The sequence below is a fragment of the Cygnus atratus genome, chromosome 4, assembly GCF_013377495.2.
Source record: "Cygnus atratus isolate AKBS03 ecotype Queensland, Australia chromosome 4, CAtr_DNAZoo_HiC_assembly, whole genome shotgun sequence".
NCBI lineage: Eukaryota > Metazoa > Chordata > Aves > Anseriformes > Anatidae > Cygnus > Cygnus atratus.
The window spans coordinates 49,069,587-49,141,675 of NC_066365.1; the positions used below are offsets into that span (position 1 = coordinate 49,069,587).

A 72,089-nucleotide genomic window follows, 5' to 3' on the forward strand; every position below is an offset into this window, starting at 1 on the left:
AAAGCAGCCTAGTGTCTGTCAGGTGTCTTCAGCAAATTTTGTCTAACTTGTTTGGGACAATTTTTGATATGTGTCAGAATGATTTTAAGTTCTAATCGTGTCCTACGAAGTACTGGCACTTTTCGCCAGTTGGTATGATTTGCAATTTTTAGGCTGGTTTCCTATGGAAATGGGACTTACCTAATTATGTTTTTTTGTCTGCCTGTTTATTTTTTCTATCTACTTGATGCATAATTTTAACACTTCTGCCAGTTTCAAGCAAATGTGACAGCGGTGAAATATCTCTAAAATATTAAGTCAATTTAAAAGGAAGTTGGATGTAGGAGAGACATCTTACTAGAGCCCTCACCAGAGAAGGGCTGCAGACTGATAGAATCAATACTAGACACTGAGGCACCCCTACTGCAGACAGGTGCTACAGACTCCCCAACCTTCAATTGGAGGTTGTTCCTTGTGAGGAACGTGGGACTGAAACTCACCAGGAGCTAGGGTGCATGGCTGCTATTCCTAATGCAATTATTTGTTGTAAGAATATGTTGAACAGGCTGGCTCCCAGTGAGATATGCTCATAATCTTTGCTTCATAACAAACCAGTATCATATTTTGGCAGGCAGTTTTGCAAGCAGCTGGATCTCCACTTCTGAGCAAATTTCCCTGCGGGAGGCCTGTGTATGAAACTGTAGCTTGTCTGTGTCACCAGCTGCCCACCCATTAGCCTGGCTGACCACGCATCCAGACACTGAGCTACCTGATTGCCTTCCCTCTGCTTCCTGCTCACAGAGTGATGCTTCGAGCTGCTTCCCGCTGCAAGAAGAGGGGAGAAAGAGAGACTTCAGCCACATAAACAAGTAAAGGCATTTGTCTCTTCCCCACAAAGCTATACAGTGCTGGGCTTGATGGGAAAACCATGCTGGAAGGAAAAAAATGATCAGTGCCTTGAATAGGCCTGGGCAAACGATGGGCTGCTGCCCTGGCATGAGCAGTTATCAATTCCCAGAACAGAGATTTAGGACATGATGGGGGCAAACAAGTGAGCACTGAAAATGCTCCACTGAAAGTGGAGTTTTTCAAAGGCGTGTCCCTAAAATCTCATGTGCCTCCAACCATAATTAGTTGCCTGGGAGTGGGGACACACATCCAAGGCACGTCAGACTGGTCTGGGCCTTGACAGCAACGAACCTGCTCCTCCAGTTTGGTTTCCATCAGCATCCAGCCAAGCTGGAACCAAGCTATTCTGGGGATGTCCACACATGCCGAACTCACACCTTCTGTTCACAGCCGGACATAGCCAAATACAAGCAATATACTCGCAGATTCCAGCAAAGGTATCAACATTTTTGGCAGACACTGAAAATAAGCAAAATGGTCATTCAAATCTCTACCTTTGGGCAACTCTGTGTGAAAATGAGTGACTTTATGCTTTCTCATTCCTATTTCCCTACCTGTTCTCACCTCTATTATTCCATCTCTGACTGGTTTTACAGATTTTGCCCTTTGAATACTGCTTTTGTGATCAAATTTGCAAACCAAGAGATTTTCTATACATGGAGTATTTGGTATGCTATGGTTGAACCTGCAATGTAGACAGAAGTGAAGGCAGTGTTGATGCTAAACTGATTGCATATTAAGACAATCATCTACAAACTGTGTTAAATCAGCTCAAATGCTCCTTGAAGCCAGTCTCTGAATTTCTTAGTTTCCCCTGAGGACTCTCAAGGCTGCCACAACCTGCCTCCACCTTTTTGTTAGATACTTTGGATGCCTGAGCCCCAGCTGTGGCAAAGATGTGAGCAGAAGCTGGTTGCCACTGGATGTGTTCTGCAGGGGACCTTGTAGCTTGCACAGCTGCCATTCCCGATGTCTCATCCAGCTTGAACTCAGCAGACATCTAAGGACCCAGCTATGCTTTTTTGTCCTTTGTGAGGATGATGGTATTTTCCTCAGGGCGTGGAAGAAGGTTTACATGGGAAGGACGTTTCACCACAGCCAGCCATCTCTCTGACAGGTAAATTTGCTTCCTTCATCTCCATGCAGTGAATATGTGTGTGTTTGCTCTTAGCTGCTGCTACAACCTCTAGCAGAAGAGAAAATGGGGATGATATCAAAGGTGCTATCAGGGTTTTTTGTCTGAATGAAAGGATTTCCCTGAGCAGCTGCGCACCTAAGTCTGTGAGGGACCACTGGCAGACTCATTCAACTACATGAGCAAGGGAGCACGTAGCTGTTGTTCGCAGTGCTGGCCCTTATCTCCCCCCGGGTTGTTATTTGAATAATTAAGCAAACAAAAGGCGACTGTGGTTGTCCTTGCTGGGCTCCTCGGCTGGACTGCCCGGGAGGTGCTGATGGAGCCGGCGAGCCTGGGGGAGTCGTGACAGGTCGGGTAGGAGAGGGAAGGGGGCTGTCCCGTTCCTCTGCTGCTTTTCTTTGTGTCTTGTTTTCATTGAGTTTTCGGAGACCAGAGAAGCTGATACATAAACAAAAGTTTGCCCAAGGCAAGATGTTGTGCCCCCTCCTGTTGCACTGGTCATTTCCCCGCATGGGAGCTAAGGCACAAAAATGCTGCAGGGAAGGAGGAACGTAACCCAGGGGATGAAAACATGCCGGTTTGTTGCAAACCTCGAGACACAGAAAAAGGTTTCAGGAGTGGAGGGGCTTTGAGAGACGTGGTGGGAGCAGGGAGTTGATCTGACAAGACACACAGGAGTCAGGCATGGGGTCTGATTGCTCCCCATCTGTAGGATGCCATCTCCACTGTAAATCTGCCTGTCTGGTCCATGCAATAACATGAATATATTTGGCTTCTCTCACTAGCTCCCCATGGAGCACTGACAGTCTCTGGTGAAAGCTGGGCTACGTGGGATACTCTGCAAGTCTGAAGGAAGGCACAGAAGCTGTACAGAGATGATAGCTTAAAGGGTGGATAAGAAAGCTGCCACCACTCAAATCACTGGCATTTTGGCTTTGTAACTGTGCCCCTTTGCCCCTCAGCCTCACAGACATCTGTTGTCTAATACCCTGTAGTCATCACGGTAGCAGTGTCTTTAGATGAGGCTTTCATTTGAACTTGAGGTTACTGTTTTCTGTGCTCAGGACAATTTTTCTCTCAGATGTTTCCCCTGGCATCTTCCAGTGACAACCCACCTGAGGAAGCCACACCGAAGCTCAGAATATAAGACTCAGTGTAGCAAAGCACATATCATACCATATACTCTGTGTCAGTAAAGTCACTCTGCATCTTTTGAGCTCTCACACCTTCCATCTGCAGTGATTCTGGACCATAGCTTTTACTTGACCTTACCAGGGGACTAGCCCCACCAACATCAAGTGTGCAAGTGATTTGATTCAGATGGAAAGTCCTACACCTGTAAAATTACTCCCCAGAGCAAAGTTATTCTTTTCCTTAGATATTTACAGGCTCGGTGCCTTATTTGAGCATCCTGAGTGTAAAGAACTTATCTTCTCCTTTGCTCATTGGTGTCACAAGCATCCCTGGTACTACAGGGACACCAATTCATGCAGTCAAGCCCCAGTGCCTGTAGCATTATTCTAGTTAACAAGATTACACTGGCAGCAAAGTACTAAAGGATTGTGTCCTGTTGAGGAAGCACAGCGTAAAGACCTGGGATTTCAATGGGATCACTCAGGGAAGCAAAAGCTCTGTGTGTTTTTGAGCTGGGCACTTCCCCACATTCCCAACTCGCAAGCTGCTGATGTTGGCCGTTCGGTTAGGTGTGTGCTCTGACCTGCTGGGGGTTGTGTGTTTGAGGGGTTGTTCCCTCTCTGGGCTGTGCAGTCCTGCTGGAAAGTCAATTTTTCATCACCTCTTTGTGTCCCTTTGGGTACTATGAATTCTCACAACACACGTATACATAAACCTGATGAGCAGCCCAGTCTCAGCAAGGGTCAGCTCAGAGTGCCCCAACTCATTTCGAAATATCACTGACCTGACCTACAACGTGATGGAGGGCTACCCATTTTCTGGTGTAAGAGCTCATAGCAATAGCGGGAATATATTTCGCTTGCACGTTGCCCAATATATTTTACTTGCATGATGCTGACTTGCTACTTCTTGAACCTCCTGAGCCTCCTTTGGCTTTTCATGGATTTCATGGGATCTCTGGGAAAAAAAACAAGAGAAACTTGGTTTCTGCAAGCAGCAGGGGTTCATTTCCAAGGAACCCACATTCATCCCCCAGCTTGTGCACAGGTGGACTATGTTTGGAGGGACCCCAACCTCTGCTGGGGGCACGGAGGGGGTCGGGGCTTTGCTGGTGGATAGGCGGGGCTTAACTTTGGCTGGGCGTGGTTTATCGAGAGTGGGCGGGGCGTGCGGGCTGAGCCCGCCCCCGGGGGCAAGAGGGGCGGTGCGGCGCGGCGGGGTCCCGCATCCCGGTGCGGTGCAGCTCGGTGCAGCTCGGCTCGGCACGGCTCTGCTCGGCTCGCCTCGGCACGGCTCGGCTCGGCCGGGATGGAGCTGGGGACGGCGCTGGTGCTGGCGGTGCTGCTGTGCACGACTCCCGGTAAGCCATCGGAGGAGGGGAGTCCCGGGAAGGAGCCGTCCTCAGCCCCGCAACCTGCCGGGGATGCCGGCGGCTGCGGCGCGGGGATGTGCGGGGCGAGGGGGGAGGCTGCCGGCTCGGCATCGCCTTCTCGCCACCCATCGTGGCCCGCCGAGGGTTGGGGGTCCCTCCCCGTGCTGCCCGCAGGTGATGCTTGGGCTGGGGGCGGCAGTGGGGGGCAGCCCGGCGGAGGGCAGCGCCTCCGGGCCAGGGGGTTTTGCTTCGGAGGTAAGGGGAGCAGCAGGATCGGGGTGAAGGAAAGCGCCCCTGGGTGCGTGGGAGCTTCAGTTCCTGGCAAAATGTGTAAAAAAAAAGGTTTCTTCACGGAATTCATTGATCGGTGGCCACGAAGAGTGTAAGCGTGCTCGATTTATTATAAGAAAAGCTGGTAATCCCTTTCCCCAGGGAGTGAGATCATCAGATGAAGGTTCACTTTATTTCAATGTCCCACATCCTCTCGTTAGACCTTGAAGTTGGCAACGCAAGAAAACAGGAACTCCACCCTGGCTGGCTGAATTGTCGTGCTCTGCAGCTAGCTCCTGACCATCTGCCTGGGCTTCCTGTTATGACAGAGTTTCTGAACTTTCTGGGATATGTGAAAAGTCATTATTTACCCTTCTCTGTTAAGTATGTGATGGGAAAGTGTCTGCTTAAATCATACTGCCTAAAAACTTGTATATGATGCTGTTCTGGTTGCGTTAGCATTTACTTTTGTGATTGCATTGATCTGAGGTTTTTTTATACCTGTTTTTGCAGGTTTGTTTATTTCTCTGGATCAGCCAAGTCTCAGCATCCAAAAAGATGTCCTCACCATAACAGCGAATGATACTCTAAATATTACTTGCAGGTAAGGGCAAATCTGTCCAGTGTAATTTTGGTAGGGGTGATTTGTGTAGCGAGTTTCTGTACAGAATTGGAGGTGATTCTGTCTCTCCCCCATCATTGCTCCTGATCTGCCCCCCTCCCATGTTGCCCCTCATGTAGCTTTTCCCTGGCATATTTTTGGAGTATGGCATATAAAATGCTTCAGGGTACGCTTAGTATGACACAGGAGCGAGATGGGTGCTGTGTGACTTAGATTCATCATAACTTTGTTCTCAGGTAGCTTCCTCATAGATATTTACAATAGGTCTGCTGACATGGATTTATCCTACATGTTCTGATGTTCCATGGGATGGGATGAAGGCAGTTCTTCTCCAGAGACCTTAGGAGATAGCAGGGCTGGTGTTCACAGCTTGGCATCGGTACCGATGCACCTGATGTGCTCATGCTCCCCTAACATTTGCTTTTCCAGCGGCCAGAGAGCTCTGTACTGGTCCTGGCCAAACAACCAGAGCAGTGCTGAGAAGCGCATCTCCGTGACGGACTGCAGCGATGGCCCCTACTGCAAGACTCTTACTCTCCTCAGAGTCATTGGCAATGACACAGGGGACTACAGGTGCCTTTACAGGGACAACCAGGCAGCCACAACCATTTACGTCTATGTTCAAGGTAAGTGCTTACGCAGTTCTCACATGGCTGTTCCCCTAGCCTCACAAGAAAAAAGGGGTATTGAATATCTCAAAACACTTTTGACATTATCATTTCCTAATCCTCGAATTTCTAGTCCTATGAAACTGTTGATTTTCCTATTTTTGCGTTGAGCAATTACATGCCAGCATGCTAGTTATCAACAGGAAATTCTGTGTACCTGTAATTTGAAATTGACCCCGCATATACAGTGCTTGGTCTGCATTCTCCTCCATCCAGAACTTAACAAATGCATCTCTGCTGCGCTCTGTCCTCATGAAGCTGAGCTAACACTGACCTCAGCAGGAGTTTCATATCAGAGGGACTATGTAGATTGTATTTTCAGTAAAACAGATCCCTTTTACAGCTTGCACTACCTGATACTGTTAAAGAAAAAAAAACACACATAAGCTTCCATGCATGCACTGACTGTAACAGTAAGATCTGTCTAGGTTTCAAAAGCCGAGTTTTCACACTCAGGCTGATGGGAATGCTGTTGTGTGCACCAGACACTGCAATACCTTCTCTTTAAGAAGGCACATTCAGACACTGAGGCATCTACCTGATTCATGTTGTCTGGTCCACCCAGTCTCATTTTTCTTGCAACTTACCATTTTTTAAAAATAGGATGCAATTATATGCATGGGTTAGCTTGTTTTATAAGCTTGCAAATTTACATTTTTTGACTGACTTTGGAAAGGATGCTGCCATCGGGGGAGCCAGTGTAGCATGTCACTGCTTTTAACTGGTATTTCCTGTAATACTTACGCAAGAAAAGTCACAGTAGGGTAAATCAGATTTGTGTCGGCACAAAGACTGCAGTGGCAGGAAGCTATTCTCCAACGTGTGTACTGCTGCTGATAAATGTTTTGAAAATACTGGTATTGTAAATCTGGGGGGCTGTCAAAATATGTCCTCCCTTTTTAGTCTCATCATTCCAGTGTTTTACCAAATAAAAAAGAGTAAAACTGATTTGAGATGAAATAAATAGGGAAAGAAAAAAATTGGAGGAAGTTTCCTTCATGACCACAGGACAAATAATGTCCATTTACCAACTGAATATTCTTCTAGATTACCGATCTCCGTTTGTGACTTCAGTTAGCGATCAGCTTGGCATTGTATACATCACTAAGAATAAAACTGTGGTCGTACCATGCCTTGGAACCGTATCAAATCTCAATGTCTCTCTACATGCGGTAAGGAAAAAGCCCATTATTTTAAGAGTTAGTTGAAATCACTGTGACATAAATACATTGCTTGTAGTTTAAACGTGTTTCTTGAAAACTGCTTTCCCTCCTTGGGAGTTTTGCAGCCTGTGGTTAGGAGGTGAGTGCTGTAACCTTACTCATCCATGGCCCTGTGCTCTGAGGGTGGAGTGGTTGCCTACAAAAGGAGGATTGCCTGAGCTAAGATGTCAAAACAGGGATCCTGCCATTATGGGAAATGTTGCGCTTGAAAATTCGGGGTTGTTTGATTTTGAAATCTGACTGTGTATTTTATCACTATTTCAAACAGAAATATCCAGAAAAGATATTTGTTCCTGATGGTAAATTGATTTCGTGGGATAATAAAAAAGGCTTCACTATACCCAGTCATCTAATCAACTACGCAGGCATGGTCTTCTGTGAAGCCAAAATAGACAATGAAAGCTACCAGTCTGTCATATACATAGTTGCGGTTGTAGGTAAGCCAATGTTTTTTTCTCTATAACCAATGTTATTTTCCTTGCTACAGCATGCTGAACCAATTACATTTGGTTGGACTGTAGGTTATTCAATACTGACAATGCAGCTAATGCAAGATGTATGTTGTGATGTATATTACTTTTCTGTTAAATGCAATATATTGTGTTCTTTCTAATTCATCACTGGGACAAGTGCTTCTGTTTTTAGTTTAACATAAGTTGACAGGGATTTTTTTTTTCCCAACAATGCAAGCCTTTTTTTCTAAAATCACTCCCTTCCCTACTTTATTTGCTTGTTCAGGATCCAAGTCATTATTGAAGGGAGCTAGAGGCAGGCATCCATCAGCAGCAGATGGAAAGGAATTGCTGTGAGAGCGTACCAAGGGAACGGGGGACCTGAAGGTCACACTAGGAATTAGGTTGTCTTGTCTCCCTTCAGACCTGTGTCTTCACCCTGAAGGGAATTTGTGCTTTACTGGTATATTTTGTCAGTGGTTCATCAAAACCCAGAAATGCCAGCTCCTGAGCTGCAGTGCCATGATGGGGAGCTGGGTTTGTCCCCGTGTTGTTAGGAGGTGGCACGTACTTGTTGAATTTCTCCTGTGTACGTCCTGTCGTGACACTGTCTGACGTGGCTCTCGCGTCACATGTGGGAAATGTTTGGGAGAGGCTGGCCCTTCCTTCCAGGCTCCTTCGCACGCCAGTCATCATGCTGTGCTAGGGTGTCACGGTGCCTCTTCATAGCTGTGGTTTTAGTGGGAGTTTCAGTGAATTCACTTGGGAAAGTCAGTGCTGGGTGCTATACCCCTCAATATTTTGTGTGTGCCTTTTTCTTCCTCCAGGATACCGGATTTACGACCTGACGATGAACCCGCACTACCAGGTGGAGCTGGCAGTAGGAGAAAAACTGGTTCTCAACTGTACCGTAAGGACGGAGCTGAATGTGGGCATTGACTTTAAATGGGACTACCCTTCTATCAAGGTAAAACCATAGTAACTGAAAGATGCCAACATCACAGCACAATTTGGTTTAGTTACAGTGTCGCTCCCCTCTTTGTAATGCTGACAAGGCAGCTGGTAATACACTCAGAAATTGCTGCTATATACAGGTGTTCAAAGGATGGCAGGAAGAATGACAGTAAAACTCCCCAACACCTGTCTCTTTTCTATTACAGGAAAAGCGTGCAACCATAAGAGATTTAAAAACCACCGCAGGAGAAATAAAGAAGTTTGTAAGCACTCTGACCATTGACAGTGTGAACTTAAGTGACAAAGGTCGATACACCTGTGCAGCATCCAGTGGCCGTATGAACATGAAGAACAGCAGCTACTTCATTATCCATGGTATGGCACCTTCCACTTCAGTTCTGTTGGTTGTCACAGCTTTTGGATGGATAACTGGGATGCAGGAGGCACTTCAGTGATGAATCAAATGACAGAAATGAACCAAACTGCAGCTATAATACCTCTCTTGCACCCACTAGTCTGTTCTTGAGTTGGGTTATTTTTATACTACAAGTTTATCTAATGATAACTTTTTAAAGAGAAGTTACTGAAAGATGTAAAATCCTATGGGAAAATGGGCAGTAAAATTAACTGAAGTAAACCTCCTGTCCTCTTCTCTGATGATCTTGAGGAGGGCTGAATTAGCAAAAATGACGTTGTGTAAAGTGTGCCTGTTCTCACACCAGATGAACATAAGTGAGGTCCTGGTGGCCCTGTGGGGCAAGGGTCTGGGTCAGCATGAATGAAGCTAGGCAAATAAAACTTTTGGCTTTTACATTATGAGTAGCTGAGTTAAATCAAGTTCTGGTCATACGGAAACGATGCAAAGGAAACAACTTTAACTAACTGCAGAGATAAGTAGGAGGCCACATCCTACAGCCTTTTCTCAAGCCTGTCTTGGGCACAGCCCCAGTGGCTCCACTGGTTTTCTTCTAGAAAAAAATTGTCAGCATGAGAACGGCCCGTTTTTTTATCACTGAGTCAGACAAAGGGTTTTATATTTTTAAGGATGCTGTTTTCCTGTAGTCTAATTTCAGAGGCTAGAAAATTATATACATATATCGAGAGATAGATATATGTATACATACATATGTGTGTGTGTGTGTGTGTATTCTAACATTCAAAATTATTATGTAGAACAGTGTTCAAGATACACTCATTTTTTTCCTGGGTTCTTTCTATTTCTCTTCAGGAGCCAAAACTAGATCATTTCCTATAATGAGCGTACCAGATATCACATCAATACCATCCTAAATCTTAGCCAAAAGGCTAGTTGCTGTCTTAGCCTGCATGCAAATTTAAAACAAGCAGGGTAAATCATTTCAAAGTGTTCTGTGACTGCTGAGGTTTGAGTACATATGTTCAGCCTCATCTCAAATATATAACTATGATATTGTAGTTTTGAATACTTTTTTTTTTTTTTTCCTGGAATGAGTCAGTCAAGCCAGTTTTATGATATATGAAAATAGAAGTATTGGAAAGGATGAAAAGGGGATGCTCTGCAGCTGAGCAGTCCTCAGGATTCCTTCTTTGGCCACAAAGTCATCGTGGCTCAGTAGAGCACCAGGTCTGACTGACGGTGTGCTGCCTTGAGAGCTGAGGCTGGTCTCTGCTTTCCCAAGCTCCCTGGCAGGGAACTGCTTGGTTTTTCTGTGCGAGGGAAAGGACTGGGTTTTCATGGTGGGTCCAGCTCTCCAGAGCCCAGGTTGGAACTGACTGTGCTTTACCAGTGGCATCCTGTCACTGTCCTCTGTTGGTCATCTGCAGTTAGATGCTAAGCCAAATGGAGACCACATATGCTTTTGTCCCCATAGAAAGACCATTGCATTTATTTTTTGCAGAAAGTCCTTTTATTCATCTGGAGAAAATGGAGAATGTGGTTGAGACGAGGTTAGGCGATACAGTCAAAATTCCTGTGAAGTTTAAAGGATATCCTCCACCAGAGGCAAAATGGTAAGAATTGGGACACAATGTGTTTGAAAAACTGAGCTATTCTTAGTCGAGGTATATCACTAAAGTATTCAGAGCGTTGTTTGTTTTTTTTTCTGTAGGTACAAAAATGGAAAAGCCATCAATGCAAATCATACAGTTAAGCTTGGCTACACATTAGTAATCACTGAAGCAACTGAGAAGGATGCTGGGAATTATACTGTTGTCCTTACAAACCCTACTAACAAGATGCAGAAGAGGCATACGTTCACCCTGTTTGTGAATGGTAAGTGACGTGCAAGGGCAACTCTCCTCTGCATCTAGATGCCGTGTGTTGCCATTCTTAGGATTTGATTTCACGTCAGAGCTATGAAGATATGGATGGGCTGGGGGCTTGGAGGAGAGCACTTATACCCCAGCCCTGGGGATGTAGAGCTGGCCTGCCTCTCTTGGCTCCTTGATCCAGGATGTGCTACTGGAGAAGCTGCAGGCCCCTGTTGTTGTTGTGATGGTGCTTGGTCTGTGTGTGTGTTTTTTTTGTTTTCTGTATGTTATTTCTTTGCCTCTGCGTCCTGTTCCTTTCCTGCCCTCCTTGCTCTCCGGTGCCGGCCGTGCTGCTGGAGTCCTCCCCCACCCTGCTCCATCCTGGCCCTGGTCTGCCTCGCCCATCCTTCCTGCCCTGTGCCGGCTGTCCCGCATCTTCTGTCCTGCCCCACACAGCCCTCCTCCTCCTCCTCCTCCTCTTCCTCCCGGCTTCCCAGGAAGCAGCCTATCTCCTGTGCTTTGAAAACAGTAGGTCTTGGAAAGGGCAGTGAGGGTAAATGTGGGGCATAACATACATTAAATGGCTGGGGATGGTGACGGGACCTCAAGAGCTATATTTTAAACCTGGGGGTAATGAAGGGAGATTTTGCTGGAGATATTAAGCATTGCATCTTGAGGTCCTGATCCTGAAGGTGTTGGGCAGGTTCACCTCTTCCCAATATATTCTTGTCCGTTGGAGGTACTTTGCATTGCACTCAAATGTCCCCAGCTTCTCCAGGGATGAAGCAACACAGGGCACATGTACACTGTGCTGTTGGGGAGCCTCAGGGGGTGTAACAGCCTGTTCTCTCCTCCAGTGCCCCCCCAGATCGGCGAGAATGCGCTGATGGCCCCCGTTGACTCCTACAAGTACGGCTCGATGCAGGTGCTCACCTGCACTGTCTACGCTGTCCCACCACCCGCCACTGTCCTGTGGTACTGGCAGCTGGAGGAGGAATGCACTTTTAGCCCCCAGTAAGTGACAATGGCAGGGCTGGGAGGTCACCATGATGATATATGGCTGGGTGGAGAGCGGTGGACGCTAAAGGGTTCAGCCTCAGGCTTTGGTTTTGCTCCCGTTTGAGTCAAGGCTGAGCTTTTGCTGATGGCAACTGTAGGCTCCAAGTGACATCATGAGGTAGAGCATAGCCAAAATTAGCCCTGTGACCAATGAAGAAGATTGTTGTGCTTGATAGGCAGCCAGGCTCTGATGAGGTGGTCATAGGCAGGGAGTCAGAGAGACAAGGGCCACCCACGGTGAGGAGCTGGCAGCCCTTGCTTGTTGCCTTCAAGCCTTCTTGAAGGGCACCTTGGCTCGTGCTGGGTTTCGAGCACAGCTATCTGTGTGCCCCTCTGTCAGATCCCCCATTGGGCTGCAGGCCTAAAACTCAATCCCAAACACAGGAAATTTGCTGTTTATGCTAGTTGCAGATCTTTGTGTTCTGTTGTTCCTTTTTTTTTTTTTTTCCTTACGCTCAAGTGCTGAGTGTGACGGTGCTCTTTATCTGTGTGAAAGTGTCTCTCAGAGGAAGCGCTCTGATTGATGTTGGGGAATGATAGAGAGAGTGCCTGACTGAGATTCACGCAGCTTCCCTTATCTGGGCCTGCCATAAGCCCAGATTTCCTTTTAAAAAAAAAACAGGCAAGAAAAAAAAAAGCATTCTTCTTTCCTGTTGTTGTTTTCAAAACGATTTCCACTAGTTTCTTCCTTTGGTGCCTGGTTGTTTCCTACACAATGGCTACTGTCCTCAATAAATTCTTGTAGGGAGTTCGGTGATTTCTATGTCTCTCTGTCTTCCTTTGAACTAAATTAACTTGAATCATCCATTTTTGAATGGAGGTTTGTTCCCAGAATAGCCGCTTCCCTCCAAGCATCCTGATTGAGCTGACACAGGCAGATTAATTAGGAAATTCACCTTTCAGCTTGGAGGTTTCTTATTTTACAGAGCACAAAGGTCTCAGAAGGTTATAGGGTGCAATTTAATAGAAATGTTTCAAAAACTTTACTTTTTCTTCCCAGAAGGAAGGCTGTGGTCATCTGATTTACAGATCAATATCTGCGTATTATAAAGAGAACACTAAACAGCTCTCTTGAAGGACTAATATTCTCCAAAAGGCAATAATATGGGCTGATATGTCTCTTCTTATCTCTCAGAAAAGTTCGCTCGGGAGCCAATCCATATGCATGCAGAAAGTGGAAAGTGATCTCGGAGAGAAAGGGAGGGAATCAGGTTGAGATCAAACACCGAGTCGTTACTATTGCTGGGAAAACAAAGGTGAGCACATTTTCTTTTCTGTTGGTTGGGAATGTTTAGTCCTGTTCAGCAGTCCACATGTCAGTAGTATATCAAGAGAGTCGAGAGTATTTGCCTAAGAAACCGGGGGATCCTCTCTCACTTGGTCTTGTAAGCTCCTGCAGAAGCTAATAGGCAGAGATGGACACTTAGCCCCTTAGACATCTACCCAAAGCAACTCTTCAGTGAGGAACTTAGCTTGATTACATTTCAGTGCTTATGTCTTAGGGGCTTGAAGTTAGTTGAGGTTAGTAAGGAGAAGCTGGGGAAACTGAAGAGCAGAAAAAGTTGTAGGTGTAGTATTTATTGACACATACACCAGAGCCTGCTTTTTGTTGTTTTATTTTGTCTGATTGTTACACACCTAAGAGAAAAAAACGTGAATGTCATGAAAGGACTGTGAACCCACTGTGCTTTGGATTTGTGCTGTGGAGGGATTTTCGGTTGTGCAGATACTTGCAGAGCGCTTTACTGACCTGCTGTGCTGGTCAGGCTCGCATAGGTACTTCAGCACTGATGTGGTATGAAACTACTTGATTGCTCTTTTGCAGACTGTGAGCACCCTTGTGATTCAAGCAGCGAACGTATCTGCTTTGTATAGATGCATGGCTACAAACAGAGCTGGGTCAAGCGAGAGAGTTATCTCCTTTCATGTGACCAGTAAGTATACCTTTTTGAGAAGTCATGCTAAATTAGCGTTATTTTGTCTGCTTCAGTATTTAGAGGTGCTTCGACACTATTGTCTGATTCCTGTCCTCTACAAAATCCTTTAATCCTTTAGGCTTACTGAAGGTTTTCCTAATGCAGCCTTTAAAGTCACCAACTAACTTCAGCCAAGGGACTGGTTCTGCTGGCATCAGTGGAGTGGCAGTCCCATGAAACTGGTGCAAAATGGGCACTAATATCCTGAGAGTGATTGCTGTCGACCTTTTGCAGTCATTTAAAAGAGCTAGCGAGAAATTATGGTAGTTTGACAAAATGATTGTAGATGCAGTATGAAAGCTAAGAGTAGCATTTTCATAACTGGTGGCAAAGAGCTTCTGTCTTCTTGAAAATCAGTCCCTGTAGTCACTTGAAATATTATTTTAATCCACGGCAAAAAAGAAACTATACGGTAATACTAAGAATTGGTTGCCAGAAATTTCTGTAGGAAGAACTATATTCATTATACAGGCCTTTCTTTGATCCATATAAATGTACTACTTTGAATGAGATTGTACTCTTTGCATAAGTGATTAATTGATTTGCCAGTGTTTTGTTTCCTCATTTAAAACTAGACAAGATGAGGATAAGGCTATGTTTGTAAAGTGGCTTTGTCAAGTTAATGTTGGCAACAAAATATACAACCTAATAGGAATTTATTTTGTTTTTAAACTTGCAGGGGGTCTTGAAATTAATCTCCAACCTCGGGGTCAACTGACAGAGAAGGATAACATGTCTTTACAGTGCACAGCAGATAAATTCACCTTCGAGAAGCTATCGTGGTACAAACTCAGTGCTCATGCTTCGCAGACACCCTTTGGTGGGCTGCCCATGCCTGTCTGCAAGAACCTCGATGCCCTTCAGAAGCTGAATGCAACCGTTTCAAACACCAATGGTGAAAATGTCACCTTAGAGCTCATCCTCCATAACATCTCCCTCCAGGATGGAGGGGACTATGTGTGCATCGCTCAGGACAAAAAGGCCAAAACGCAGCACTGCCTGGTGAAGCACCTCACTGTTCAAGGTATCGATCTCTTACCGTGACCTGAAATGGGTGGCTGCGTAAGCAAACAGCTGCAGTAATGTCAGATTTTGGCATCTTCCTGCCTTGCATGTACTGTCTGATGGTGTGCTCAATTTGTTAAATAGATTTTGATGACTTGTAAACAAAGGGGATGTTAGTTGAGTGTTGTGGTTTAGCCCGGCTGGCAGCCAAACACCACACAGCCGTTTGCTCACCCTCCCCCCTCCCTCTCCGGGATGGGGGAGAGAAACAGGAAAGTGAAGTCTGTGAGTTGAGATAAAGACAGTTTATTAAGACAGGGAAAAGAATAACAATAATAATAATAATAATAATAATGTTTGCTGAATGCTGGCCTGGGTATGGCCAGACAGCAGGGACTTACTGTTCCATCTGCACCAGTGAGGAAGCATTGACCATGCTGCTGTGCTGTGCTAGGAGATGAGTTTGGCTTTTTGCACAAATAACGGCATGTATTTAGCTCAATAACTTCTCAGTTTTACTTTTCAAAACACTTTTTTTTTTCCCTCCAGCTGTAAATGCATGTGTATATTTACAGCATTAGTGCTACTGCATTGTGCCATTGAATCGTGGGTTGGAAGTAATTCAAGTGCAAGCAATACAAGCTGGTAATCGATTAGCTTTTCACACAAATAATGATGACTTTGTTTGAGAGCCTAGATATCTAGGCTTGTTAGGCAGCTGTAGTGCTGATTCATTAAAATACCTGCGCGTCTTCATGGGTTGTCCTGAATGAATGTCTGATGGACAGCCGCTATCAGACTTCTCATAATGAGCCTGTAAATAGAAGTGGGAGGGAAGCAATCTCTCACCTATTCCCTCTTCCCTCAGCAGCCTGAGAGGTTACAAATTAAATGGTCTCACGCAGATTACATCAATGCTGTTAAAATTTTCTTGGCTATTATGATTTTCTCATGTCGTGTGGAAGATTAACCATGATCTCAACACGCAAGCTGCAGATATTGTTTTTAATAATTTGAGACTTCATTACTGGGCCAAATGAGTAGTGCGTCTTCAAGTGCTATTACTGCAAAAATAGATGCTTTCTTTAATCATCAGTGGTTTTACCTTGTTTTCATACCAACAGAGCCCATGGCACCCACACTTGTGGGAAATCTGGAAAATCAAACAACAAACATTGGTGAAACCATAGAAGTGTCATGCACAGCGAATGGCATTCCTCCTCCAAACATCGTGTGGTTTAAAAATAATGAAACACTTGTTGAAGATTCAGGTGAGGGACTGATATTGTGTTATGAATTTTCTACGACTTAAGGACTTCTTTTCATAGGGCTCACTTTTGATTTTCATCTCAAAAAGTTCCATTTTTAATTTTTCATATGAACTGGCATAAAAATAGCAGAACTAAGATTAATGATTTTTTTTCCCCTAGGTATCGTTTTGAAAGATGGAAACAAAACATTAACTATACGTAGAGTGAGGAAAGAAGATGGAGGTCTATACACCTGTCTTGCCTGCAATGTCCTTGGATGCACAAAAGCAGTGGCATTTTTTGCAGTGGAAGGTTAGTGTCAGCTTATTTCCAGGTTGTGAATGCAGTTGCTGTGATCACCAAAATAAGAAGAACAGAGTGAAGACTTTGTGCACTCTGTTGTGACTGCCATTCAATTTCAATGATAGGAACATGTAGTGGTTTGGGATAAGGGAACTCCAGGCTTCATCCACCAAGCTCTAAACGTGTTTGTGAGACTCATCTCTCATTTGTTCCAATCTGACTGTGGCACGACAAAATGCAGTCCTCAATAGCAAATGAAAAACCCTAACAAGAAGATAGTCTGCAGTCTGAGTAACTGGAACTGTGATGAACTTGCCACCAAGAGCTAGGACTTTGCAATTAGAAACCCTGAACTAAAAGCTCCTTTTCTTTTATACAAGCGTGTTTACAAAAACTAGTCGCTGAATCCTTCACAGATCTCTGTCTTTTAAGTCAGGATGATAGTTCATTCTATTACATTAAGGTAATTAAATCAGTATCCTGATATTCTCATAGCTCCTGTTAGGATATTAAGATGTTGGGCAACAGCGTTTATGTGGGGTGGAACTTATCTGCAGATGACATTAATCTAGCTTTCAGCTGAGGTGGTAAATTTGGTTAGGAATGATCTACCAGTCTGTAAAGTTGGAAATCTGTGTATGACATACTGTTTCTCTTCAAGAAATGTACAGTGCAGCTCATTGGGGTCATGCAATGGGGTGTGCAGGATAATCTGTTTGGTGCAAGGGGAGAAAATACAGGAATATGATGTGGGGAATGGGAGCCGAGGAAGAGAGCTGCTCCTGCACATTATTAGTGTTGTTATAAGTCCTTATTTTCACGTGTTGTTGTAAAACTATGTTTTTTCATGCCTCAGCTGAAGCATGTAAAGAGACAAGAAAGAGATTGTTCTTTGGCTCATTCCCAGCACTTTATTTCCTAAATATTTTTTTCTAGTTCTGGAGAAAGAATCTTTCATTTTTGGTATTCTGAAACAATGATTTATTCTTAAAATGAGAAATTTTACTTTTTATTGGCTGCCAGAGGTCCAGATACTGTCCATGGAACAAAACTGGTGCTAAGAAATTGTGTGGCATGTAAAACCACAAAGAAGTAAGCATATTCCAACATAAAAAACAAGCTTTTTTTGTTTTGTTTTGCTTTCGCTTCCTTGCCCCATGTTGCACTTTTAAAACAAACCTTCAGAACAAGGACCTCCATTCTGTGATATAATGAATGAACAAAACCAATAGCTTCCAACTATCACTCAGATATTAATTTATTTCTTCCCAGGCGCTGAAGAGAAAACAAATCTGGAGCTCATTATACTTGTTGGCACTGCAGTGATTGCCATGTTCTTCTGGTTGCTTCTTGTAATCATCCTCCGGACCGTTAAGCGGGTAATGAAAAAATTCTCGTACTGTCCTATCAGCACTGGTCTTGCATGACAAATGAAAGCTGACTTGAGTCCTTTTGTGTTGTTTCTTTCCATTGTTCTTAAATCAACAGCCACATTTTTTCTCTGCATGCCATAACATTCTTGCCTGGAACTGTGGGCACAGAAATTTGTTTTTAATTGAACAGGCCTCCACAAGAGAAAAAAAAATGTTTCAACTGTTTTTGTTTATTAAAAAAAAAAAGTGCAAGTAATTAACGATGATCACACTCACAATGACATCGCATAGGGGAATGGTAGCCAGGGATTTCTGGGAAACAGTAGAACGCTACAAAGTGAGAAACTGGCATTTTGCACATCTCCAGCAAGAAAACTGTGCAACTACAACTAATGCCATTTTCCAGGCCAATGGAGGGGACATGAAGACTGGCTACTTGTCAATCATCATGGATCCTGATGAAGTACCCATAGACGAGCACTGCGAACGGCTCCCGTATGATGCCAGCAAGTGGGAGTTTCCCAGAGACCGGCTGAAGCTAGGTGCGTCTTCCCTGAATGAGCCATTTAGTGATTCTAAAGCCTGCTCTGCACCAGGAGGTGTTTCTTGGTGCTTGGGCTGCTCTGATGCAGGACCTCTTAGATGGGTTTTGGGGTCATGTAGGATATAATGCAGCCTTTCCCCATGATTAACTCTCTGTTAATTTCTGATATATAAATTCAGTTTACAGTTGCTGTTTATTCTGCATCTTTTGATCACTGTGCCAGGCAAATAAATCAGAGTCTGTTCATCTTCTCACTTCAAGGTAAACCTCTCGGGCGTGGAGCTTTTGGCCAGGTCATAGAAGCTGATGCCTTTGGGATTGACAAAACTGCTACCTGCAGAACTGTGGCGGTCAAAATGCTTAAAGGTAAAAAAAGATGGTTAAAACTTCACCTTGAATGCTCAGTATATGGATATTGCCAATCCCACAACCAGTAGATAGAAAAATGAACAAAAGACAATCAAAACGTTTGTACCAACAACGCATAAGAATTTAGCTTAACAGTTGGTGTAAAGGTACGTACCTTTACCTTATCAATAATTGCAGTAATGCCATTGTGGTTTTGTAGCCGTTGCTTTATAGATTTACCCATGTTCAGAAGATAAACTTGCACTTGTAAGCAGTTTGCACATGTCCATATTTGCTGGATGCAACCTGGTAAGGTGACTCTCTGTAGGGCTGAAACAATGGGTCTTAGACATGCTCCAAAGTAAGTAGTAGTTTTGAGCAGCTTTCTCCTCACTTTAAATCACATTATACTGCCTCATATTTGCCAAGGAGAGTTCAAAGCTGTAGTTCTCAGAAACCTACAAAGAAGACTTAGGTGGGACAGCAAAATAGGGCTCCCTGTGGCCAGGGGCTGTATCCCATTGGTGCAAAGCTGGGTGGCAAAAGCTGGGGGATTTCTGACAGTACAGTGTGAGCAGTCGCACAGCACAGGAACTGTTCATAACACTGGTTGTTGTATACTGCCAAGACTCATTGCAGACTCATAGCAATGGGATGGGTGTGCAGTTATGACAATAAAAATTAAAAAATCTTGTCCCTCCAGCTTGCCGGTGCTCTGGCAGCCTGTGGAGAGCTCCCTCTTCCACACCTCACTCCCCACTGCTTCAGTTCTTTCCTCCTACCCTTCTGTCCCTGGGGGATGGAGACACCAGCCACATCTCCAAGGATTTTGGTGAAGCTACAGGGTCAGTCACATTTGACCCTGACCCTATCTCCCAAGTCTGTGAACCCATTGGACCCTATTGTGGACCCCAGCAGAGGCTATGGGACAATGCTTCTTGTTGTCAGAGTGGGCTGGCTTGGAGGGTCAAATGGCAGAGTACAAGCTGATCAAAAGGCCTGTAGGAAAAAAGATTGCTTGTGTTCCTGTTCTGATGTGCTGCTCGTGGCAAACTTTGTTTAAAAACAGAGCAAAACCACCCTTGTAATACACGTGCCTGGCTTTCATTGGTGTCCTGCAGCATAGCTGATGCAGGCTACCAATCAAAAAGACTTCTCACTAGATGAGCTAGAAAAATAATGGAAGAGAAGATAGGGGAGGGGAAAACCTTTCTATCTGTGATGCTCCTGACCTGTGTTGTTTTATCTCTGCAGAGGGTGCAACCCACAGTGAGCACAGAGCGCTGATGTCAGAGCTGAAGATCCTCATTCATATTGGCCATCATCTCAATGTTGTCAATTTACTTGGAGCCTGCACAAAGCCAGGAGGTGAGTAACTTTTCAGCAGGTGGGAAGGTACTAATGAAAACCCCATTTCTGCCATTTCTGATGCCTAGAAAGTTGAGTTTCGAAACTGAGTGTTGGTAACTGATAACAGTGAGCAGGTCCAGAGATAGGATAAGAGCTCAGAAGCCCTCTGTACTACATCCAGCTCCACCCTTTATTCACCATTGTAAACCCTTGAACACCCTTGTTCTGTCACTTTGCTTATCAGTACCTCAAATTCACTTCTCTAGTAGACACCCCACATGTAACGGTCTTTGGGTTTGAGTCTAGTAGGGGATGTCACAAGTTGGTCTTATTCTTGTCACCAGCTACAGCGCAACTTCCCTCTTTGACTTTGCATGGGTTGTGGGTGCCTCTGTGTGTGTGTAGGAGGGGAGATTGCAATTTGGAGTCCAGCTCTGGGTGGATGAACCTTTTTGACTTTATAATCCGGGACAGATGTTTCATTTAACAAATCCAGCACTGAACGCTAATTTGGAAGAAATTCAGTGTAAAGTAACTGAGTAATAATTTTTCAGGGAAACTGACTTGTTGGCTTACTGTGGGATCAGAATTTAATTAGTAAAGTTCCATGACAGAAGTGCAGTAGTTGAATGAAACATAATCCATAAATATTTCTTTCTTTGTTTATTCCATAATAAAATAGACATGGCCAATATCTGGAACCTAGGGTGGAAATTTATCATTGTAATATATGCCTATATGAAGCAATTTGAGCATGAAATACCACATTTTGATTGTACGTTAAGGCATCGATGTTTGAACCTGAGATTCCTGATTTGAGTTGTTAGGACTTAAGCTGCCTAGACAGAAATGCATGGATGATTGTGTGTGTACTGTATTGCAGATGAGTGGTTAATTGTACTAAAGTTCATTAAGTTGCATGTTACATCCTTACAAAGTCACTTAGCATAGGCAATTATTGGCACTTTAGTTAGAAACACACAAATAACATTTTCACATATGACATTAGGTCTATGATTTTGAAAAGCATGTGCTTTCTTTTCCTATTTTTTCCAACAGAAGAGGAATCAATATTTTTTATTACCAGTATATCTTAAATCTCTGAAGAAGTAGTAGGATGATTTTTGGAATGTATGTTTTTCTAACCACAGATCATGCCACAAGATAAGGTGGGGTATAAATGATCTTTCTAAGTAAGTGCTTCGTGTGTTATGCAGGCCCACTCATGGTGATTGTGGAATATTGCAAATTTGGAAATCTGTCAGCCTACCTACGGAGCAAGAGGAGTGAATTTGTCCCATACAAGGTACAGGAGTCAAGATTAACAGTATAACGGTTGATATGGTGTATTTTTCCACACACACTTTTTCTGTTTCTTGTGTAGTGGCAGTTCTTGGGGACGCTGGCTGTCCAGTGCTTCTCATGGGAATGAGAGATGACAAAGACATCAGAGGTCATCTAGTCTTTCCCCTGGCCCCTGAAATGTAGTTATTTTGTTATTGTTAGCTTAAAATGTGCAAAGGAACTGGGCTTCCACTATTTCCCTTGGCAGGTTGTTCTACACTTGGCCATATCTGTCAGGAAGTTTTTTCTGATTATCTGCCTGAATTTTTTCCTTTCTTAGTTAAGCTCCAGACCACCTTAAATAACTGCACTCCCTGCTTTGTGTTTATGTCCAACAGATACCCATAGATATCTTTTATCACATGATTATCCTTTCCACTTCGCCCTTGGCTCGTTGCTGAACCAGGCTACCCATATTTTGTGCTGTTAATTATTTTGTATAATTGATGTGTTCCACGAGTTTTCATTAAGTTTTCACCTCCCAAGTCCTTTATGAAGGAGAGCTCTTGTCACAACATTGTTTGCATGCTGGTTTGAAAGGAGGGGGAGGATGGAGGTTGACATTTCCAAGCCCATTTCTGGACGCCTCTGCGAGAGGGTCTGATTTCTGGATAGGGCTGCAGGATCCATCTGAGGATCAGAAGCTGACTGAAGGGCATGGCTATGGGTACCCAGTACTGAGCGGCATGCTTGGGGCCCTACCCCTTTTTACCCACAGCCAAGAGAAAGCCTCTAAGCTGTGCTCTGCAGTGCTGGTAGACCTGTCCTTCAGCCTCCCTGCAGCTGCCGTATTTAGATCAGAGCTTCTTTAAGCTGTTTGTCAGTTCTCCGGGGGGTTATTTTTCTTCATCCTTGGAGTCATTGTTTACTATTTTATATTGGCAAAGGCAACTCGCTGCATCCTTTTGTGAGGTAAAAAGGATAAACAGCTATCTGAGGGGCCTTGAGGAAAGAGGCAGGGTTTCATGAGGGTGCTGACCCTTGCTTATACAAGCGTTGGAGATGAGCATCAGCAATGGAAAAAAACAGTGCTGCCACAGGAGCAAAGTAACTAAACTGAAGAAGGATTAAATGGAAATGTGGTAGAGGAAGTCTGAAGGGCTGGGATCCTCTCCAGGGGCATTTGGTGGCTCTGGGGAAGAAGGAAATAAATCAGATTTTGAGCACTTCTAGGGTTTTGGCCAAGGTGTAGAGGCTTAGTGGAACAGCCTTTGGTCATCCAGGACAGCAATAGCAGTACGGAGAGGCTTGACTGCATGAGAGGGGATTCGGTAGCATCCATGCGTGCTTTGCAGGTGGTAGGGACCAGGGACTTGGTGTGAGGCTGAGAAAGCCAAAAGCCTGACACTTGTCAGTGTTGATTTCTTCTGAAGCATGAATAGATGGCGGTAGAGGGTGGCTGGGAGGCTGCGGGAGCAGGCTGTCATGGTGCTGGGAGGTGATGCCTATGATGCGGACCATGGGGAACATCATTGCCCCTCCTGGAGAAGCTTCTGACACGCTTTCTGTTTCTGATTTCTCCCACCTCCCCTCCCTTTGCTAGACTAAAAGTGCCAGGTTTCGGCAGGGGAAGGAGAACTACGTTGGGGACATCTCCACGGACCTAAAGCAACGCTTAGACAGCATCACGAGCAGCCAGAGCTCAGCAAGTTCTGGGTTTGTGGAGGAGCGGTCCCTCAGTGACGTGGAAGAGGAGGATGGTAGGATATTTCTTCTCTTGGTTTTGGAGCAGCAGTCATTGGTGGAGGCTGATGGGGGCATGGGGGACAGAGTGATTTCCAAATCTTCCTCAAACTGTGTGCAGAGTATTTCCTGGATGACCAAAGTTGCTGAGCTGTGGATCACTGTAGTTCAGCATCCCAAACTCCTCACCCAATCCCAAATAACATCCGGGCTAGAAGGGTTCATTTTTAGTGCACTGCCTTTTGGAGAACCATCTATTTAACATCCCAAGGTCTTCAAGAAAAATCAAGGAGCACAATTTCCAAAGGTAGCATAGAGAGGGTGTGCCAGAATGCTAAACTAATTTCCTCAGTGTTTACCCAGAAGTTTAATATCGTGAAACACCAGCTGCTTCACTGCTTATTCACAGAGAAGCTGGATTGCCTTCCTTCTGTGCAGGTGGTCCATCAGGAACAGGAAACCTGAATTATCCTCTTATTCAAAGCCTCCCCTGGATATACATATCCTTTGCAGTGGTTTCACTGATGTATTTGCCATGTCCTCCTTTGGCAGCCACAGTGCAAAGTGCTCACTGTTGCCGAAGTGTTTCAGAGAGCACTTATTTCAGCAAGTGGTGGGATCAGACTGGTCAAGAGGGAGGCCATAGCTCAGCTGCCTTTGTCTCAACTAATACTGAAAATCACGCAATGCAAAGAAAATTATCAGTATATTAATGAACCTAATAGGTAACATCAGGCATGTGCTTTATGAGGTATTTCTACACCATTTTGGTCCTTTTCAGACCTCTTCAGTGTAACCGCTGACCCTCTGAGCCTGGGATGTTGTTGAAGTGTGTAGGCCTAAAGGAGGCCTTGAGATGAGGGTTTGCGCAAGAAGAGTTGTAGTTTGTGGCAGATTTCTTAAAATCAAGAGCTGTGCACAGAACTTGAGACACATAATTCAGTAGGAACTAAATGCTGAGGTATCTGTTGGATACTTGAGTACATTATTCCTCAAGGTCACTAGAAGATGAACTTAGGCTTCTTCTACCCAAAATTAGCCGGGCTTTTTGCCAAACTCAAGATTTTCTCCCCATGGCATATTTTTCCCCCGTAAGGACTACGTGTGACCTCCTCCTAATCTGCTTCCAAAGTCATCTGCTGAAACCACAGCAGGCCTTTCCTGTCCTAGGAACTCATGAGCTGTGATTTTGGCTGTTTTTCTTTTGGGATTGTTTCACAAATCTTTCCACCGGTGGGAACTCTGCAAGTCAGTGAGGAAGCCTGGAGTAAAACCCATCATCTCAAAGTGTATTTTGCACAGGTCTAGTCTGGTGCAAAATGGATTGCTAGTGCAATTATACAGCCAAAAAAAAGGGCTTGTTTTGCTCTTCCAGCTCACTGTGACATGAGGTTAAGATGGACATTTACCTAAGAAGCAGTTATGGGTAAAATCAGTGACAAAGGGCATGCCTGACTGTTGCCTGATTCTTTGCAGCTGGTCCTGAAGACCTTTGCAAGAACCCTTTGACCATGGAGGACCTCATCTGTTATAGCTTCCAGGTGGCAAGAGGAATGGAGTTCTTGGCTTCACGCAAAGTAAGGAACTTCTCAGGAAGAGTGGCATGTTATTTATTTGACTGTAGGAAATAGTGCTGTAGGTCTGTGGAAGGAAACAGCGTGTTCATCTTTGGACTAGCAGTCATCCGCAACATTTTCTTTTTTGCCCTGAGACATATCCGAATCATAAATATTACAGAGCGAAACAGCCCGTGCGTTTATTGACACAAATGTTAGTGATCTGTATAAGGTTTATGGGTCACTGCTTCATAGAATAATGATTAAGTAGTTGGAGGAGGGGAGCTGATGTATGAGGATGACGAATTAAGGACAAATCCCTGGTAAACGGAGCTACACTAGAGAGAAGAGCTTGCTCTGAGGAAGTTGCCTGTAACTTGTGTGAGGAGAGACAATGATCATCTACCAAACTTTGTGGATGTTGTCTCTTCAAAGAGTGTCTTAGCAAACAATTAATATCCTGGTTGTTAATAGCACCTCACCTGCATTTTAACCTTCTGTAAGTGCATCTCCATTGTTTGATCCTAAATATATATAGTACATGTTTAGAAGGATGTATAGTACATGTTTAAAAGGATGTAAATGCCAGCGAGAATGAGGAATTCCCCGCAGTGGTATAGAAACAAGATTACTTAGAAATGGGAAAAGGAAATAGAAGTGGAGAATATAACACTGCTCTGGAGTGCAGGCTAGGTCTGCAAGGCAGGTATCAGAACTTTTTCTAAAAATGTGTCCATTTTTATGCATCCTGGTTGGTGTGTATACGTAAAAGTAGGTATTTCCTCGATCTGTATTTCTAGTCCATACTAGAAGCAAATCTGCAGCTACTTTCAGAGCCTAGATTTTTTACTTCGAGCTGTTGAAGCTTGAGTTTTGAAGTCTTTGGTTGTTGGCTAAACTGTCATTCTGCATAGGTAAAGTCATGGACTTTTCTCTCTCTAGTCTGGATTAGTTTGTATTGGAATCAAACTGACGTTTTAGTCTGGTATGTTTTTCAAACCAAGAGTGGAGTATACAGATTTTAGTGAACCTTAGTAAATCTAAAGGTAATCAGATCTGAACCTGTTTTGTGTCAGCTTCTTAGGATAAATAACTAGCTAACTTCAAAGGCCCTTTCTGCATAGTGGATAAACAGATGCATGTTTGTATTTGGGAACACAAGTATTCCTGAGCCAAATCAGTTGTGACCATCAAAAAAGCACTTAAAATCAGTAACTGTGGATGCTGAGGTTTCATTTTCTTGAAGGGTTTAAAGAATTATCTGGCCTTTGAGGGTAGGAGAGCACATATGTGAAAGAGATCAGCCCTGCGGTCGGAGCAGTGACAACAGGCAGCATATAAAGTTGTTTACTTCTCTTTGCAGTGCATCCACAGGGACCTGGCTGCTCGTAATATCCTCTTGTCAGACAATAACGTGGTCAAAATCTGTGATTTTGGTTTGGCTCGAGATATCTACAAAGACCCAGATTATGTGAGGAAAGGAGATGTAAGTTTCAGATTCTCTATTTGAGAGAGATAATGTTTTTCACCTTAAATGGCTTTTTGGAAACTCAGTGTTTTACTGAGCCATGATATTTATTTATTTTTTTAATGAAAATGCTTTCAGGCCAGACTACCCCTAAAATGGATGGCACCAGAAACTATTTTTGATAGAGTATATACCATTCAGAGTGATGTGTGGTCCTTCGGAGTTCTGCTGTGGGAAATATTTTCATTAGGTGAGTCACTTTAATTTTATTGACCTTCTTAAAATTTAAACAACAGAGCCTCTTGAAGAAAACAGTCAGAGTGTTCTTGGATTCTCTTCAGCATTTTTTTTACTTCTCATAGATTTCCTGTTTATTTTCTCCATCAATATGAAACCCTCAAATTTCCTTAAAAATGCAAATATGGGAACATGGACTTAAATGTATCTTCATACAATTTCAGTGTGTGATTATGTGCCTCATTTAGTCAATCAGTTGCTGTTGCCATCATAAATATAAATTGTTTGCACATCCAAATATGCTGAACTACCTTATTAACTCAGGCCGTAGTGGATTATATGTTTGAAAATTAATTCCAGAATTTAAAGAGTCTAATGCATTCAAATTAACATTGCTCTCATTTTAGGCGCGTCGCCATACCCCGGAGTGAAAATTGATGAGGAATTTTGCAGAAGACTGAAAGAAGGAACAAGAATGAGAGCACCAGACTACACAACACCAGAAATGTAAGAAAACATTCTTTCAGCTGACAGAGTTACCCCACAACAACAACAGGTGTTTAAGCAAGCAATAGGTTCTGTGTTCTTTACGCTGGTATTTTAATGGGCTTGTCCTTCCAGGTACCAGACAATGCTGGATTGCTGGCATGGAGATCCTAAGCAGAGACCAACTTTTTCAGAGCTTGTGGAGCACCTGGGGAATTTACTGCAAGCCAATGTCCATCAGGTACATGAAATGTATTCTCTGATTACTAAAACTACTAACTGAACCTCATCTGTCTCACCAGCCACCGTGAAATACCATGGATAAGTACTGACTGCTGGAGCCATGGGAGAGCCTTTCCTTCTTCCACTGCTCCCAACAAGTAGTTGGGACAACTGGCAGAGAAGAATGACCCTGCTCAAGCAGGGCCACCCAGAGCTGGCTGCACAGGACTATGTCCAGGCAGCTTCTGAAGATATCCAAGGAGAGAGAGTCCACAGACTTATGTTCCTTATGTACAGAGTCTTTTTTTTTTTTTATGTATATCTGCCCATAGCCTGGTATAGTTGTATTACGAATGATTTAGACTCCTGTCATGAACTATAGTGTACTGTGACTACAAAAGACAAAAATTATTTACCGTCTGGTAACTAATAGCTAATTATGTGTGTGTCATATCATAACCCAAAAGAGAAAGATGAAAAAAAAATAGAGAAGAGTTGGAATCTACTAAAGGATTTCTTATGGCACTACAAATAGATACACAGTACTGAAGGATGCATTATCCAATTTTCATGCCTAAGAGCAGAAATTTAAATAAGTGGAGAAAAGTTTTAAAAATATCATCCTTGTTATTCACATCAAGTGAGATTCTGAAGTATTTATATAAAAGTTACTTTTTTGCTATCTCCATTTCATCCTTTTTTTCATTTACCTCTTACATGTAACTTAGTCTTTATGATTCATATCCTGTAATCCAATTCAATCTCATCTTCAGTTTAGGTCTATTTTTCTTCCTCAGATTCATGTACTTTGCATTATTGGGATTCAAAAATTACTAAAAATGACATTTTTTTTATTTCAAAGACATCAAGAAAAGACGCTGCTTACACATTTTATTATGGCATATAAATGTATGTCATATAACATTCCCATTTTTTAATCTTAAACTACTTGCCAGGGGTTATTTAAGTTTCCTTTTTTTAATGTAACTGCTCCTGCAAAGCTGATATAATGCTTGTAATTTAAGAAAACAGACCAGGTATCTCTGCTGGACTGATACATTCTCCACGTATGTATGTGTAACTGTATACCTCTATAGCCTATTTCATTTTTGTATTTTTTTTCACTGCATTCTACAGGATGGTAAAGACTACGTTGTCCTTCCTTTGTCAGTATCGCTGAATATGGAAGAGGATTCGGGTCTCTCTCTCCCAACTTCACCTGCTTCCTGTAGGGAGGAAGAGGAAGTCTGTGATCCTAAATTCCATTATGACAACACAGCAGGAATTAGGTATTTTATATGGTGGAAATCCTATTGGGGCCTCTGGGCAGTTTTTGTTCATGCTGGGGGCAGGGAAAATGAAAGGAAGAGACTTCAGCTGCTCTGGTCCATATTTAACCTCCTCCATAGGGATAAGAATAAAGTTTCTGTAGGCAAAAACAGCTTTCTTACCTTCCCAAATGCTAGTGATGACCTTTAGATTTTTTTTTTCATTATCCTTTCAAGATTTGGTGTTCTCATTCAAAAAAACTGCAAGAGTATTGCTAGTTTTTAAGAAACAGAACAAATACAAAGTTGTACTGATCCAATTCAGGTGTGCTCACACTCTTATATTGCAGCTCCCTAAAAAAACTAATGGTAATGGATCTGTCGATAAGTAGCCTTGCTGGCATTTCCCCTCCTAATGTGAAATGTTGGTACATAGGTCATGAATTGATAGCCAAAGGGAATGTGAGGTAAATTGTCGCTGGGTTCTGTCCACTGCTTGCTTCTGTTGTGCTGCTGGGGTATCCGTGGTGGACCTATAGTGATAGATGCTGTGGGGTATCGTAGAAGAGGTGAATCCCCTATGTGGTTCTAGAAAAAACTAGGTAGGCACAGGGCATTTCACACTTCGGTTGAACGCTTCAGTCCTATAGATGAACTCTCAGCCTCATGTTTTAGTAGTGGGGCACTCCAAAATATAAATTTTTAAGACACAAAAGTCTGTATCTTGCTCTCCACAAAAGTAGTAGCTATGAGAGGCTGATGACTAGTCTTTAAATCAAAGCTGGAGGAGGTGAAGCAAACACAGGGAAAACACAGAGAATATTAAAAATTATTTAGATTTATGAGACAAAATAAAACCAGCAGGAGGTTGGCAGGACTTGGCACAACCAGGCTCAAAGCTGAGAAAGGGGATGAATGATGCCCTCAATTGCCTCCAGCTTTGCCCAGGTGTATGAGGGCTTCTCTTCCAACTCCACAATGCCCAGAATGGCTTTTTCTTCATTAGCTGTCAGGAACATAAATTAGCCCTGTTTAACTGAGACAACATCCATTTCATTCCATATGCACCAAGAGAGAAAGCTGGGGGGTAGCTGTTGTGTTTGCTGTATTAGTACCTTCATGAAATTCCAGTTGTTGTTTTTTTTGGAGTTGTTTTTTTCATGGATGTCATCCTGACCAGAGGGCTTCTTTTGGAGAAGAGCCTTCATGTGGGATGTAGTGCTGCCTGTTGTGATCCCCATGGCTTAAGGGCGGCAGTCTGCAGAGTCTGCTGTTGTTGTCCTAGGTCCAGCCAGGGGTCTCTGAAGTTCAGCCCGAAGAAAGAGATACATGCCCTTGCTCCGGGCTCCTCTGTTTATTATACTTCTGAGCAAAGCTTGCAGGAAGTGAAGGCCTCCAGCATAATTGAGGAAAGGAGCTGTTTTCTCAAAGCTGTTTTTTAGAATTTGCTCAGAGATCAAGGTTGTCAGGAGCAGAAGGTCAGAAACTTGCCACTTTCTAGGCGGCTCATCCTTTTCAATAAATGGATATTTTGAGGTTTGCATAATATGTTTTGACAAAAGGATTATTTTCTCTGTAGAGTGATAAAAGGATTCTGATATCATAGTGCTGTTTGCAGCCAAGTTGTGGATAGTGGACACAGTTTTTGTTTTTGTTTTTGTTTTCTTTTCAGTCAGTACCGACAAGGTAGCAAAAGAAAAAGCCGACCTGTGAGTGTGAAAACGTTCGAAGATGTCCCATTGGTAACCACTGTAAAAGTTGTTCAGGAGGTGAGTTTCTCTGCTGTTTGTCTGCTTTTTTTGTCTTCCTCTTTTATTGATAAGTGTATTTTTTTTCCTTTTTTAACCCTTTTCATTTAATGCATTTTTAACACCTTTACAGGAAAACCAAACAGATAGTGGGATGGTTCTTGCATCTGAAGAGCTGAAGACACTGGAAGAGAGAGACAAAGAAGTGAAAATACCCTTTAGGTAAGGCTCAGGCTGCAAATAGGATTGAATATGACCTTTTTCTTGCAGTAATTCAGAACACTGATAGCTTTGTAAATTTTCTTGAAACATAAAACCTTTTGTTACTATATGTTTAAAAACACAAAGAAAAGTTGTGCATTGTATGTTTGGTCATCTGCATTTGGTACCAAGAGAGGGAAGGTAACACAGCTGCTGCAAGCATCAGGCAGCACTGCAGAAGGGACTTGTATTTATCAGCTGCAAAAGCATCAACCACCCATTGAAAGAACCGAGCCAGTGCACACAACTGGAATGACAAAGAGCTCTTTTTTTTTTCTAAAGCTGACTGTTGAGTTTTCAGGATGTACCTGGGTGTATTTTCAGAGCATTGTACAGGGCTTTAATTGTGCGGTTCACAGGAAACACAGTGGCATTCATCTAGCTGAAACCTCACGTATACTGTCTGAGAGCTTCTCAGAGGAATTATTTTGTGCAAACAAAGGTATAGAGCAGTTACAATTGCACCTTGGATTAATTGTACAAAGAATCTCAAAATTTTCTCTCTGTTTCATTTGCAGTCACAATCTATCTCCCTGCACTGTTATAAAATTAAATATCTTTTTCATTAGTGAAGTTAGGGCGTATAAAAAAGCCTGTCCTTATAATGAAACACATGTTTAAAAGGGCTTAAAGCTAGTTTTGTCAAATGCACCGTTTTGCTTTTGGTGGTGCTGTGATGGAAAGCAGCTGCCACCAGAAGACGAGTCTCTCTGGCTCTCTCTGAGCTGCTCCTCTTCGCTTTCTTTGCAGCACGCTGGTGCCCAGCAAGAGCAACGAGTCCGTCATGTCCGAAGCCTCCAACCAGACGAGCGGGTACCAGTCCGGGTACCACTCGGACGACATGGACACCACCATCTACTCCAGCGAGGAGACTGAACTCTTGTGCACCCAGGAGGCTTGTCCTGCCCTCTCCCGCGCGCAAGGTCTGCCGTATGACGGCGCCGCGTCGCTGCCATCCCCACCGCTCTAGGGCGAAGCCAGTGGCTCCAGGTCCCCTGTAATGTGCCTTCCTTGCCTGGGCTGGCGGTATTCGGGTTTGATGTGTACAGAGACCACGTCCACGAGACTAGGAAAAGACGTTTATTTTTTCGTGAAGAGGACACAGGAGCGCCTCACAGCAAAGAGGCACAGTGTTGGGCTGTGGGGTGCTTTCCTCCGGAGATGCTGGTGGCCAAGGGCATTCAGCCCTGGCTGGGGTGTGTGGGTGCAGTGCCGACCTGATGACAGGGGCAGCATTGTGGCCTTTGGGACCCTTGTGACATGCTGAGCATCTGCCCAACACAGGCAGTGGCATGACATTCAGCTTAACAGTTTCTAGTTGTACGAAATAAAGACACAGCCCTGCTCTTTTTTTTTTTTTTTTTCCCGGCTGGACTCCAGGAAGGAAACAGCACGGCACTGGCTTCTTGTTTCTCAGAGTTACCCCTTGCCTGCACCTCCACAAACAAAAAAAGGAACCTCCAGCTCAAGGCTCTGGCACTCGCTGATGGCCTGAGGCTAAACATAGGCAGGGCTAAATATAGGTGAGGGTGATGGTCTCTGTCCTTGGCAAAGAAAAAATGTTGCTGTACCAGACCTCGTGAGCTGTGTCTCCATAGGGAAGACTTGCCTGGTTAGCGGGGGGGGAGCCAAGTGATGGGATGTGGATGCCTGGGGCATGCCTCCCCTTCAAGGGTGGCCTGGGCAGTCCTGTAGTCCCAATGGGGCATCCTAAGTGCACCCTACCTTCTCATCTCACCCCCTTCCCCAGATGTAGGTCAGGGTCTTTCACTCACAAATTCCAAGTCTGAACCAGCAGAAACTGGGGTTTCTATAGTCTTGGAATCCGTGACTGGTTTCATGGCAGCTCCGATCTTCTCCAAGGAGAGACTGTAACTAACGGTTGGACGACTTCTGACCTGTGCTCTTGTAGTCACAGAGCTCCACTGATGGACACAATGCAGGCTACAAGGTTTTAAAATGTAAAGCTATTTCTATCGAGTTCTTTTTTGTATTTTTATAATGGTTTTTGTTTTTTGTTTGTTTGTTTGTTTGTACTTACTATAAAGTCAAATGCTGGGAACCATGAATATAAGGCGTATACAGTATTTATAGCCTCTCTATGTAGAAATAAATGTAATATATTAAAATATAAATATATATTATATAATGGATATTGTACTATTCACATTTTGTATCAGTGTTCTGTAGCATTACGAGGGTCACAATATTTTAATAGATAAAACTGCATTTTATTAAAAGGGTCCAGAAATTTAGAGGTGAGGGCTATGAGTAGATCTTTTCTTGCATGTATTTTCTTATGTCCTATCTATTGACAGGGGAACTTATCAAGTGCTACTTATTTCAAGTACCATTTAACAAATCTAGCTATTTATGACATTGTACATGTCTATGAACATTTCTGTGGACATCTATAGTAAAGAAACTTCAGCAATTTTTAACAGTTGGAAGTAATTGAATTTAGAGAACTGGTCTGAGGAATAGACTGTTTGTAGAGACTGAATCTCCTCTGAAAGGCTTTATTGTGCTCAGTTAGGGAAGGGTTGATCTAATTGTGTTGTGGCTTCTGCCTGGGGAGTAGCAGTTTCCCTTAAAGCCTTATTCATTTTTTCCCACTTGTTTTTCTTTGCTCTCACTTCTTATAGCTGAAATGTTGGCCCCTGCTCTTATGTAGCAATGTGTTGCTTTATTTTGAATCCGTACTTAAAACTCCCACCTTCTCTCTCTGTTCTCCCATTTTTGTCTGTCTTTTCTGCCCTGTGAACACCTTGATTCTCAGTGCAAGCCTGACCAACATTAGGGTATTGGGACTCCAAGAATTGTAACAGCTTATGCTAAAAACTGTGCAAGGGAAATTAAGCCACAACATCAGACTTGATTTCACCTTCTCTTTATTGTAGTTTGAAATGAGACCTATATAGGCTACTGCATCATGAGGGCACTTGGCCAGAAAGTGGGAGATGCCACTGGTAACATCCCTTCAGGTTCAATACAGGACAAACACCTTCTGTGCACGAGATTAATGCCCCAACTACAGGGCTGTGGGTGTCCAGCTTCAGACATTTCTCCATTCCTCTCCTTGAAGCATCTTACAGCTAGGAAAACAAGAGCTGGGAGGTCAGATAGGGAGCACAGTAAGTGAGACACTTCTTAGATCTGCTGTAAGGGCTCCTAGGAAGGATTTCACATATAAGTTATCATGTATATATTTGACATTTATCTTCCTTGCCAGGCAATACTCTAGCCAGAAGGCTACACTTGACAGAGTATGTTGCACCCCTCAAAACCCATCCCCATTAGTATTCTTCAATATCTTTACTTCTGTGTGTTGATATAAGATAATGACACTGGCAGAAGTTTGATGGGTATCCTGCTAAGCCACATTTTGGGAAGTCCTGGCATGGCGGTAGAAATGGAGATCAGTCATCAAAGATCATCTGCCCTAGAACTGAAGTTCCCCAGGTTTTGGGATGTTCAGATTAGATGTTTAAGTTTTGTAGTTTTCGTTCCATCTTGTTGTAACACATGGTATGTGCCACACACACGTAATCAGATTCTTCCCTGTGTGTTAGTAGTACCTATAAAACAGTCATTCACTGTGATGCAGACTGATGAAGATATAATATAGCCATTTCAGCTAATGAGCTTGCATTTATAATCCCTGTTAGCCAATGAAATTGTCTTGTTCATCCTAAACATTTTAAAGATGTCTGGGAAATGTGGGAACTAGCACACATCTGGTTCAGGAAAGGAAATTAGCTTTAAAAAAAAAATACATATATTCAGTTTCAGGAGCAAGCAAAGCTTCTATAAATGCATTCATATACTTGGCACCAAGACCCACAATTCTTTTCTTAGACCATGGCTTTTACATCCTTTAAAACACCTGGACTTTTTGACTTTTTGTTGTATTCTGAATACAACACATTCAGCTAAACCCCAGCCAGGCTACATCTGTCTTGGTAGACGTCTTACATTCCAAACTGGCTGTTTCCAATGAAGCAACTGACATAGCGTGGTTTTCCAAATGCCTCATAAACCAGCCCCGGCTGTATTCCCATTCTGCAGCCATGCAGTGAAGCGTCAGCTTTTGGATCAGCGTCCTTACCCATGAAACGCATGGGAGATTCCAGCTTGGATTTGAGCACGATGAATTGCAAAGAAAAGGGATGTTTGTGAGATCAGGGATACAAACATATTGCTATGAGCAGCTGGGTAGGAGTGGGAAGAAGCAATGATGGGGTTGACTCCTGCTTTTCAGAAGAATTGCAAAAATAAACTGCAATTGCTGCTAGGTTTGGATATAGGGATGAAGCAGAGCGCTGCCTGAAATAGGTAGTATTGGGGCTTGAAGATTGCTCGGAATTAGCTCTTATCAATGCAAACACAGCACATCTGAAGAACGCATGGGCGTTCAAACATGGTGGCAAGGTCCTTCTCCAATCAAAAGATATCGTAAAATGTATCTTTGCATGAAAATGTCTTGGCAAGCACAGTCCCTGCCTAAACTTTTCTTATTAACATATCTCCACACACCAACTGTATTTCATACAAGCATAAAAACTTGCAGCTGAGAGTGTTTCACTGATTCTCCATGTCTTCTTTGGATGTGATTGTCCCCAAGCACCATGCTGGACTTTTGGGAACAAGTGCTCATTAATTCTAAAAGCGGCATGTGACTAAAAAAGACTACAGTCCCAGAGCCATTGAAATCGGGGACAGAAATTTCCTCCTAATTACATCTCTTTTTGGTGGTTCTATGACTGGAAAACATACTTGGGCAGCGTGGATAGCCTCCAGATAAAAGGCTGGAATTTGCTATTTTTATGTGAAACATTTCCAAGCCATGAATCATCTGAGGTTTCCCCTCATCACCGATGCTTGAGTACACACCCTGTGTTACCTCGCAGTGTGGGACCTAACAAAACAACAGCGAGGGCAAGGAAAACAAAGTTAACGTTTTGTTCTTACTAATTGACATATTTATTAGGGACAGAAGTTAACCAACAAAGACCTTTTCTTTGGACTCCAGCCCTGAATCTTCATTCTGCCTGGCTGAGCATTGCAGTCTGTGTCATAATATATGTCCTCAGCTTCTGAACCCCTGACATTCGGGCTGGTTAAGGCCCAGAAGGTCATTGGGAAACATAGCAGGAGCTCTCAACATATGGTGCTGATAAATATCTCAGCATCAGAGATAAGGAGCTGGTCAAGGAAGCCGGGGGTTTGTTACCATAAAACTATACAATGTAAAGCCTAATCCCTACACAGATTTAATTAGCTGTTAAATGTATCAGGTTCATGATGAAGGGTGTTCTGGTTACCTACATGTTATTCACTGACTGCCACCAGTTGATTCAAATGCGGAGTATCTCTGCCTTGCAGCTTGTTAGGGTGACTTGTTATGGTGAATGATAGCTGCTTTGTCAGTTTAAGGAAAGAAAAAAAAAGAAAGAAAAAAAAAAAAAGGAAAATGAATTTAATTTCCAGGCCCAGCTCTAGTATCAGACACAGGCTATGGTGCCAGGAAAAATGTCAGTGCCATGTCATTTGCTGAGTCTTCATCAAAAAAAAGGCTTTCTTGAAAGACAGAATACATGAACCGAGGTTTATGAGGCTCAATGTTGTTTTTTGGGGTAGCTGAAGATGTTTGGCATCCCACAGGGCTGCTTCCCTTGGCTCCACGCTGCTCTCTGTATAATCATTCTAAGCAGCTTCCCAGCTCTAGCAATGATTCCACAAAAGCAAGTGGAAACAGAGCTGCTTTTACTTTTATTTCTCTTGGTCTGTTTTCCCACTGCAGCCAGGAGCATGACTGCAACATGTTACAGATATACCCAAGACAGTTTAACTTCTGCCAGACTAAGCAGCAATACTGGTGAGGGCTTGGCAGCCTGGGCTCAGCTGGGCTCAGCCTGGCACATCCATAGTGGGACACGCACACCACAGATCCTGTGCCTCTGGCACCAAGCTCGTGAGCAGAAAGCTGGCTGCTTTGTACACCTCTGTATGTGCCACAGTCACACCATCAGCTGCAGTGCACCCACTTTTAGGAATAACCACAGGGAAGCAAGTTGGGTTTGGTTACTGGAGGCTGTCGCACTTCTGGGTGTACTGCACTCTCCTGTCCTTATACCTGTGCCATGCACCATGGCGGCAAAGATTATATGTGATGTTTTGTTTCCATGGTTTAGTAACACCATTCCCACCATCTTTTTCCAGACTGTGGCCTTTGGGATTGAGACTGACTCTGCCTGGACTCAGCAGTGCTGCACTGGCATGGGGCAGGGGAGAGGAGAGGTGAAAAGGGCTGAAAGAAGTTTTAATGACTGCATATGTCCTTTATGGATATGCATATACACTTACCCTGGAGAGTTGCTCTTTAGCACCAAGAACTGAGGAAGAGAAAAGGGGTTTTAGATTTTTCTAGTGATTCACTTGCAGATTTGCACTAAATGCGCTGTTTATTATTTCCTTCCCCATGATCAGGCTATACTGTAAGAGCTGATCAGACAGGCAAAGTGTTCGAACCAGCAACAGGCCCTTAAGTTTCGAGACCTTTGATGGATTTTCCAATTTGCATCTCCAAAAACCTGCAGAGAAGGCCCCATGGTGAGGAGGTGATATCTGCTTGGCAGGGTTCCCAGGCGGGTCTCCACGAGATGCCCGGCTTCCTCCTGGAGGAAGGAGGGTGTGGGACAGCCACTGGCGGATGTGCCACAGCCTTCGCCAGCATCAGTCAATGTCAAGATCCGCCTTGCCGGCATCTTCTCCACCTTGCTATTTTGGGCTGGGGAAAGGCTTCCAAGGGTTGGGCTGAACTTGTCTCCTGCATGTCCAGCGTCGTCCCCTTCCCAGGCTGTTTGCCCTGGCTCCTGGCTGGCTCTGGGGAGGGATAAGATGCAGAAAGCAGAGGCTGTATTGCTCAAATGCAGCACAACCAGGGGCACCACTTACTGCCGCAAGCCAGCAGAACAGAGTGAAAGTATGGCCTATCTTATCAGTGACTTAGAGAGCTAAGGCTCAAGGACATAAAAACTCTCTTTAAACTCAGGATAATACCCATAAACAGAGCCCTCAAGAGATAACTTCACAAGTGGAACTTTTTGGGTGCACTTACGTGTAGCTTTAAATTACAGTCACGAAGACATCTTGATGTTTTCTGATAAACTTCTTCAACGGGCAACAACTATTTAGCATTACAGTTTAGTTAAGTACTAAAACAGCAGGGAGTGCACAGATAAAAAGATACAATTATTAACGTATAGTTTGGTAATGCTATCAGAACAATGGCTGTAGGGGGTTTGAGCGTCTTCTCAGGCTAATGCTGCTAATTTTTCAGGAGGGATATTAAGTTTTATTAGCAATTTGCATCTCAGTATAATTATATGGATATTAGAGAAATCAATATTGTATAATGTAGAGTCCCTTAATGGCTACACAGTTTGTTGAGTCTGTTATGGGACCAGCTTTAAAAACAATTTAAGGAGGAATCTTTATAATTTTGCCAGAATTGGGCTTTGTGTGATGAGATGAATGCCTTAGACATTGAAGAGAGAATTACAAAACTTGCCCTCAATCCTGAAACTTTGGATTTAAGTGACAGTTTTACAAATAGATTACAGAAAGCTATTGCTGTATGTTTAAACATCTTCCCCACACTCTGACTGCTCTTTATTCATTGATATGTTCATTGATATTCCTGACCACTACAAAGCTTTCAAACAAATCAGTATCATAAACATGTTTGTCACCCACTGCAAAAATTCACTGATCTAAGGTGCAGAACTGTCTGTCACACTGGTGTCTGCAACAGATTTATCATCTACCTTCACAGAATGCTTGTATTTTTTATATTATGGTGTTCTCTCCTCTTTATTTAAAGTTTTTTTTTTCTTAGGTCTGGGCATATGAGAGTTATAAGAACTTAAATATTGTTGTGTTTTTTTTGTTTTTGTTTTTGGTTTTGTTTTTTGTGTAAAAAACAATCTGAGATGAACTTGGGTTATTATTTATCAGCGTCAAGCAAGAAAACCAATATGGGATCAGTGTTTTAGAAAGGGCAGAGGCAGAGATGGGTCTCTGAAGAAGAACAGTTGCAAGGGCAGCCGTGCAGGGACAGGATGTGAGCAGTGGAAACACAGAGCCAGTCCCAGGAAGCCGAGTAATGCTCAGGGTGAAGAACATGGAACATCATTTGGGCAATGATGTTAGTTTCTGCTTCTGCAGAGCTGTGTTTGTTTGTTTGCTTGGTTTTGCTAGGTTACTTTAACTCTAATAAATCCCAGGACACAGTAACTTGCTGGGCCCTTCAGTTACCAAGGGACGTGGCAGTGGCTGGAGGGAAGGAGGTGGGTGCTGGCAGTGGTGGAGGGGCACAGCTTCTCCCAGTGTCCCTGCCTGCCTCCTCTGGCTAAAATTGCCTGTCCATCTCAAGCCATTTGGCTGAAAGTGGCCTTTTCGAGAGGCACCAGCACAGCTGCAAAGGGGCAGAGCAACCCACTGCTCCATCTGGAGTATTTTGGAAAATGGCAAGAAGGGCATATTTCCCTGTTCCCAGTTTTGGCTGAAAGGACTTCAGGTAAACTTGGAGATATTCCTGCAGAAGCTTAACACCATCAGCAAAACAGTTCTCTGCATTTCTTTTTCTTCAAAGACTGATAACATTTCTCTAGCTCTTCCCATACTTAAATATCTCAGAGAGGGAGAAGTGTAGGGAAAAGCTATTTTCTGTCTCCTCCAGCACAGGAACTAGAAGAGTGTCAGGGGACGAGTTCAAAACCAACACAAGAATATACTTTCTCATCTGTGCTTTGTGAATTTGTGAAGTCTCTTTCCACAGGGTGTTAATATTTCCATCCAGAAAACAGTGAGGGAAATTAATGGAAGAAAGCATGCAGATGTACCGGCTATTAAAATGTAATCTCAAAATAAAGAAACCTCTGAGCTCCAAATCTTGGAAAACTGGAACAGGATATTTGGGAGAAGTTTCTCCGTATCCTTATCCTGTTCTTTATTTCTTCCTTAGTCTTCCACTGTTGCTAAATCTCTCCAAATGATGCTTTGGTATCCTGTGGTATGACCCCCCTGAAGATTTTATAAGTTAATTTGTTAAGTTTGTATAGTTAACTAAAACATTGGCTTTACACAGTAATTCCCTGCAAGAGTTACAGTTCTCAGGCTGCACGTGGAAGACTGTAATGGCATTTTTCAGCACTAAAACTGCAACTCTTGGCCAAAATGCTCTGCAATGAGCACCATGTGGGTTAATAAAGGGAGTTCTGCTAAGTTGCTCCAAGTGGTCCTGAGCCCTTGGAAAATGAGTGTCTCCAAAACCAGGATGAGCCTGTGCTGGGTAGGCACTGTACCCTGCCCGTGTGAGCACAACCTGCCCTCTGCTTTCAGTGATGCTCCAGCGCCACCATGTACCAGCCACACAGACCCCGCTTCGTGTCAGCAGCTTGTGCAAGAGTCGTGCAACCTTTGATGAGGGACTTTAAGCCCCGATTTTCAGCCTTCTGGCTGCAAATAAACAATGCATTCCTGGCATTTCAAGTACAGAGTCAGAATATCCTCAGCTCTGGCAGTCTGATGACAAGTTGTGCAGAGGAAATCTTCTGCAGCCTCAGGAACTGATGGATTTCCTACTCATTCTGAACAGATTGACTAGTGCTAAATATACATATCCTGCATTTCCACACAGTCTTGGCAAAGAGGTCGACCTGTTTACTCTTTTTTTAAGACAGAGAAATAACACAAGATGAACGTAAAGTGGTAATTAATAAAGGAAAAACTAAAGCGCATTTTTCTTACCCCTCCATGCTTCTAGCTCAAAGTGTGCTAAACACTAAACCAGACTGTGCTCAGCAATGCAGAGAGGAAAAAGACATTGACATTGCATTGACATGCATTGACATCATTGGGAAGCACATGCAGGGAGTAATTTTACAAGGAAATATTTTCTGGAGAATAAAGCATGGAAGTGCTAAACAATTGCTGAAAGTCAATGAGATGTAAATGCTGTTTACTATTGTGTCTTCAAGTTCCCCTGTTGTGTTAACCTTTATAAGATATTCAGATGCTCTGGCCATGGGAAAATCTCCAGCGACAAGACATAAATAAATATAGTGAGCTTGGTCCTGGAGATGTTAGGACTCACACATCCATAGGTCCTCTGCAGACAAATGACTGCCCAGAATGTGAGCTGGAGCAGAAAAGCCCCATCAAATAACAGACTTGTTATTTACAGCTCTGAGCACCAGTCCACAAGTGCTACAGTTCTGCCACTCTGTGCATGCGGCTTGCTTGCTGGGGTGTAGGTGATAAGATGTGGATACAGGTGGTGTACAAGCTGCATGTGATGTTTTCTGGTAAGAGACTTTTGCAGGACCCTAACACAACAGTCAAATTGTCTGACTCCTTCCAAAACTTTCCCATACGGCTGAAGAAATTAAACAGACACACTCACTGTAAGTGAGACCTAAATGTGAGAGAGAGTAACATTTTTTACAGGCTTCCCCTGCAAGTATTCCTGTAACTCTGTAATGCAGGAAATTTTCAGAAAAACCTTACTGCACTCCCTCTTTACAAAGGCTCTACCTTCAGAATTTAAGAATTTCCCTTAGATGTTAATTATCCAAATAGCTTTTTCTTGCTTTCTTACTCCCTTGCTTCACATGTTCACTGACAACATTTCACCCACCTCACTATCTTTAAAGCAAGGTTGTACAAATCTGGTCTACCTTTTCTTAGTAATTGATGGGGATAGATGGACACAGACATAAAACTGTGGTTGGCATTGTCAAAGCACCGATGAAGGCGCCAATGTACCCTTCTGCCCCAAAGATATTACTTTCCTCCAGCCCTTCTCCTCCTCCTCCTTGCATATTTGAGGCTTGAGCTGGGAGCTCCAGGTCCCCAGGGTGGCCAGCATGGGTGATCCCTCATCAGGAGACATTTCTCCTCTGCCCTCTGAGCCTGGAACGGCTCCAGCTCTCGAGGTCACATTTCTTACTGTCCAATAAGTCACAAAATCCATTTGAAGTCTTTCCCCTACATTGAAGTATACATAAAAGAATGAAATGGAAAACTAATGGATTAAAATGGTCAGTAGATTAAAATTTACTGTGAGGAGCAAGAAGGGGGGACAGACAGACAGTGTGATTACATTACAGTGATTTCCTGGCTGGGGTGTGCTTGAACCATCAATGTTACACAAAAGATTAAATGCCAAAACTTTGATGCACAACATGCCACAACCTTTTAATACATTGTCTAGAGAGTTCAGGGAAAAATTAAGTGCTTTCTCTAAAGTTCATTTCATTTTTGTCCTCATACAAGCCCTCTCTCTGCAAGGAACATCATCCTGCAAGAGGAACCCTCATGAAACTCTGTCCTCACAGAAATGTAGGAGTGTTTCACCTTTGATTTTAATCCATCCAAGATTTTACTCATTGCTATCTCTGCAAGATCTCATAAACCGTGTGTACAAAAGTCACCTTTCACTGGTCTCACAGTATTTGAAGCCCAAGGGACAGTATCTGTGGAAAAAAAAGCAACAAGGCAAATTAGACAACAATAACCTGGGCTTCTCCCTACAAAGCAGCAGTCCCCTCCCAGTGCAGCTAAAGGAAGCAACAAGCCAGATGAGGAAGGTAAACTTGGGATCTGAAAGGAAAGAGTTTCTGGCATTTATAAAAGTCAGAGGTTCACACGGAAACTTAGTTACAGCACTGATCCTCTCCCATCTATTTCAGGACACACAGTCCTTTTTTGACTATAATATTTGAGTAATTAGTTTTGGAGGATTTCTCCTCTTTTTAACCCTTTGTGTGGAAACTTTTGCACTAATTTGAACCCATATTGTCAGCTAGGATATATGAAGTAGGAGCTGAACATTGAAGTTAATTGCCTGAACAAGAACAGAGAGAAAACTAAATCATAGCTTTGTCATGTGGTCTTCAGTAGAGTCATTTCACCCATCCTTTTCTGTGATTAACAAACCCACAGCAAGGAAAAAGAGGAGTGCCAGTTTTGAGATCAGATGAGAGTGCACTCCACCACCTCCTTTGGGTCATTGATATAAAAAGCTGTTAAACATGAAAGGTCCCAAGATAGACCCCTGTAGTATTCCACTTGTTATGAGCCTCTAGGTAGAGGATGAACCATTAACACTCTAAGCCTGATCATCTGATCAATTTTTAGCAATCTAGTAGTTATCCACATATCCAGACCTTAATGTCCTAAATAGGGATAGAAGAATATTGTGAGAAAAGTCTTGAAAACCTCATTACAGTCAAGGTAAATGACATCTGCGGCCCTCCCCTCATCCACAAATGCAGTTATTTTATCAGAGAAGACAGTTAAGCTGATCAGGCATGATTTGCCATTGGTAAATCTATGCTGACTATTCCCAATTACTTTCATTCCCTTGTATGCCCAGAAGTATTTCCAAGAGGACTTGTTTTATGATTTTCCCAGGGATCAAAGTGAGACTGACAAGTCTGTAGCTCCCTGGGCTGCCCCATTGGCTTTTTTTTCAAAGATGTGTGCATTAGCTTTTCTTCAGTCATTAGAAAGAGGCCTCTCCAATTTTCCATGACTTTTCAAAGGTGGTAGAGGAGCCTTGTAATGAAGCCAGTTCTCTCAGAACCTTTAGAGGCAGCTCATCTGGTCTCTTGATGTAAGCATTATTTATTTGGCAAACTTTTAGGTTGTCTGTGTGTTGGCTGTTGGTATTAGCAACCTTCAGTAGCAGTAACAGTACTGAGAAACTGCTAAATAGAAAGCTAGAATTGGAAAAAAACATACAAACAGATTTTTGTTGTGACTAAAAGTGGGTGATGAGAGCTTTCATCATCATTAGGGAACTCAAACTAAAGCAAAGGTTGATCTCATCATCTGTTCATTCAAATTATGAATTAATCCACTGCCAAGGTTTCCCAATGGGATGAATCTGCAGTGGCCCCAAGTTTTAACTGAAAAAAATTTCACGTTTTCACCTCACATAATGGCATGGGTTACACCGTGTAGGTGAAATACTTGTCTTTATTAAACATAGTCAAGGCTGTGAATTTCTCCCTCAGCACTTCATTAAATCTGTCTTCCTGACAGCAAATGAGGCTATCATTTATGCAGAATCTTTTAGATAAGTCAGCTGCTTTTGATGTTCACCTCAATGGTGTGTATTTACAAGTATTTACAGGTCCATGGCCTTATGAGCTCCTCAAAGGCTACCATGGAGGTCTAATCTCTTACACTTTCTACTCAATGTGTCTGTATGACAGTAGATGGGCAAATAAAGGCTCTAGCTGTAGCTATATAGGGATGTCAAACTGCAATTTAAAGGAGTCTACAATTTGAGGTACTGGATGCAAATGTAGATTCCTTTGAGTCAATACTTTCATTTAGAAAGCAGTCAATACTAAAACCTGAAGGAGAGTCGGATGGCTCAATCCATAGAAGAGGAAATATGCATTGGTCTACAGTAAGGATAATCAGGAAGCAAGCGAGATACCCCAGTGAAGGAATATGGACATTTATAACCTAAGTGTGCAATGCCTTTAGTTTCTGAATTATTCAGGTAGTAGCTTGGGACAAATCTGTTCTTTCCATCCATAGATGACTGTAACAATTGGTTCTGGATTGTTCATTACTTGCTTGCAGCAACCATAATTCATGCTTGGATTAGCTGCACTGCAAGGTTTGACTCTGCACTGCTCTCACTCTGGCTCTTACAAACCTTCTGCTGCAGGTAATGCAGAAAGCGGCAGCCAGCCCAACCAGAGGCAACCATAACATCTTTACTTATATTACAACATGTCATAGACTCTACCTGTACATGAAATTTCATATTTAGATCCTTGGAAACCTCAGAAAAAATGTCTGGATCCTCAGAAATATTGAGGCTGCCATGTCCAGCTGAGATCAACAGAAGAGGCACATCTGTGATTGGTTTGGTCCCAGACTATTTCTGAGAGCCTTTTTCCTGCCATGTGAGCTGTGGTTCTGGGAAGGACAGGTGCTTCAGTGGAAACTGTAAAGTGGAGGATACTTTGCCATGCAAATGTTGGTTAGGCATGAAAAAGATGCAGGCATGAAAAAGATGCAATTTAATCTTTTGGAAGGTGGATAAGTCTTTCAGCAACTGAGAGAATATTGCCTGGCTATTTGTCGTTGTATGTGGGTAATTTTGTGAGAGTAAGCACTCTTGTTTATGTAGACCAAGAGAAATTGTCTATATGACTATGTTTGCCTTAGCAAGTAATGCCACACAAAAGGAGCAGCTCCATGGAGTAAATTGGTAACTAAGGACTCAATGTCCATGTTACATGTGAGGTAAGGAGGTTCCTTTGTACTATTTCTAGGCAGATCTCATAGCCTGAATGCCCATTACTGGCTGGGACACATCAGCTGCGTTTCGAGAGTTCACCTTTCTGCTTGGTGTTGTCTGAGGAGATCCCAGTTGGCATACCCTGAGATAATGTGACCATAGTGTTCTCCCATGGGGCAAGGGGGAAAACTTCCTTCAAAAATATTCCTTCAAAAAGAAACAAATATGCTAATGTAGGTGCAGCTGGAGTTACACACCATGAATATTGTTCTTGACTCTAAGAGTTTCCATATGTTAGTCCGGGCTGCTCTCCTTGTCCGGATCCTTCTGGAGACTTGTTAATTTAAGCCTTTAGCTTTTCTCAACAAATTGGTTTGAACTTTTCAACCTCAAAGGTTAAGCCTGCTACTCAGTGAGTGTCTTATATTATCTGCCTTTATAAACGGGAAGAGGGCCTGTGTCACCCCAGCTTATAGATATTTGCTCCACTCCTGGCAGGGTTTTAAAATTGCAGGTTACACCTGTTTATCATCTGGAATGAGAAATGCAATGTGACTCTCTCTGTAGCAGCCCTCTGTTTATCTGAGAGCTCAAGCTCAGGATCGCGAGATCCTCAGGAGACCACATTTCAGCTTGGTATCCTGATTTGTGGCCTCTAAGTGTTTGTTTTGAAAACAGAACTGTCACCAGCATCTCTTGAAAACAGAGCTCTAGGCTTTAAATCTGTTGTAGCAGTCACTTGATATTACTGCTAAAATGAGAGTGCATGTCAGTGTTAATTGAGGTCAGCATCAGATGTGTTTTATTGGCTTCTGATTGCTACCATTACAATCATTATTACTACTGCTTACCTTTCTATAACCTCCTTGCTCTTTCATTAGGTAGCGTATCAGTTAAGTGGGATTCTTCCCATCACAATAAATGGCAAATGGGAGATAATAAGGAAGTTGGCTTCTGCTCCTTGAGATTAATGGAGGTGTTGTCATTTCACCTGCATAATATCAAGCTGATAGTGCAGAAAGAGATATTACAGCATTTATCTCCTGCAAAAAAGAAAAGAAAAAGAAAAGGAAAAGAACAGGCAGGGTTATGCACTTAAATCAGTCCCAAAACTTAAAATCCAAAATTCCGAAGAGGAATAAGGGAGAGGGGCGCACCTGTCAGCACATGATGCTGAACACCTTTCCACAGACTGAGCATGTTGACATTCACTGCAATCAGTATGCCTTTCATAATCATAGAAGATTTGATATATAAGTAGAATGAAGTGTTGGATAGAGATTCTGGGGACTGTCATATCATCCCAGACCGTTCAGGAAGACCTCGAGATGGTGGAGGAATGGGCTAACATGAGCTAACAGGAACCTCACAAAATTTTACAAAGGCCTTTACAAAGACCTGTAAAGAACCAAGATGTCACATTTCCTGGTGCAGTAGTCCTCCACAGCAGCACAGGCTGGGGAGCAGTGTGGTGGAAAAAGGGGGACCTGCTGGACAAGAAGTTGAACACAAGACAGCAATGAGAAAATGTTGAGAGAGCTGGGTTTTTCTGTCCTTCAGAAGCAAAGGCTCAAGTGGACCTAATGGCTGTCTTCATCTACATGTTTTGGCACAGAGAGAAGTTAGAACCGGGTTCTTCTTGGAGGTATGCTGTGAAAAGAAAGGAGGTAATGGTCACAGGTAAGAGCAAGGGTTAATTTCAGGTGGGTATAAGGAACAGATGTTCACCATGAGCACTGGAGTGGGTTGCCCAGAGAGGCAACGATGCAAATTTGATGTGGACAAGGCCCTGATCTAACTTTGAAGTGGCAGAAAGGTGGACTAGATGACCTCCAGATTTCTTTGTTCTAGTAAAATCAAAACTAGTTCAAAGGACCACATGTATTTTGACATAAAACTTATCAAAAATCACAAAATAAGCTTTTTGAAAAACTCCAAATTGAAATAGGACATACTGTTTCAGTTGTTACATTATTTGCCTAAGCATACACATTTCACAGATTTATACTATAATTATGCGGATTTTTCTATTGTAACACTGAACTACCGCAAAAATGAATGATTTCTACATTTTGAAATAATTTTGACAAGGTCTGGATGATGTTTCCAATCCACAAGTTTTTCTGCTTCGCAATTCAGAAAAGCATTCATCAGAAGTTTCTCCTTTCTGATTAGGAAGCTCTGTCACATGCCCTTTTCGAAGTATTTGGTGACATTATCCAAAGAAAAAGGATCTTTTGCATCAGCTGCCAAAGCCCCAGGAAGCCATCCTTCAAGGGCGAGACAAACTCACTCCCTTGTAAGCTGGGCAGTTTGACCAGCCTTAGCTTTTGTGCATGGCAATGGGACTCTAACAGTTAAAATTGGTTCCCAACACTTTGTGTTCCTCATTCAGTAAAACAGATGATTTTTTTCTCTTTCTGTTCCTACTAGCTTGCATCTATCCAATCAGCTGGTTTTGTTTCCATTTTTCTAAGTCAAGTTCCTGTTGTGTTTTTACCCCTGGTGGTAATCTTGATTTATTTTTATTTAGTTTTCAAGACTTTATAAGGGAACAAAAGAGGAGACATGTTTTGCAATAACCCAATTCACATTTGCAGGAGCACAATGGAGTCTGAAGTCGTGCTTGAACACTCACTTTCTCTCTCCCTGGTAAGCAAGGCTGAGAAGTCAACAACCATGAGCTCAGATATGGAGACAACTGGCCTAGGAAAATGATGTCCTTCAGCTCGTGGATGAAGTGAGGGAAGGTAAAAGCGTGTAGGCAAGGTAGCAGATATATTTCTGCCCACCTGGCCCTACTATCCAGATTGACTGGAGGAGTGTTGTGCAAAGGAGCCCAAAGTACCAGCAGGGTGAACACTTATCTCATTACATTGGCCAAGATGAATGTTATAGCTGGGGCAATCTTTTCAAGAGGCTTGGGAAGAGATAAAAATGTGTAAGAGAGAGCCCTCTCCTCCAGTCAAATTGTGTGGTTGACAACCTCGTATTTTGTTAGTCTGTTCTCACACAGCACCAGTAGAGGATTAACTGAGAAGCACAACTGAGATGGAGCTTACACCATCTGGTCAAGGCTTTCCTCCTAACCAGCAGGGGCGAGTCCCAGGGGCTGGAGGGTGTGAAATCTGCTTGGAGGGATGAGGTTTTAACACTGAGCCATGTCCAGGCAATTCAAGGATAGATTCTGAGTTCACAGGATTGCACATAGACAGACTGATTTTACCATCACCATTTGGATGTCATTTATTTTCACCTCATCTGTCCTGGAATTAAGCTGCATGTTTTTAAAATAACACATTGTGTTTATCTGGTTAATAGAAGTGTCTGACAACATCCTTACCTTGAGGTGTAATATTTTCACAGAAAAAAAAAAAAAGTTTTGGCTAATAAAACCCTGTAATTAACAAGTGACTAACAAGAAATAAACAAGCGATTCACTCATACAACGCTTGAGCATAACCTAAGAATGGCTCTTTAAACCGATCTGTTGAAAGACACTTGGAAAAAGAAAATTATCATTCATCTTTGCACTTCTCTTGATTGAAGTTACTTTAGGGATCATCTTTCAGAAGGAAAACAACCACAGCATATAAGCCACTTTGGCCAGTGTTTATCTGAGTCAAAGTACGAAGACACAACTTAGATGTGTATAAACATTTAATTTCATGGGGAAATAGTCTGTATTTCAGAGAACAACAGGGCAGGAAGGTACAATGTGCTTCAAGCTGCCATTGGAACTCAGATGTTGGCAAAAGTTTTAGTAGAATATGTAGCATTATTTACAATATTTATTTCTATTCTACAACTATTTTTTCCACTGTGATGTAAGTTTTTATCTGCAATGACACCAGAAAACAGATGAGGTAATAACAAATAGCAACAACAACAAAAACTTTTTTTTTTTTAAAAGGCATAATATGTACTTGTGCAGGCTCATTTGAAGCTGCTCATGTGAGGGTTTAAGAATGCCCTTTCCTCATTTTACAGGTGAAAAAATGAAGTGTAGAAATTTGAAATGACAGCAAGAGCACTTGGCTGTTCTGGCAGCCAAGCCCCGTGCTACTGCTCCTGCCATGTCTGGAGTTAGGCATATCTCAGTGATTAAGTGGGAAGATTCCCACACGCCAAAATTCACAGCATCTTTAGTGACATTTGTAGACTGTCGGGTTTCTTAGCCTGGAACATGCTGGGAACTACCATTTTCTTAAGCAGTGAGAAACCCTGCCCTGCAGAAAAGGCTGCGTGAGAAATGTCCTCCTGTTTCCTCGCAGCATTAATTTTACACCGGGATCTCACTGGGAGCAAGAGAAACCCACAAATGCCCAGTGACCAGAATAAAACTCACTTTCCTTGCCTTGAAAAACCTGAGAGAAGGACTTGGGTGGAAACTGGAAGAGGAAAAACGTTCGAATGATACAAGAATTATTTTTTAAAGGAAACTTTAAAGAAAATCTTATCACATCTGTGTCTCTCCTAGGGGAAGACACCCCTCACTTTAATCCTTCCCAAGTAGAAAGCTACAGCAGCGTTAGTAGCATCTATACTGATTTGGGGGCAACAAGTTTATTTAAGATTCAGACAATAAGCAAGATTATTTCTGAAGGAACATCAACGTGAAAGGTGTGTTTTCTATCTCCACCTTCTCAGAGTCACAGCATAAGTTGCTGAGAATCAAAACCAAAAACTACCTCCAGGTTTTGCCTCTATCTACTGTTTTTTTTTTTTTGTTTTTTGTTTTTTTCTTTTCTTTTCTGACTTTTAAGTTCAAGAACTTACAAAGTTGAAAATGAGAACAGTAAGCAGTGCAACTGGGAACCTGCATTTTCTGTCTGGTCTCTGCACTTCGATGGCTGTTTCTCACTGAGTATTTACCTGCTGGTGTGCAAGCTGTCCTGTAATGCTGATGTCCTATTTTATAACAAGTTTGCACTTTACTCATCTGTCATATCTCCATTATACTAATGGACCACTGATGGACTACTGGGACAAACGAATGGATTTTCCCCTTCAGCAGAGGCTGAGACTTTAGGTTTATCTGCTGGAACTTGCAAGTGAACTTCACAGTTGGCTTGTCAGCTGCAGAGAACGAGCTGTCCTCCACATCTCTGAAGGTGGCCTTTCCCTTCAAGAAAACGGAGCCAAGAGCTTGTAATTGCTCAGAGCTTCTGAGCTGCGGGGCTTTGACATCAAACTGGGCATGGAAACCTGCCTTTTATTAGCTAGGAAGCCAATGATGATGGTGGAGCATGAGGCTGCTGTGGTCTCACCTTCTGTCAGCTGGGATGCCATGCTGTAACATTATCGTGACAAACCATGACAAATGAGGTATCTGTATGTACGTGGATATGGTATATTTAAAGATTTTTCTTTTTTTTCTTTTTGAAATCTCAACCCTGTCCAGTAATATTCCTTATGGGAACTTCCCTGGAAATACCCAGCTCTTCAGAATAACACTTTTTTTCCAGGAACATTAATTATCTAGGGGAATATTCATCTCGTTCCCGCTTATAGCACATATTACTTTTAAGGCTAAGCTATTTCTCTGTAGGCTTTGAAGTCAGTCTTTCACATCAGGGCCTTTAACTGTATTTTTTTTTCTGAAGCTTTTACACAGAAATGTATTGCATATAATAAATATTAAACATCAAAAAAATATAAAATATACCATTTACATTTTGTTTTTCAGTCAAGTTTCAAATCACATCAGGAGCTGGCTGGCTGTGCTTCTCTATGACATGGCATTTAACATGAAAAAAACAAGTCAACAAGACTATCAGGGTTCTTACTTCCAGGAAGCAATCTATTTTTAATATTACAAATGCTTTCCTGTTTTCTTTTCACCAAGATTTCTCCAGTGCCTATGAAATTCAAGGGTTTAAGCATTTATTTTTTCCTTAGATGCAGCATGCAATCAGGGAGAGAAAACATTTGTTATTTATTTTAAGAAGGTCTCTGCACTATATCAACAGAGCAGGACAACATCGATAGGCTTTGTGGTTCACAAATGTCACCCTTGTTCTAGGTGAAAAGCTACCGCCGCTAGAAAGTCTGTGCGCTGCGTGTGTGTCTCGTGTACGTGGGATACATGTTCTGAGACTGAGTGTGGCCAGGATATCTACTGATCTGCAATTAGATTATCCATGCTATTATTTTTAGTTCTTATTGAATTGGACGCAAAGTGAGCTCAGAAAGAAACCATCAAATGGCTCCAACTGAGATCAGCGATAAACAATTTTTTTTTCACACGGCAAAAAGCAGAGTAAACACAGTCTAGGCATGCCCTGGTAAATATGCTTGTAACATAGCAAGAACATCCTTTTTGAGTTCTTGTCCAGACTGCTGCCACAGGCAGGAGTGCCTCTACAGTGACTTCAGGCTGTGGGGGCCAGGGAGCAGAAAGCAGTACGGACGTGCATGGCCGCATGTATAGCTGATGCTCTTCTGGTGCAGGTGGCTGGCCAATGCACGGGGTCCTGAAGGCTGGGAGGAAAACCCAGTGTTGGAGCTGATTGCTTTTGCAGGATACCAAAGATTTATGAGAAAATCAGATTCCTTCTTTTAATCCCACAAGAACTTGGGCACCTAAAACCAGGCAAGATGCTGCTGCCAGGGTGCACTTTGGTCATTCGCTGATATTGCTTTGCATGGTACCTTCCACAGGGAGCACAAACTATAGCAGTTTCTGAAAACAGGCTAGCTGGTTTTGCTGAAAATTGCTCAGACACTGCACAGAGCATGTTTTAAAAATAATCATCATGTTTGGATTTGCCAGTGTATTATACTACTCCTGGCACTTATTAAGAATTCAGAAGCTGGAGTGCTGTCCAAATGGATTTTTATGTTTAATTCTTCTCTGTGCAGTGAAATGTCTGGTTTTCAGCCCCAGTTTTTGCCATTTCTGGAACAGGATACACTTCTTACCTATTTTAAATGGCTCAATTTTGGGATCCCTCAGTCTCCAGACAATCTTGCATGTCTTGTGTTATGACTACAGTGTTGGCTATTCTTATACATTGTGTGCTCGGTAAAATGCCTAAAATTGTTCTTTATGCATCCAGACTTAACCGTAAAGCTGATTTTCATAATCTCAGATGCTTTCCTTTCTTCTCAATATCCTTTCCCTTACTCACCTCAGAGAGTGATTTGTTTGTGATGTTCCATCCTCTTCCGTCTTTTATCTATTTTTGAAACGGATACATTTCTTTATTTTTGAAACCGAATGGGTGCCATACTCTAGGCAATTGTGATTGATTTCACCGGTTTCACAAACCGAATTTAATTATTCTTTAATTCTCCGTGCTTTGTAATGAGCCATGCCAGAACCACTGCTCTCAGCAAGATGCAGAGGTGAAGTTACTGGGCTCAGTGATCTGCACCCATCTTCCTTGCTAGCACCTGCTTCCTCTTCTGCTGCACTACTACAACAAAAAAATAAAGTAACATGGCAAATTCCAGAGCCATTCAGAGTTGTTTGGCTTCCATCCACTGACCTTGGTCCACAAGTTGAAGACCAGCTGAATGCCTGCAGGTTGGTTCATTGCCAGTTTATCCTGGAAATCCTTGGTAGCTTTCTTATCCGCTTGGTGGTCCTCCAGCAGTGTAGGTAGTCATCCATTTCCCTCCCAGCTCAAAGCCCCTATGCCTTTGACTTCACTCTCAGCTGTTTCCCTGGGTTGCTCATATTCCCAGCTGCCTCCAAGCCACACACTGATGGGCTGTACGTGGTCTGGGTGATTCAGTCTGTCTTCCCTGGGACTGTTGCGTGACACTGTAAGAGATACACCATTCACACAAAGGCATTGGCAGGTACTACCATTTCTGTTAATCTTCCAATGGGCTGCAACAAATAGAGATTCACAGATTTAATATCTTGAGGAATTACCTAGGTGGTGGGACAGTGTGTATGCAGGAAGCATGCAGACAGTACAAAGCTGGGAGGACTGTCTGATACACTAGATCATCATGCTGGCATCCACAAGGGCCTGGGCAGGCTGGAGAAATGAGCAGACAGGAATCTTGTGAAGCTGAGCTAAGGGAAATGTAAAGTCCTGCACATGGAGAGGAATAATCTCAGGCACCAGTACAAGGTGGTGGCCAAAGTGCTAGGAGGCAGCTGTGCAGAGAAGGCCCTGGGGATCCTGATGAACACCAAGTTGAGTATGAGCCAGGGATGTGCCCTTGCAGCCAGGAAGGCCAACAGCCTCCTGGAAAGCACTGGGGAGAGTGTCACCAGCAGGTGAAAGGTGTATCTGAATCCTTGAGGCAACTGATATCTGCTAGGGAGAGCTTTCCTGGTGCCTCCATATTTCTAGTTCATAACAGCCAGGTTGCTGTCCTTGCTTTTCCGGACTTGGAATGTTGCATCAGGGTTTCCCATTTCTCCAAGGGTTTACTTATTTTATCTGTGTTCAAAAAAGCATCCCAGGCAAAATACCTCTTCTGTGCTATGTTTGCGAAGCCTTTAGATTCTGTTTGAAAGTCTTCTGCTAAACTTCCAGTGCTTATTTGGGTCATTCTTTGAATTCATACATCATTGACTAATTTTAAGGTATGTAAGGACCTCTACTATTTGTTCATTCTTGGCTGAAGAGGACAGCCAAGTCATGTTATCTTTCCAAAAGAAACCAGTCACATTTCTTGACACTCACTAACAGTAGCTGGAGTTCAGGGCTCCCCAAAAAGCCAAACCAGAGGATGGAGTCAGGTATCAGCTACAGTATTGTTTCATCTTAACTAATATTTTGTTTCTTTGCCTTGATTTTTCCTGAATTAATATGGGAAATAGATCAGATCTTTTATCCAGAAGCCCTTCCTCAAACGTATGACTCCTCAGCTTAACTTTTTCTGAGGACACTAACATGAAAGTTCACTGTCTGCTGTTTCTGTATCTTCAGTTTTAGTAACTCTTACCTTTCGGCTGCTTTTCTCCCAATACCAATTCAAACAAGTAATGAATTCCTGGGAGTTATGAACAGACACAAGAGCAACAGAAATAAGTGAATGCTTTGGTTAAAAGCTTCTGTCACCTCCTGTTTTGGGCAGCAGCTGCTTTGACCTAATTGTCTAGAAGAGCTTAATGGCTTCCTTAGGTTTTTCTTCAGTAAAAATAGACCAAATTCAGGGAAGCTGTCCAGTGTATAAGGTGTACTTTATACTACCATGGACCTACTTTTGACAAACACTGGACTTATCTCACCTGTGTGCGTAGCACCAAACAACCTCCAGAGATACTGTACTTTCAAACAAGAAATCACCAGCCACTAGATACACAAAGCGTTGCTGATTAGCACAGACTCACCGCAAAATAAAATACATTGAAATATCAGTTATTAACTAATAGGCTGTGTCTCTTCTTTCCCCTGCTCAGGAACTTATATTGTAGAAGTAACCCAAGTCTCTAGCCAATTCCAAATTACTGACCCAAAAACTGCAAAGATGTAGGCATTGATCGTGGTTGTTTAACACAAAGTACTGTTCTGCCCTGGCATTTACAAGCAAGTTTCCATATCTGACATTCTCTGCTGTATGCATTAATTTTTAATTCCTTCACTTTCATTATCTGCAAATAGTGATTTTCCCATTGTGTTTGTAAAGGTGCAGCCAAGAAAAAAATATATATACGAAACAACAAATGACCGCTGGGCAGGAAATGAATCACTCTGGCTTTGAGTGTGCTAACTACAGATACTGCAAATATACAGAAACACTTTGAAAACTTTCCAAGGACAATGCTCTGTTAAAACTATAACATGTATTCTGGAGATCTGGATGTATTATTACACAGCTCTTTGAAAACAAACATACGAAGCACACAGTAAAAAAATGGTGGATGTGTTTGGATGGGAACATTTGTTTCCAATGGACTGACAGCTACTACACTCAAATAGCACTCTGTAGCCAGATATCTGTTCTCCTTTCTAGGAAGGACTCAATGAGAGTGACTCCAACTCTAGCCAGAGAACTATCTTTTCTTCTGTACATCAGTGTCATGCCCAAAGGATGCTGCGGTAACCAATTGTGTTACTGCAGAGTAACCAGAGAGGGATCTGTTTTGTCAGAGAAGATGTGACTTTTTTTTTTTTCCAAAAAATAAAATCAAGGGGGTTCTCCATGCCCTGCTGTGACACATGGCACTTTTCAGACCATGTCTCTGTTCATCAGCCATCACATTGACAGTTTATGTGATGCTTCTGACTTCATTTGCTTGATGGGATCCCACTTGCTCAAAAGGGTTGAAGATGTATAATGAAGATCAAAGGCTGCCTCTGAAACTTTTCAGTCTCCTCTACCCTTGAACTGAAGCCAGAGCAGAATATTTAAAGACAAGCTGTAAGCTGTCTTTAAACTGAGAACTGGCGGAGGAGCTGGCCGAGCCGCTTTCCATCATTTATCGGCAGTCCTGGCTATCGGGGGAGGTCCCAGTTGACTGGCGGCTAACCAATGTGACGCCCATCTATAAGAAGGGCCGGAGGGCAGACCCGGGGAACTATAGGCCTGTCAGTTTGACCTCAGTGCCAGGAAAGCTCATGGAGCAGATTATCTTGAGGGTCATCACGCGGCACTTGCAGGGCGAGCAGGCGATCAGGCCCAGTCAGCATGGGTTTATGAAAGGCAGGTCCTGTTTGACGAACCTGATCTCCTTCTATGACAAAGTGACGCGCTTGGTGGATGAGGGAAGGGCTGTGGATGTGGTTTACCTTGACCTCAGTAAGGCTTTTGACACCGTTCCCCACAACATTCTCCTCAAGAAACTGGCTGCTCGGGGCTTGGACTGGCGTACGCTTCGCTGGGTTAGAAACTGGCTGGATAGCCGGGCCCAGAGAGTTGTGGTGAATGGAGTCAAATCTGGTTGGAGGCTGGTCACAAGTGGTGTCCCCCAGGGCTCAGTACTGGGGCCGGTCCTCTTTAATATCTTTATCGATGACCTGGATGAGGGCGTCCAGTGCACCCTCAGTAAGTTTGCAGATGACACCAAGCTAAGTGCGTGTGTCGATCTGCTCGAGGGCAGGAAGGCTCTGCAGGAGGATCTGGATAGGCTGGAGCGATGGGCTGAGGTCAACTGTATGAAGTTCAACAAGGCCAAGTGCCGGGTCCTGCACCTGGGGCGCAAGAACCCCAAGCAGAGCTACAGGCTGGGAGATGAGTGGTTGGAAAGCTGCCTGGCCGAGAAGGACCTGGGAGTATTGGTTGATAGTCGGCTGAATATGAGCCAGCAGTGTGCTCAGGTGGCCAAGAAGGCCAACAGCATCCTGGCCTGTATAAGAAGCAGTGTGGCCAGCAGGTCTAGGGAGGTGATTGTGCCCCTGTACTCGGCTCTGGTGAGGCCGCACCTCGAGTACTGTGTTCAGTTTTGGGCCCCTCGCTACAGGAAGGACATGGACGTGCTTGAGCGAGTCCAGAGAAGGGCGACCAAGCTGGTGAGGGGTCTGGAGAACAAGTCTTATGAGGAGCGGCTGAGGGAGCTGGGCTTGTTCAGCCTGGAGAAGAGGAGGCTCAGGGGCGACCTTATCGCTCTCTACAGTTACCTTAAAGGAAGCTGTAGTGAGGTGGGGGTTGGTCTGTTCTCCCACGTGCCTGGTGACAGGACGAGGGGGAATGGGCGAAAGTTGCGACAGGGGAGTTTTAGGTTGGATGTTAGGAAGAACTTCTTTACCGAAAGGGTTATTAAGCATTGGAACGGGCTGCCCAGGGAGGTGGTGGAGTCGCCATCCCTGGAGGTCTTTAAAAGACGTTTAGATGTAGAGCTTAGTGATATGGTTTAGTGGAGTACTTAGTGTTAGGTCGGAGGTTGGACTCGATGATCTTGAGGTCTCTTCCAACCTAGAAATCTGTGTCTGTGTCTGTGTCTGTGTCTGTGGGCAAAATTCAGTGCTCACTCGTCCACATTGACTCAGTTTCAGTTATGAGGAACACAGGCAGCAGAGATAACATTCATTACCTCCCTGGATTTTATACCATGTCACTCACAGACATAATGTTTATTTCCTCATCTATTTAGGTATGTACAGAAGATGACCTAAAAATCAAACAAACTATTGACCTTCTTTTAGAGAATTCTTCATTGTGATTCCTGTTTGAGCTGCCCAGATCTGGCCTGGATAATAGGTGACTCAACCAGGGGAAAAAAAAAAAAAAAAAAAAAAAAGTAAAACATCTGTGGTTCATTTTGAAAACATCATAACAAACAATATAAAGTGTGAAAGTTCATGCAGCTTTATTTGAAGAGCCTAAACCAGCCCGAGCTCACTGTGTTTCTTTTCCCTCAAACTGCAGCACAGAATTAGGTTTGTCATAGCCCCTTGGCCTTCAGTTGGATCTGCAGCTGGGTCAGCTCTCAAACACAGAGTTGCTGGAAAGTTTGTTATTCAAAAAAAAAGCCCAAGGGGAGAAAAAGCAGTAAGTAACAGCTGTTAAGTAAGTAACAGCAGTAAGTAACAGCTGTTACTTACTGAAAAGAAAATTTAAACTGAGATACTTTGGCCACGTTTCAGGCACAAGCATAGCAGCAAGAGTAAGTAATATACAGGTTTGGGTGACAGCCCAAGATACAGGACAGTCTCTGCTCCCTACTTGCCTGCATCTTCCTCCATCACACGGAATGAGGAACACTGTGTGATACTCTGTGTATGCATGTGTGTAGGACAACCTCAGGTTTCACTGAGCAATATTTGCACAGAGTCCAGTACATGTATGGCCAATGCCAGAAGCAATACCTCCATGCAGATGGGATTTGGATGCATACAGACAATAGTGGATAAGCCCCTGAAAACGAGAAAACAGAGATTTGATATGGTGCACTAAGAGGCAGGAAGCCAGTGACAGGCCTCAAAGGGAAGTGACAAAGGAAGAAGGACAGAAAAGGAAGGTGACCTTCCCTAACAGCAGTGTTTTGAATAGATTGAAAGAGGTGTAGTTCCCTACCAGGAGACCAACAAAAATACAGAAGGGTAGCTAGAAAGTTGCAAAAATCTGAGTTTTTAGTGGTTTATTATAACACACTGAGATAAGAAGGGCATTCTCTGTGCCAAGTGACTCCTGAGAGAGTCTGAGCCTACTGTTAACTTCTCCATTAACCTGTTACCTTCATCTTTATGGTTTTCTCAGCACCAAAGCTTTACAACAGAATCTGCACGGCTCTGACTTCAGTGGATCTCCTTCTGCCTCTCTGATATAGGTAAATTAAAGTTCCCCAAACTTAAACTGCATTCAGTTTGTCTGTTCTTGTGCCACATCAGCTCCCTGCTCGTTCATTGTTCTTCTGTGAAACTGAAATTGTATTAGTGATTTTTACTAAAACGTTTCCTTCTGCCAGCAGTGTATGTGCAGTACTATGAGAATCAAGTCATTCATGCACTTCAACTCTGGTAAAAATAAGCATGAGAAGCTGGTCAAGCGAAAAATTAAAACAAATTGAAAATTCACATATAATACTAACCTAGGGCTTGTTGTTTGCCGAAAGCAAGTAGTTTTTGCAAAACTAGTTTAAATCTCAGCTTATATCTGTTCAGAAACCAGTCACCCTCTCACTGCAGGATGTCCTGGGGACTTTGATTTTCACCTCCTTGATCTCTTCTTCCTTGGCCCGAACCGGTATTGATTACCAGAAAAACGCTCAACCCACCTACAAATGAGAGCAAGTTTGGGAAACATCCTTGGACATAGACAAAAATCATGAAATTCATCCTTAAAATAACTTCTGTAAAAAGAGCCAACAATGAAATTTAATGTGGACAATGCTTACTGTTCAAATCATTTATGGCATATTAAATCATTAGTTAAAACAGCTACAGACTGACTACAATTTTCTCTTGTATTTTAACTAGTCTAACTTTATACTGTATATATAGTAAAACAATGTATGCTTTTATGCAATGCATAAAATAATCTTCAATAAAATATTTTAAAGGATATTATGAAGCACATACCATCAAACCACATTAGCATAATTAAAACTCTTAATCTAGGGGAGATCTTCTCTTGCAGTGTTGCTCCTCCTCTTTAATAAAGACAGATGCTTAATAAAGCATCAGGTTCACCTTTGTGTCCATTTACTTTATTTTGCCGGAAAACAACAAAACGTCCGGCACAGCTGACTTTCTTCGAGGTTGCAGAGCCATCTAGTGTCTGAACGACAAGGCTTCCGTATATATCTTTTCTTTCCATTTAGTCTTGACTCCCCAAACATTTCCCCATTCCTTACTTTAAAATATGTATATATATATCATGGTTCCTCAGGCTCCTTTCAGTTCTCTGCATTACGTTCTTCTCTCTTTCTTTTCATTTCAGTCTTTAGAAATCTTTGGGTGTGAACGAACTGCCTGACAGTACTTACTGCCCCATCCTGGTACACAAATGATGGTACGTTCAACTTTTTATTCTCTCTATTAGTTTCTTCTTTAGAATAGAAAAGATGTAGAAACAGAAAACAGAAAAATTTAAAGATGGAGCTGAGATAAGAGTTTTTAATCCAATCCTCTGCAATAGCTAAGGGGTCAATTATACATAGGATATCCCATAGCAGATGTTGGTTCATCCTTTCCCTAAAAACATCCAGAATGCTCATATTCCAAAGGTAAGAGTTTCATATTCTCCCAGGTCAGCCTTTTCCCTATGCTTATGCATTTTTCTTGGGCAGTTTGGTCTTAAGTCTTCAGCCTCTTTCTTGCATGGATTCTCTTTTGGTCCTGCCTTTTTTGGTGGATTCTTTTTGGTCCCACCTTTTGTGGTGGATTCTTTTTTGTCCTGCCTTAATAATTGCAGAGAAATTTGATGAAGGCTGTCTTTATGGGAACATTTATCCATTAGTGGAGGTTCCTTCCCTTTTGCTTTTCTCTCTCCTGGGTATCTAAATCAGCAGTCGAAGAAGAATGAGAAGCATGGAGCTATAGAGCTTCCCTGTTTCAAGCTGAGGTTTTACTGCATGACATTTGGCTGCTGCTGCTGCTGTGTTTCATTTGTACATATGGTGCTATACGTTGTCCAACAAGATATCTGCAAATAGATGTAGCTCTGTCTTAAGCAAGACAGGACTTCATATGAATGCCTTTTATATTAACTTTAGGTAGAGCAGATTTCACTGATCCAGTTTGGAAGTGGTGAAGAAATAATGGGCATAGGCAAGAACAGGGCAAATATAAACACAAAACTGAAAGGGTCCAATGATAGGAGAGATATAGTTACCTAAACGTGACTATCATGTTAGATAAAGAGAGGCATTTATCACTCATACCTCTGTGTAAGTATGTGGAAATACCAAGGCCAACAAGATTTTGAAAAGCAGTCTGGCAGAAAGTGGGTAACCTCTGATTTCCACTGACATAGATTATATTTAGGCTGATTTCCTAAGAAACAAAGCATGTGTGATTACACTGTCTGTCTCCTGCTGATAACTTCTGAACCCACTGGACACATCTGATGGAAAACCAGCAATCTCAAAGATATGAAATTCCTGTATGTTCCATGAAAGTCAGTCTCTAAGTAGAGGAAAGAGACCAAAGCGAGTAACCCCACGGAGAGACGAGTCATCTGATGAAGTCGGCTGTTCTTGGTATGTTTGGTCTACCAGCTGGGCAATAAGTACATAGGTACTGAGCAGCCAATAAATAAGTGTGTGCACATTGCAGATCTAGGCACAGGCTTTTGCAGCTGTGCTTTGTGCAGCTGCTGGGACCTGGGTGTAACAGGATGAAAGGAGGGATGTGACATAGAGGTGGTGGCACTGGGAGGTAGAAGATTTACTCAGAGGAGTATGAAGGACTGTAACTGTTGTTGGTGAGGGGAAGATGCTGAACGTAAATTTGTGGGAAGCCAAGTTTTGATAGCTCTGTGTTTATGGTAGCATGCTCTTAAACTCAGAGTGTTACCTAAATCTTTATTTCACCTTTTATTACTGTCTCCTTCTCTCATCCTCTTCTAAATCCCTTCTGAAGACAAACCTCCTTAATGCCATGCTCTCTCACCAATCCCAGCACTGCTGGCCACAGCATCTCTGCCAAGTACTTAGCCACCTCTGCTGCTGCTTCACATTGGGGAGGGTTTCCAAGGGCGGTGCGCGCCTTTGCACTGCTTCTTTGGCAGGACTGATGATTTAGGAAGTATTTGGGTGTCCAAATTTTATGTTAGATCCCATGCAGTGATATAAATAAGACATCTGCTTCCTCTGCTATTTGACCAAATGGCATTATTTATTTAAATAAAGCATCCTAGGTTTCTCTTAGCTTTTGTCTGTGTTAACTACCCAGTAACCAACGACTTAATCAGAGACTACTATTTTGGAAAGAGTCCCTCACTTGCTCTATCTTAAAATTAAAGGTGTTTATAAAATATTTGGCTCACAATAGCTTTTAGGACATCTGAGTTGCAACGGATGCACGTTCAGACAGACAGCTGCCTCTCACACGGGGTGCCTGAACCGAGCATATAAATGGGCAAAACCGTGGTGTTTTACACATTTGTCCACTGGAGGCCTCCCTCGGTGCATCGAGAGGCTCCCGCTGCCGCAGGCAAAGCTTAGGAGAGTTGGGTTTGGGGATACCTAAACCGGCAGCTTTCTTGCTCAGTGGCTCACTTAAGAAGCAGCAAGCCAGAGGCAGAAGGAGTGCTCTTCATAGCGAAAGGCAGCCAGAAGTAGTCACTTTCATGGAGGCTTTTGGAGCTAAGTGCTCACTAAGGGTTGAATAACTTACATTTCAGTGATGCTGAGTTCTGCGTGATGGACTAAATGATCAATGATGGACTTAACTCACACAAGATTGGACTCAGAGGAGCTCGCTTCTTCAGTTCTACTTTTTTTTTTTTCTCGTTGGAAAGCAAATGTCATCAAAGCTGTCCCTGGGAGAGCAGTCTTCAGTGCAAGTAGGCACAAGAATGAGAATTGCTCTATAGCTGTCAAATTACGTTTTCCAATACTTTATATCTCTGTCTTACAGGTTTTGTTTGTTTGTTTGTTTTGCTTTGTTTGTTATGTAGATTCCTGTTGCATCTGTCTAGAGTGAGGTGGAGGAGGTATTATCATATCCTCCTGTGCTTTTTCCTGCACCTAAGTTCAGCCCGCTGCTGAAGAAAGACCAGAAAGGAAAGTTTAAGACCACAAAACAAGGTTAAACTGCAGGGCTATTAACCTGTAAAACTCTAGTGAAGGGTTATTTGCAATTCCCGGAGAAAAAGTATATGGATTTTTACAATAACATAACAAAAAATTGTTTTATCCCTCATTCTTTTCTATCCTTTCTGCTGTGACATACCTGATGGGAAATGTAAGTAATCAATGTAAAATTTATATTGCTGTATGTTGTATATACAGCATACACACATGGAAACCCACTTGGCCCTTCTTTAGAGGTGAATTCTCCAGGTCTATATTGTGACTGTGTCACACTGGATGTGTCACCTGGGCAATCCCAGCCTTCAGAAAAGGATGACAGCAGCTTCTGCCTCATCCTCCTAGACACAGGACAACGTCATCTGGGCAAGTCATTGACAGGGAGACCTCTGCAGCCAACAACACTGTCAGCTCCTAGCTTGCTGGTGTCCCCCAATACTGGAGAAGCAGGAAGCTCTCGTGGTGCCCGAAGTGGAAGTATTTGAGTCAGTACATGAAATCTCTGCAGTGGTCTGACAGGATGAGCTATGCTCACTGGGTGCTTGGGTAGGGCAGGTAACCACAGCATCTCACAGCTGCCCTGCAGCTCTCTCCAGCTGTGGAAGAACTGCCTGGCTTCTCTGTCAGTGAGCAATGAAATGCTCACCCAGAGTGAGTGACCTCCCATCTTACTGCTGCTCAGTCCTGAGCTCTCGGTTGTCCCTGAGTTGCTGAGACTTATTGCAGTGGTCTTCCCAGACTGCTAGAGCATGGAGCCACTAATTAAAACTAACCCTTGATGAATCTTTCTGGTGACTGCCCTGCGGTGTCATGCTTCTTCTCTCTCATCAGTCTCTGTTTTTTCTGTCCCTTAGCAAACTCCACAAGTTGCAACCTCCGCAAGTTGCAGTTCTGGTACAGCTCCTACCTTAATTGATACTTGTTGCATGACACTATGTCAGATGCTTCACGGAAATCAAAACAGAACAAATCTGCTGGGAATCTCAGCTGTCTTGTCAAAGGAAGATACGGGGTTAGTGTGGCACTATCTGTCTTTCAGAAAGCCTACACTGCATTTTCCCCATTTGTAGTTTACTTTCATGTCTTCAAGCACAGTTTCCTCCCTGTCAGGTGACAGCTCTTGGAAGGGAAAAGCCCTGTGCTCAGACCAGGAATTAATTCATCACAAAAAAATCTACACCAGTGTCATAGTCTGGTATTCTAGTGTGTTTTTATTTTGTTTTGTTTTTAAATATAAAACAGAGATGGGCATCAGTAAGGAACCTTATTGCCACTGCTGGCTGGACTAATAGATCAATTTCTGTGCTGGAAAAATGTGTGTGCAAACATTTCTCTCCCCAGCACTAGTGGTTAGATGAAATGATGAGTGAAATTCCTTTTATTCAGAAATGATTAGTGAAGATAGCAATCAAAAAAATGAGCAGTAAGTGGAACAAGCTATTGAGATGACTGTGGTAATATAACCACTGTTCACATTATTCAGTAACAAATTGCTGCTGTTACCAGGCTCTAAGTTCAGTTTGCAAGCAAAATCTCTTTGCCCATGTGAGATCCTTACAGACCCGCCAGCTGCAGGCTTAATGATTGTCCTTTCTCACAGTGCCCGGAGAGCCAGCTTCCTTTCCCTTTTTTCACCAAGGCGCAATTCCAATGCCCAGCATCATGTATTTCTGCAGAGACTTGAGATGGTGTAGCCAGGATCACAACTCAGTCTTCTGCATGTGTCCCTGAGGTATGGGATTGTTCTCTTTTGTCTGCACCTGAAGTCTGGGTCATGGCCACGCAACACAAGGAAGCCTGGTTAGGTCATATGAGATGATCAAATGCTATTTGGCTGATTGACAAGTCTCGTTTCCCATGAAAAGGAAACAATGAGTGGACTATACAGTTTGTAATCTTTCACCCTTGCCCTCTGCAGGGTATACAGTAGATAGCAGGAGAAAGGATATAGTAGCAGATCACTGCTCATTTTTAGCAAAAAGCTCAGCTCATTGAAAGCAATGCCTTTTGTCTTTCAAACAAAGTCAACAGCTAATACATGAGAATTAATGCAGTAATGCAGCCATAGGCAGTGGGTGCTCCCTTCTCCCAATACACTGAAATAAAGTGATTGTTTCTGAATAAGCACGTGCAATCAAAGCCTTGATTCTGTCTGAATTAATAAGGAATTATCGTCAGTGAGTTTCACTGCCATTCTTCTGAAGCTTATGGGCTGCTATTCTGCATCAAGGAGATAAACACAAGCTTTAGGAGTCTCCCACATATTTCCCACATACAGTGATGTATTTTGGAGACTTCAGAATAACAAAATAGAGTCCAGTCAGACTGAGCAGCATTGCAGAGCTGCCGAAACTGGGGAACTGGCATGGGACTGCCTCTGCTTCTCCTGCACACCAAGCTTGTGAGTTTTACACTGCACTTCAGCATTTTTGGGCAAACACAGAATTCTGTCTTTTTAAGCAAACTTCAATAAATACAGAGGACTGAAAGCTCTGATTTTAAAATGTTTGGGTCAGCAATCAGGTGATGGTTATATGCAACAGGGTCACAAGGGAAAGATAACTTAAACATAACCTTAGATGCCTCTGAGGCCCTTCTATGTTCCAGCTTAGTGTCTAAGCACCCTTCAGTCAACACAGTCAATGAAACAGAGAGGGCAATTACTCTTGCCTGAAATAGTTTCTTAGGTTTGGCCAGATGGATTGTGAGATCTCAGCTGACTAGATCTCCTCTGGCAGGATGGGCACGTGGGCACCAAGGCCAGAGGTGAGCAGCTGCCACTGGGGTGGGCATCTAGCACCAGGCAAGTTGAGCGTGGTCCAGAGATCTCACGCCTCCTCAAGGCCACCAGGAGCAACTGCTACAACAAGAATGAGGAAAATGCCATTAGTGGCAACCGACATGGTGCCAAAGACAAAGCTTTTCTGGAAGAGATGAGTTCTCCGCTACCTACTGACAGGAATACGAACCGGAGAGCCTGCGAACAACAATGAAGCTCCCAGAAGGCTTAAACAGAAAGGAAACTGAAGGCCTTGCCTGAACAGCAGAATTCAATTATTTATAAACCACCAAGAAAATGTGTCTCTCTGGCAGCACTCTAGGCATGCCTTCACTTCAGGGCTAGTGCAGGGTGATGGACACGTCATCAGCATCTCCCCAAAGCAAAGCCCTGCATAGTAGGGCCACCCTGGTGAGGCCCATCTGGGGCCATGTGCCCCAGCTCCTTGGGCCTCTACCGGCTGGACAAGGCTCGTTGGTCATTTTGGGATGAGAAGAACAGAAATGGGAGAAGGAAGGCAGACAGTGCTTGGGTCTGAGTGTGGGATGAAGCAGTCGGTGCTCGTCCATGTCCCCCAGCCCTGAGGAGGTTGCCCAGCATTGGGCACTTTCCAAAACACATCAGGGCTGCTCTGCATTCATCTCAGGAGCAGCTGCACCAAATTGCAGAGAAGAATCCTTGTTAACTATAAAGAGGAACTTGGCTTTTCTTTTCTCAGGACTGTACTTAGCTGCTTACTAATTGCAGCTCATCCTTCCTTTGCTTCTACCCTCCTTTCACAGAGCTTTCAGGTGTAAGCAGGAATCCCTGCTGCCCCTTCTCAGGGGTCCCTTTCCTTTCCTTTCTGTCCCTGATGATGGTAGGACCTGCACAACACCTGAACTATAGACACTCCATGGTCACGGGCAGAGGACAAAGCTTCATCGTGGTAAAAAGACCTCAGTTCTTTTCTTAGATGTTTGTCTCTTGTGCCCGTCTTTAAAGAAAAAAATATTATTTATAGATGAACTAAAGTAATCAAAGACCACAAATTATAAACATACATACATGTATTTATATCATGTTACCTATATGTGTTTGTATGTGTTATTGTGCGTATTCTGAAGCTGAAAATATTCTTCCTCTCCTTTTTACATATTTTTACATACAATATTTCCCCTCCTTTTTACATCCTAGCAGTGAATAATTTAAACATTAGTGATGACTGTCCATGATTGTGGAATGACAGTATAACCACTACTGGCCTGCACAGAATGCAGATATTTACCTCTATCAATTGTTTATGTATAGGACATGCATTAGGAAATATACTTCAAGCAGTATTCAGTTCAGACAGAATTTTGTTTTAAAGAGCAAGTGGAATCAGACAGACATTAGCATATTTAGGCCATTGTGTTAAACAATATCAAGAGATTTAATTAAGGAAAATTACCCCATATTGTGAGTAACACTGTGATTGTAGGACTGAAAGACTTGAGCAGTTCTTTGATGAACGCTGCCTGATAGGTTACTAATGTCAGATGAATAAATAATGCTGTCCCGTGCTCTCAAAGCCTCGTTTCTCAGCAAGGAGGCTCCCATAGTGAAATGCTACAGAGAACAGTTCAAAGATTTACATAGGCCAGGATGTAAATCTCAGGGGAAGTAACAGATTTCTCCAAGCAAAGAAACAGGAAAGGGAAAAAAAAGAAGCTTTCCTTCTTCCGAGTGGGGAAAACAGATAAAGAGCCCTGGCGACTCTTGCCAAGTCCTCATGCCCGGTGTGCTGCAGACAGTCCTGCCTTTCACAGCCTCAGAGCAGCCACCATTCATTCTCAGCAGAGAATTAACAACCACTTCTCCCATTTTCTTTTCTTTTGAAATTAAAGAAAAAATGTCTCTTTGGGAGAACCTAACTGTTTTGTTAGCTGTACCATACCATTTATGATCAACCAAGAGCTTTAAAAAGCAGACCAGAAATACATTTTGTTTGACTGGGCCTTCTTTCCCATCCCCGATAATTATCATCCCCTGTAGTTGATAATTAAAGATAGTGTGCTAGAGATGGAGAGCCTCAGCTGCCCCGGAGCTGCGGCTCACAGGAGCCTGCTCTCCTCAGGAACCCACAGGGCCTGCAGGCAAGAAGTGGTAGGGCGCTGGCAAAGTGAGATGGCAAAACGGGCACATTTCCTGAGAAGGGCTTCCATCTTGATACCCTGACAGTTTCCCACGCAGGACACGTCAGTGGAAATTTGATTCATTTCTGCATACAGCCAGACTCATCCCCATAAGGCAGATGAATGTTAAAAGCCAAAAAAAGCTTTGTTTGGCGGGGATGGTTTCTATTGCACGAGTAAAATGTTGACCTTTTGCTGATCTAGTTGCTCTGAAATCTTCAGCTGGTGAAACGTGCTACAGTGGATGTAGAAATGAGGCCCCTATCCTTCCTCAGAGCATCACTGTTTTTAGTGTTGTGATGCTGCCAAAAAAATTGTATCGGTTTTATAGTCCCAGAGAGGATCAGGGCTACAGCCAAAGAAAGATTGAAATGCTTGAAGCAAAGCTTGGAGGGACTTTAATCAGCAGGGTAGAAGTTTGTTACAGAAACTTTGATCTCCAGCCTGTGTACAGTGGTTTGGGGATTACACCTCTAAAGCACCTCATTCTTCCCAAACACTAAAAGGGGGTGTAAGTGCCTGGGTCTGGGCTTTGCATTTCCATTCCGTAGGTCAGCAGTTTTTACATTAGACCACATACTTCAGATCTCAGAGCAGGCATGGAGCAACGTTTGCCTTCAACAAGGCTTAATTTCCAGAGGTTTGGCTAGTGGCTATACAGCATTCCCACATCCCTCTCCACCCTGCAGATAGACCATAGCCACGCTTCTGCTCTCATCCAAAACATTTTGACCAAAGTCACTGCAGAGCCCAAACACTGATTCTCAGTTCACCCTATTCTGCTTGCTTTCAGTGTCTTGATTCCTCTTAATAATTATAAAGCCCATGTGTACTTCTCTCTGCATCTCTGTGGCAAACACAATGCTCTACTCAGTTAATGAGGATGTGATGTGCAAGCCCTCGGTTCCTCAAAGCACAGTGCTTGGGAGGGAAATTTCTAAGGTGGTTTCCAGGGTTTGGCAAGTTAACGAAAAACGTCCCCAGAGTGCACTAATTCCCTTGCACACACTTCACGAGCTACAGGCAGGGGGATTTTACAGAACCTTCTTGCATACAAGCTCTTGCCACAGAGAGGCAGCCTCTGCCAGTAAGACAAGAGAAAGAAAAAAAAAAAAAGTGGATGAGAGTGAATGAGAAAGAGGAGTTCTGTAGGAAGCACCAGTAAATGGAAGGACAGGGTGAGTATGGTTGGGCTGTGAGTCTGCTCCTAATCCACTGCCAAAGAGCCCCTGGACCTGTGCTTTGTGCTGTGGATGGAGCCATGCTTCATCCAGGTGTTCCACATACAGAGACAAGGTGAAGTCTCCCGAATCTGGGAGGATGAGAAAAAGTTTTGGCAGGTGTGAAATGACAGTGGTGTTTCTGAAGCAGCTGGTTCTCAAGACAGGTGGGTTCCTGTGCCCTCACTGAATGGTTTGGGGGATTCCTGAGTCCACCTGCTGCAACCAGGGGAGACCACTTCATTTTAGCATGGTGGGCAGTCTAAAGAGTGCTTGAGCAACAATTTGCAGCAGGTAGGGATTTACTAAAAATGTGATAACCATATATAAATTTTGTCCCTGATGTTAAAAGACCAAGTTGAGGACTTGCTGATTTTTTTCTAACTGTATATATGGGCCTTTGCTACTTTCTTTTTTTTTTAACCTGGGAACTCTATGATATCAACATTCCTGAGGACAAAAGTTCTGAGCTTTCCACCTGCAAGACAAGGATGTTTTTCTATTAAAATCATAATTGTATCAATGAGGCATATTCATTGTTTCAAAGCTACTAGTAACAATTAGCATGCTGATGTTCACTGATTAAAAGAAAAAAAAATGTCTAAGGTAAATAAATCAACTTAAAAATTATCCCTTTCTGCAAACAACAGCTGCACAGGAAAAGGAAGACTGTTAGCCATCTTTCACTGATGTGCTAGGCTGATCCAGTAGATGTGTTTCAAGTACTCTGTGGCTGCAAGTTAATATATCCTACACTCCACAGGAAAGAACCATGGAGGAAAACAAAAAAGGCAGAACAATTGTGTGAACTGAACGCCCCATCTTATTCTGAAAACATCTGGCCTCTGAACATTTCATTCATTCATTTGGTTTATTTGGTGAAAAATCTGCCCAAGAATCAGCAGCCTTGCTCAGTTAATAATAGAAAAAGCAAATGTTGGTGCAGAGGTCTTTTGCCTTTCATTCAATAGGACATGCACTTGGAAAACAGGAACCACTCAGGGGCTGAGAATGTAGGAAGAATGACAAGATTCAGTAAGGGGGAGAACCGCTGGGATATTCAATGTTGTGATTATAGAGGGAATAAGGAAAGGCAATGGTCTTGGAAATACTGGTTTATTGAGAGCCTCATTTGAGCACAAAGTACAGGAGTTCTGGAGAAAAAGACTACAGAGTTGAAAGAAATTAACGGAGGATGAAATACTGGCTTGAGGAGTCTGGGATGATTTTGGCACCAAACTTTCAAAAGCACCGGATTTTAGCAGTCAGAATATCCCAGTGTCCCAACAGCTTCTGACACTCTCAGCCGTGGGACTCTGTTTCCGTGCTGATGAGCATACCATGAAGGGTTAAGCAACAAAAGAGTAACTGCTTCATTTTACGTAGATAATACAACAAAGCCTGGAAATGAAAATGCATTCAGAAAAAGCCTTTGAACAATTTTTTTTTTTTTTCCTCTCTCAAAGTTGTTACATTATAGAGGTTTAAGAAAAGCCGTCAGTGTTTATTGTAGAGTGTTTATTACTGCGGACGTCAAGAACGGCTGACGAGTTTATATAAAAAATTCCGGATCTTACATTTTCCCAGTTGTTACTTTTCCTTTTCTACTGCTTCATCTCTACAGAAGAAAGGGATTAAAGTGATGTATTTTGTTGCACTTTTTCCTGCAGTGAATTAACCCTTGGCCAACAATTACAAGGAAGACAGCACAGCTATATGGAAATTAACTTGACAGCCCATAAACATGAGAGCCTGTTGTTCATTGGATTTCATTTTAATCGGTATTAACAAGGCATTCAGGTTAAGTAAGCGAACAGAACTAACCCTGAAACTATCGTTTAATTTCATAGCTCTTTTCCACAGGGATTAGCTATCAGTCCTGTGAGGCTTCATCTTGCTTTTTAATTCAAATCATACTGAATCCATAGCAATTCCCTTTTGCTCCTAAAATGACAAAAGAAAGGAAACAATATTAATTGTGGTTCCTTATATTCCTGATATGTGTCAGATTTTGTATGAGAAATCTGAGGTTGGAATGGTGCAAATCAACACTGCTCCACCAAGGGTACGGCCATGCCTGTTCCCTGCTCTAGAGTTAGTGGGAAGCTTATTCTACAATGATAATTCTGTTTTTAAAAATGTCAGTGGTACATACACAAGCTTAAGGAACTACTAAGCCTATTTCCCCTCCTCTCAAATTTTAGGCACAGCTCGCGCCTGCGCTGAACTTCATTTGGCTACAGGCTCTCTGGGTTGGGACGCCAAGCTTGTGTCACTCTTCAATTTAATCAAGTTTGAAGAGACATCTCACTGCAAACCTAGATGCTATCATTCTGCTCATCCTCCTTCTCAACTGTCTTCCTCTCCCAGAAGTAATCGAGCAATTAACAATTGGGTAAGATTAGGAGCATACTATGCACACTTTATTTTGGGGTAAAAGAGTGTGCAGCAGCCATAGCACTGGAGAATCAATCACTGGTTTTAATAACCATCTCTGACCAAGAGCAGCATATGGGGAATTAAAATAATGTTTTTACACATGCTCGGGCTGAATAAGTCTTCCAACAAAGATAAACCTCAGAGCCATCCCAACTGGGGACAGCCAGGGGCTCTCTGTAGGTGTTGCCTTTGGGCCCGTGGATGGTGATGGTGGTACCATACTTACCCCAGCTTTGCATGGAAGCAACAAGACTTCTCTGTGATCCTGAGCAGTTTGATGGAGTTGTACACAGATTGCATCTCACTGTGACCAGGAAATAACCATGAACAAGCAATTCTGGGGAAAAATCAGTTGGTGCTGATACCTGCTGTAGGACTATACCAATGGCTACTCTCTGCTGTTTGTGTGCTGCAGTAATGCTGCTGAATTGTGGCCAAAGAGCAGTGGTTGGAGGGTGCTCATGTTAATGTGATAGGAGGGTATATTGTGTAGTGGTATCCTGTGCATTGATACATATTTCTCAAAGTATTGAGTGGGTGCTGTTGAGTGATTGGTAGAAAACTCTTTATCCAAGGATTCATGATTCAATCAGCCTATATCCTTTTCACCTGCTTTCATGAAACTGTTTGTGTGCATAGATATATAGGAAAAAACTTTTATTTATATGAATAACTATTATTCACATATAAATGAATGCATTGGCATATGAAAAGAGATGTTCCCAGACACACATGCTTGTTCTCTCCCTGTAAGTGATCACCTGCCTGCCACCCTATATGTACACATTTACTTGCTGTGAACGTGACTGGGGAAAACAAATGTAAAACATGCAGGACAGCCAATAAATGTGGTTAATATGTCCCAGTCAGGAAGGAAACCAGCTATTTTTAAAACAGGGATTTATAAATATAGCCAAATGTAAGGCAAGCTCTGAAGAGGACGAGAAGGAATTGAAGATGGTCTGAAGCTTTCCTGGAGCACACAGCTTATTCACCGTCACGATTATTGGCCCAGACCCAAGTAAAGCAGAGCCTTTCTAACATCCTGTTAACCTGCCTTCTGCTCTTATAACTAATAGCATCAACCCATCAAAAAAAAGTCTGTAGAAATATATGCAGTACAAGGATTAGCAGTTCTGCATGGCTCTGTAACAGATTTCTGATTCACGAGCAGCAAAGAGGTTGAGAGTTCCCCTAGCTGTGGCTGCTGTTTCCCTGCTTGTTTGCTGATGGGGTTTTGTGGTGTTTGGTGACTCTCCAGAGAAGGAGAACCAAATTTATTTTCTGCGTGTCTGCCTCACACTTTCAGGCATAGTATTGTGTCTTGTGGAACACATGAACCTGAGCACGGTTCTTCACAAGTAGTGCCAAGACAGCATGTCCCCATTTTCTTTCCTCTTTTCAAGAATTCAACAAGACCCAAATGAGTTACATTTCCTAGAAAAATCTCAGAACAAGCACCTGTACCCTGCAGTGCATTTAACCCTCTCAAGTCTGAGACAACATGTGCTCTGGAGGATCCTGCCATGCAGCTCCTGTGAGAAGGATGGACTCACAAAGTGAGATGCATGAGCAGGATCCTCACAAGAGGGTATTGTCTGATACTCAGGAAGCCAAGAATCTCAGCA

At 43.0% G+C, this 72,089-nt stretch overlaps 1 protein-coding gene across 1 annotated transcript; it reads left to right on the top strand.

Annotated features, from left to right (window-relative positions):
- The first annotated feature begins 4,468 nt into the window (after positions 1-4,468).
- Positions 4,469-31,401, top strand: KDR (kinase insert domain receptor). The gene is made up of 30 exons (XM_050710403.1): positions 4,469-4,787; positions 5,292-5,406; positions 5,854-6,050; positions 7,140-7,264; positions 7,584-7,752; positions 8,595-8,734; positions 8,928-9,096; positions 10,599-10,710; positions 10,809-10,972; positions 11,808-11,964; positions 13,145-13,265; positions 13,835-13,943; positions 14,665-15,009; positions 16,115-16,261; positions 16,421-16,552; positions 17,816-17,922; positions 18,323-18,458; positions 18,722-18,826; positions 20,063-20,176; positions 21,376-21,464; positions 23,046-23,202; positions 24,662-24,762; positions 26,105-26,227; positions 26,348-26,459; positions 26,854-26,953; positions 27,068-27,173; positions 28,292-28,443; positions 30,095-30,191; positions 30,304-30,392; positions 31,182-31,401. The coding sequence occupies exons 1-30, from the start codon at positions 4,469-4,471 to the stop codon at positions 31,399-31,401; spliced, it is 4,329 nt and encodes a 1,442-aa protein (XP_050566360.1).
- The last annotated feature ends 40,688 nt before the right edge of the window (positions 31,402-72,089 follow it).

Bases quoted from the DNA above. Each gene is read 5' to 3' on its own strand.
- KDR (XM_050710403.1), top strand. From the start codon at position 4,469: ATGGAGCTGGGGACGGCGCTGGTGCTGGCGGTGCTGCTGTGCACGACT. The intron at 13,266-13,834 runs GTGAGCACATTT...GCTCTTTTGCAG, and splicing joins CTATTGCTGGGAAAACAAAG to ACTGTGAGCACCCTTGTGAT. The intron at 24,763-26,104 runs GTAAGGAACTTC...TTCTCTTTGCAG, and splicing joins AGTTCTTGGCTTCACGCAAA to TGCATCCACAGGGACCTGGC.